Here is a 60,948-nt window from a genome sequence, read left to right as displayed (position 1 = left end):
TCACAGTTATCTACCAACTAAGCCAGCCAGGTGCCTCTGTAGTAATATCTTTTTTAAAACACTTTTTAAAGCACTGGATTATGAGCAGAATCACTAAGCCATTTATGCTTGTAAATGACAAATGTCATAGCATGGAGTATGGCTCAAAACTGTTTTTGTTTTAATCCCTGGGAGACTACTACCCTTTTCTTCACTGCTATACTCATTAACTAGGTATTGGAGCTGATTCTCACCTATATTTTGGAAGTTGATGATTTAGACCATGACAAAAGTGAATTAAAATCCATCCATCTTCATTTAGATCTAGGGAGTTTTCCAACTGTGAACACTTTGAGACAATCCTCAAATGTTCTATGTAAGTGTATCCAGCTTTCAGGAAAATATCTATTTTGGAGGTTTGCAAATCTATACAAGTTCACTGACTTCTAGGTCATAACTGTATTTACATATTACAGAATACATTGATCAGCCAAAAGAGAAAAAGATACATGTGACATTAAATGCCACACTATAAATCAAGATGACTAAATTGTTAAACAGTAATGCTCTTACAGAGAGATATGAAAATACTGTTTCCTTCTATATTATTCTATTTGATGGTTTCTATGGCTGTGAACTGCAACACTTCCTCTTTCACAGTATTAGCCATTCTACTGGCTTCTAAAACAAAAATTCCTGATTTTTCCGTCAGTACCGCAAGGAATACAAACAAGGAAACAACTAGAATCAAAAAAGGAACGTTTCATGGTCACATGGTTTTAATTTCTTGTGACTTGTGGAAACACCTTGGGAGTTTGATGGTTTTATTCCCTCTGATGGGAATTTACAAGCTTAACAATATCTGAGTTGTTGTGACTGCAGGGCATGGTCCTAAACCCAAGGATGGATTCAAATAATCTTCAAGCGACTGGAAGTAAAATATACAGTACAGAGCGTCCAGTAAAAGTGAACTGTAAAACTGTCTTTAGATCTAGACCTTCTGCAACTGAAAACAAATGGTGAAGAGAGATATAAGCTCTCAGAAATCAGTTAGGGGCTTACTCAAGTACAAGGAACTCCTCAAGTTCGGAAAGTGGAACTGGAAGGCTTCTCTTGTGGCACAGCAAGTCACACCTCCGTGTTCTCTGTCACAGCCCCCGTGTCTGGTGTACAGTTTACCAGCCACAGTTTTTTAAAAAGCCTTTTCAACAGGAAGAAGACTCGTCACACAGCCTTTCCTTTGTGTAAGAGGTGGGAGCACCTCGCTAGGTCCACTGAGGTACCGTGTGCAGAAACGTTACATTATTGGTTCAGTCCACCTGGTTACCTCATTTTTCTTCCCTGACAACTTTCCACTCTTCCTAATGTACTACAGATTTAGAAAACTAGAAACAAAGTAAGTTAAGGAGAGCTAGGTACAGACTCAGTTGTAAGAAAAGCCAGCAAAAAACACGGTTCTAGAAAAATACGGGTCTGGGGCCATTTAAAGAAGGGGAAATAATTTATGACAACCCTAAATTACCAAGGAAAACGCAAAATGTCTTAATATATTCGAAGGAAGTACAAGAGTGTATGACCCATTTAATACTTTCACCAAAATAAATAAAACAACTGTCAGTTCTTTTTGAGATAAGCTTCAGTTATCTGGAATATTTATTTTACGGGATGTATTCTCTTCCCTGGGAGTGCCAGAAAATTGGGAGGCATTAAAATAAGAGCTCCTTAATCTTCACGAACAGAAAGGATAACACGGGCTTAATGGAAGAAACAGGATTTTGAATTTCCCACCTATTTTATAAATTATAAAGCATCCTGAGCTGTAAAACGTACACATCACTTAACGGTAATGTTGCATGGCTGCTTGTTAAATTTGACGTGCTGATTTAAAGTGACCTGAAACTTCTGAATCTCGTCACATTCAATGTAAATGTTCCAGAGTCTCCTCTAGAAATATGGATTATCTTGACAACACCCCCCCCCCCCAATCATGTTAGAGCAAACACTAAGAAACTATGGTTTAAACTTTTTAAAACATATAATGAGATTATATAATTAGGACAACTTGGGACAAGATTCACGTTTGATAAAAGAGAACAGTACTTTTCTCGAATCACACTGTGCCACACAGATTCTTGCCCTTAACTATTTGAAAGGTTTGCAAAAAGCCAAATGCTCCAATAATGAATGGTAATAAATACACAATAAAACATACGGTCATAAAAAAGGTTCTGAAAATCTAAGAACAGGTACAACCTTGACTTTTGATTATCAACAGTCTTTTCAGGTCAACAGAATCCTCTATGGCTTTTTTGTAAAGGGCTAGTTAAAAATTCTACTTCCCCAACCTACTTCTACCAATCTATAGCTCAAAATCACAGGGCTTCCTTGCAATATTTACTACTACAGTTTCAATTCTGTTTTGGAAGTGAAACTTCTGCAAGTCTAACATTCATGACTAATATACTGCATTATTAAAATGAGTCACACACTTCAGGAGCTGAAGTGTGCAGTATATTTGCATTTCAAAAACACCCACAAAGTAACATAGATATTTAAAATCTTTATTGTTTCATCATCAAAAGTTTTCTTTCCGTAGAAGAATGGCAATGCGGTATCAGTGCATGTTCTATGGAAAATTCACAGCTCAAAGAACTAGCCTAGAGATCAGACAGCACTATGTCAAGCTCGTGTGCAAGACGAGAGACACAATGCTGCCAACGCAACAAAGACACAGAAATATGCGGCTGCTAGAGAAAGAGTCTATGGCCAAGTGAATAGAATAGTCGCAGTGCACCGCACTGATATTCTAGAACAGAAAACGGGAAGGGCCAGAGAGTGTACTTCCTGCAAAAAAAAGAATCAAGTAGATCCCACGCACTGAGTTCCCAACGATATGGCCAGCTAATTCATGCACGCCTGTACCATCCCCTTTAGGGCTACATCACTGTCACACTGCAAGCCGTCTTCAGCCTGCTGTAGAAGCGGGACAGCCACACGCAGGTACCTCATTCTGCTTCCCATCTCACAGCTAGAGTCACCACCTGGGCCTGGCAATAAAACACGTGGACTTTAGGCATCTTTAGTAAAAAGCTGAACAAACCCAAAATGGGTTCCCATTTTCTTCAGAAATAAATTTTATATAAAAGCTGTCATGATCACTCAGTTTTGTCTGAAGGCAAAACGATTTTTATGTAAGTATAGTGAAAAATCACACAAATATCCCAACAAAATACTGTCGGACCAACTTGAACATCTTCGTTACTAGCTCTTGCAAAAGGTACTGATAATTGTTGAGATGCAAATGACCACAACGATTTGATCATGCCTGGTTACTGGGAACTTTTTGGTCAGGTCTTCTGTGTCTGAAGCTGCTATACAGCTGGATTTGGCTACCTTGCATTAATTCACACAGTAAGTGCCATTTAAAAGGAAACAGCAGATCTATCATGATGAAATAAAAATCAAAAAAGTTGAGAGGTATACAGGAAACTTGTCTTAAATATTTTTAAATTACATATGATATAACCTTAGAGAGTAAGAACTACAATTACCATGGTCTAAATCTTAAATTGTTAATGCATGACTTATGTGCAAGACTAACAAGTCACTTGTTAATCATGTCAAGGCCTTGCGGGGCAGGGCACTCAGCATGTAGAGCATAGCAAGTACTTTCCAGGTGAGATCAACACCTCTAATTTAAAGTGTTATCAAACTATATTTGGAAAGTTAATTTACCTAATATATACAACGTATAAAATAAGTTAAAAGGAGGAAGCAGGGAAAGGTTTCCCGGTCTAAATGATGCACACTACAACTTTTCCTTATCAGTAGTATGTTCCACTTCACCCACAGTAAAAATATGAAAAGGCTGATAGAAGATCAAACATTTCACTTATAAATAGAGGATTAAAAAAATGGAATTTCAACATCGTTTCTTCCCATAATGCAACTCACTCTATCTATAATAGACATAAATAAAAACCATCTCAAAAATCTGGTTTTACACGCTTACCTTTGAGTTTAACAATAAATTCCTCTAACGACTGAGAAGAAAAGCATTCCTTTGTAGCAATTCCGTAAAATAATTTTCAATCCACAAAACACCTGCTTACTGGCAAAACCAGCAACCTTTATGGAGGGCATGGGCATTAATACTTGGCCCCTCTGAGGTATAAATGCAGCTATATGCGTACTGAGTGTACAGTCTATAAGGTATGCCAATGGTCTGCATAAAATTGGGAGTGATGTCATCCTGACTGATTGAAAACTTTTTTTTTTAACTTTTTGCAATGGAGGTTAAATAATTTTAAGACAAAAGATGTCCTTTAGCCCAGTAATAGCCAGCAGAAATCTAATTCCTAACCAATGCAAATGGTTATTACATTTTAAAAATGCTTAACATTGCATGTTGATTAAAAAAAAAATAACTAAACAGGGACACATAAATACTCAAATTCAGCAGGACACCACAGAAAGCATACTAGAGATAAGTGTGAAATCAGTCAAGCTTTTCCAAAAGAGAAAATCCTTTTAATCCTTCAGCAAGTCTCTGTGAAAATAGTATGCTTACAATAAAAGTGAGAGGGGAGCACTGAGAACACCCCCAAGAGGCTTGCTGTGCCACTCAGCATCCCTGCCCCATCTCCTGTGCGCGCGGATGGCCGACAAATGACAAGAAGTCCATTTGACAATAGTTCAGTAGTTCCTTCACCACTGCTGCCAGCTGAAGTCATCATTGCTTCCAAAGACCAAGAAAAAGCCCAGGATAGTTGCAAATATGACTGTGTTTCCTGTGAGAACAAGTGCACAAGCTCCCCACTCAATCTAGAGAAATAAGACAGATAAACACTTAAGTTAACAGATGTAGGAAAAACAGAAAGAAAATGAAAAGCAAATCTAGATTCTAGTTCTATGCCAATCATGATATAAAAACAAGCAAGATCTGTGATAGTAACTTTCGCTCTATTCAACACTTAATGGTCCTTCTATATTGCTGTTTTTAATTTGCTTCCTTTAAAAAGACAGGAAGTCATGAAAATGATCATTATTCAAAAGTTAGACTTTTGGATTCTGAGGAGGCAGCAGAGACTTCTACAACTTAATGCTCATGAAGAAATTGCTCCAACTCTTCTTCAGTGAATCTAAAATCTTATCTAGAGAGATTAAATTTAAAGTACCGGAAACGAAAACACACCCATGTACATTCTTTTAAAGCAGTAGGGGGAGTAATCGCCCCCTCCATGTGGAAGGGTGGTCAGTCCCTGGCATCTCTAAGTCCCCAGAGATGGGGGAATGAATCTGACTGGTGAGTCTGGGAGGAAAGACCAGGTATACAGAGCTCAGGCCCTTCTCCTCTTTCACACTTTCCCATGCAAAGAACACACTATCTCCTCAGGCCTTTAATCAGTTACAGAGGGCGGCCTGTGGTTGTTAAGCACTGGGTGAGAGGATGTGCCCACTTCTGAGAGTGAAGAACTGGTAAGCCAACTGTTGCCGAAGACCCCAGCCATGCTCTTCAGTATCATTCTTCCTCTTTTTTTAAAAGTAGGGTTCACACCCAGCGTGGCGCCTAATGTGGGGCCTGACTCATGACCCTGAGATCAACACCTGAGCTGAGATCAAGAGTTGGGACGCTGACCCTACCGAGACACCCAGGCGGCCCTCTCCAATATCATTTTTATCAGTTAACAACAAAAGATTATCTCTATCCTTTTTCCTGAGACAATTTTAACCTAGTCTGATGTAAAATCGTTCATAGAAAAATATATACACTTACCAGATGTGCTCTGGCAAATACAATAGGGAGCCCAAAAGCTGAGACAACAATGCCTGTTGTAAGAAATATGGCAAGTTCCTTACAAGCATTACTCATAGCATCTGTATCATCCACTAATCTTCTTGCTATGCAGTATGGAATAGGTGAAAGGATGTAAAAAAACAGAACAAAGAGAGGCCAGTATTGGCTAGAAAAAAAAAATAAGTTAATGTAGTTTTTGCTATCTATGTCATTTTCCTACACATAATATATGCTTTTAAAAAATAAAGACCAAAGAAATATTGCAAGGTTCAAAACAAGACATAGTTTAAAAATAAACAATAACCTGAACACTGAAAATAGTAATAATTAGAATCATAGTATTCCTAAAGTGAATTATGACACAATGATTAAATATTCCTTATGTTAAAAAAATGCTTTATAAATTATAGCAGTTGGAATCAAGGACCAAAATTATTTTTCTTATTTTAGGCTATAAATAAAGAGGCATATGGAAAATATAAATAGTAACAGTAATTTTTAAAATTCAAGATTCATGCCCTTGACTTCTTGATGAATGACAGCCTTCTCAGGGTAAAGCTGGAACATCCCTAAACTCTCGTTAGGTCACTATGAACTCCCAAAATACTGAAATAAAAATGTAGAAAATGAACTGAAAGTAATATTGAAGACTTTAAGTTAGAATATAGAAAATAGATGGCTTTGAATCAACAGTCTAGCTATTGTACTGTGCCAGTGTAATTTCCTGGTTTGGATAATACAACTACAGTTATGTACGACAGCCACCGGGGGAAGCCTGTGAAGGATACAGGGGACCTCTCTGTACTATTTTTTTGCAACTTCTTGATAATACATAATCATTTCAACATAAAAAGTCAATTAAAAAAAAAAAAGCACAAAAAGTGAAAACTCCAAGCTGCCCATGTCTCCCTACTTTCTCTCTCTTGCTCTCCTAACAACCTTCTTGTGGATCCTTCCATACTTCCACACGGATAAATTTTAACAATATGAATCATTGCACTTTTTCATTTAACAATGTATCTTGAACATCTTTATATATCAGCACTCACAGCTCTTGGCTCCTCCTCATTGTTTTTAAGATTGCCTACTATTTCCATTGATGGACATATTATAATTTAACCATTTCTCTTTTGACAGGCCTTTAGGATACTTCCAGGTTTTTTTGTTATTACAGACAAGATTGTCATGAACATCCATACTCTCCCCTCACTACACATACCTTTGTAAACATCTGCCAGGAGACCTGTATGAGAAATTCTAAGTGGAAGGGCTAGTTCAAGGAATATATAGACTTTAAGAGCTACAAGGAAACTGGCTTCCAAGATGAGAGACTACATGAAGCTATACCTCTCCCTTCTCATACACGACAGTGCCTGTTTGCCCCAGCTCTTACCGTCACCAAAGGATTTCATTTAATTTTGAGAGAGGCTGAGTATATTTTCATGCGCTTATTAGTAACTTGCAGTTCTTTTTTCATATTTATTGTTGATTTTTCTATTTAGTTTTATTTTTCTTACTAATCTATCCTATAAATTTTTAAAAGTTCTTTCCTATGGAAAATAATTGCTTACATGACTTTATTTTCTTAGTCAACTGTCTCTCGACCCTGCTTCTGGTATTTTTTTGCTGAAAAGATATTTTAAATTTTCTTGTCTTTAATTTTATTAAGAGATGCTCAAAACTGAGCAGAAGTGCAATAACCAAAAAGTGATTTTTGCACTTTTAAAAAGATTTGTCCTTGGTAAATGAACATTTCTTAGGATTACTTCTACAGTAGAAGCTTTCATTTAAAAAAAAATTTAAAGCTTTAAAAGTAGAAAAAATTTACCCTAAAACACTAAAAAAGACAAAAATTTTACATACTTGTATATTGGAAGGGCACATCCAAGCATCAAAAACATCAGCCCAATTGCTCCTCCAAAGGATAAACTAATCAAAGCTGCAAAGTAAATAAAGAATCAAATACACATATTAATTATATTAAATTAATATTATTTTTATTAATATTAATATTAGCAATCTGAACATTACCTGTGATCCCAGAAGCAAAAAGCAAAACACAAAAAACGAATGCATTAAAAGTGATTTATCTTCAAGGGTGCCTGGGTGGCTCAGTTGGTTAAGCATCTTCGGATCATGATCTCATGGTTTATGAGATCGAGCTCCACTTGGGCTGGATTCTCTCCCTCTGCCCCTCCCCCACTCATACTCCTGTGTGCATGCACACTCTCTCGAAATAAACACTAAAAAAAAAGTGAGTTATTTTCAAAAGTGTAAGTTATCCATAGTTTCAAAATAAGTTTTTTGGGGTCATCTTCAAAGCAACATAAAGCAACACTGATTTTCAAGGCCCTGACCTATTGTGGGCACACCACCACATTCCCTCATTACTGTCTCCATTTCTTCTTTTCTTCTTTTAAATTTATTTTTGAGAGAAGGAGAGACAGAGCGTAAGCAGGGAAGGAGCAGAGAGAGAGGGAGACAAAATCTGAAGCAGGCTCCAGGCTCTGAGCTGTCAGCAGAGAGCCGGACGCGGGGTCTCAAACCCGCGAACCATGAGATCATGACCTGAGCCGAAGTTGAACGCTTAACAGCCTGAGCCACCCAGGTGCCCCACTGTCTCCAATTCTAATGAATATCCTAGCCTCCCAGATCAATGCTCTTCCAGTCATTAGTGTTATATTTACTCCACAGATCATTACAGTTTGAAAAACAGGATGTGGAGAAACTCTGCTTTCTCAGCTTTACTAGACTTTAGAAACCTTATCAAATGGGAAAGTCTCTCATGATCAGCTCCTGCTTCTTGCACATGCACCCTCACTGTGCTCAAAACTAGTAAAAGTATCCAAGGATACTGGTAGTTAATAATTTTAGTCAACTAATTTTGGTCTACCCATGTGTCTGGAGGCACTTGAGACCATAACACTGTTTCCACTGTATTTCAAAGACTATCTGCAGAATTCTTTGGGATGCTTCCTAAAAATGCCAATTTGTGGGCCACAGCCCAGGACTCTGAAATTTTATCAAGCACCCTGAAGATTTCCTAAGAAAATGAAAGCTTGAAAATAACTGTCTGGAAAAGGTGGAATGTCAGGGGTTTTCTTAATCAGTTTGCCAAGTGAATCCTAAACGTGAGCTAATGTTATATCCTTTAATGTCCTCTACATATCTTTATAAAACAGTTAATCTGTGTTACCTTACATGGTTTCAAAAGTTACTCAGATGGCTTCCTTTCCTCCAAAGTTGACTCACAAAGACTGGGGTGGGGGTGAGAGGAAGAGAGAGCTGCTGTCGGTTGAGCAGCCGGTATGTACCTGGTGCTTTAAATATCTGATTTCATCTTCTCCACAGTTTTATAAATTTGCAGTTACTAACTCTTACAGATCAAGTCAGAGAAATTTCAGGGGAGTATTTAGTTATTATTATTTTTTTGTTAATATTTATTTATTTGGAGAGAGAGAGAGCACGTGCAAGCAGGGAAGGGGCAGAGAGAGATAGAGAGAGAGATAGAATCCCAGGGAGATTTTGCACTGTCAGTGCACAGCTCGACGCAGGGCTCAACCCCATGAGCACGAGATCATGACTTCAGCCAAAATCAAGAGTTGGACACTTAGCCAACTGAGCCATCCAGGAACCCCTAGTTTTGGTTTTTAAAAAATGTTATCATGGGGGTGTCTGGGTGGCTCAGTCGATTGAGTATCTGACTTCGGCTCAGGTCATGATGTGGCAGTGTGTGAGTTTGAGCCCTGCGTCGGGCCCTGTGCTGACAGCTTGGAGCCTGGAGCCTGCTTCAGATTCTGTCTCCCTCATTCTGTCCCTCCCCTGCTCATGCTCTGTCTCTCTCACTCAAAGGTAAATAAAAACCCTAAAAATTTTTTAAAAATGTTACATAGTTTACAAAACTATAGCTAGGTTTCCTCCCGTAATTTCCTACATGTTAGAAAATGTGCAGGATAATGGGTACAAGCCTTCTTTGGTATCACTTTTTAAGATATCACAAGCTACAGACACATTCTATAGGTGAAACACAGTTTCTAAAATTAAACACACACACATACACACACACACACAAAGCGTTGTGTTTTATAACTTTTTTTTACTATATATTAGTAAGTAGAAACAACTTTCTTGAATAGGCAGTTTATTAGTGGCTTAGAATTAAGCAAAGATACGAATGATCAATTTATTTTGAGTTCTATATAACCTATATTTCTGCAACTGCACTGGCTAAAAGAATAACTTAGGCGTTTTTTGTTTTTAATGCAGTCTATTAACCTTAACAGAAACATTAAAATCCAAAAGAGCTGTAGAAGGACTAAAAGTTACCAGGACAAAAGCTAACATATATAAACCAAAATTAACAGTAAAGGGGTTAAATGCTGCTCAGTACTACTGACAGCTTTCTCTGAATTAAAATGGTAATAATTGGGGTGCCTGGGTGGCTCAGTCAGTTAAGCGTCTGGCTCTTGATTTCAGCTCATGTTTTGTGAGACTGAGCCCCATGTCAGTTCTGCGCTGACAGTGCAGAGAGCCTGCTTGAGACTCTCTCTCCCTTCCTCTTTCTCAAAATAAATAAATAAACATTAAAAAATAAATAAATAAAATGGTCATAATCAAGGACATCCACTTACGTGGTAGGTCGGCAGATTTGGTTTTCCCTTAGATCACCGATGCAGGTCATGTAAAACCTGAACACATTTACTTAGTCCATAATACCATTATATTTTCAATTACAGAAAAAAGGAAAGAAAAAAGCCTGCACTTTTATTTTATAGCAAGTGAGGAACCTCAAATTTACAATGGAGTGAAATGTAAACTGTGAGGAAAATATTGAGTTTGTCATTTGTTTTGTTCAATTCAAAATAGGTCCTCAAAATCTGGCCCTGCTTACTCTCCTGACACACTCACACCAGGCTATTAGCCCTTGTACTCTGCACGTCAATGACACTGGCCTTTCCTCTCCTGGCAATCAGCAGGCTCCTTCCCCCACAGGGCCCTTGTACCTATTGTCCTTCTACTTCAGATACGTTTTCATTCATTCATTTCATTCAAGAAATATTTACTGCAAACCAACTATATAACAGGTGCTGGAGATTATTTATGTAAATAAACCAGACAAGGCCCTTCCACACTCATGAAGCTTGTATTCTGGTTTCATTCCCTTCCTCTTTCCTCCAAGTGAACTCGTCTATGTCCTTAAGATCTCAGCTCAATCGTTTCTTTCTTGGTGAAGTTATTCCAAACCTCCTGACTTGACCAATTCCCCTTATCATATTCATTCATTCATTCATTCATTCAACAAATATCTACTGAGCACCTGTGTCACACACTGTTCTTGATACTAGAGATAAAGCAATGAAAAAAAAAAAATCAAAGCTCTTGCTCCATGAAGCTTACATTCTAACAGGAGAACAAAATGGTAAAAAACCAAAAGTAAGCAAATGAATGTCAAGTGCTATGAAAGAAACCAGGTAGAGTAAGAAGGTGGAGCGCTTTTTGAGACACAGTGGCCTGGAAAGGCATCGCTGATGAGGTGACATCTGAGCAGAGATTTGTATGAACTGAGGAACTGAATCATGAGGATTTCTGGGGGGAGCGTTCCAGGCAGAGAGCCATGCATGTGCAGAGGCTCTCTTGCCCTGTACACATCCCCTTTGCTCAGTTATCACAGCTATAATTTTATATCAATTTGTATCTGTCTTTCCTTGCAAGCTGTTAGCGCCACCACAGCAGGGAAAGAGTTTTTCTGTTGTTGATGCTCACACCCCAGCTCTCAACACTGAATAATAAATATTTGTAGAATGCATAAAAGGAAACCAAGGGGAGAAAAAGAGAGAAAAGGACAAAAGGGAAGAGGAGGGGAAGATCACACCAGAGTAAAAACAGCACATAACTGAAAATCAGAAGACAATGGGTCCCTAGACCCTACTAGCCATTTACTGCCTACATCATAATATCTGAATGTCAGTTCTTTCTTCTATGAGAACTGGATTAGATCTAAAATGCAAATAATTCTGAGAACACTAAAGATATTTGTTATAAGGCATGCTAAAAAAGTAAAAACCATCTCCATTTTTAAATAAATTTTAATTCCAGTATAATTAACATACAGCGTCACATGAGTTTCAGGGAACCATCTCCACTTTTTCAATGTAGTTGCCAAACAGCTAAATTCACCACTAGAAATACTATATAGTAACAACTTATTTATCCAGAATATAATTTAGAATCCTGGAGGAAACAAGGGTCACTAAAGAGACAAAGCAGATGTCACAAAGCCCGTACACTAAATCTACCATTCTTTATAAATAGACCCTTAGGCTCCTATTCAGCCGACATTGATTTATTCATTTTTGTGATTCCACTGTTGTGTGTGAATTTCAGCAGAATAAAAAAAGAATTTTAAGTCATATATGTTCATTTATAGTATTTTTTCAATAGCAATTCATATAGCCAGAACAAAATTAAGTGAAGAGTAACTTTCCCCACCCAGAAATGATCACTGTTACATGTAACCTGGGACATAAAATTTTCTAAGTTTGAAGATCTTGTTTCCCATATTGAGACAAATGAGAAAGAGGAGGCAGAACTGCACATAAGCAAGATCTGCCCTCTGACAAGAGAAAGGAGACTGAAAAAAAATTTAAATCAGGCAGAAAAACCTCAAAAAGCATACTGGTTTATGGTAATCTTGGCCAAAAGGCAAGTAGCTTTACTACTTGATGGTCTCTGGGGGGTAACTCTTTTATGACAAAGAACAATTATTTATGTTCTTATCAAAAAAGGAAGTCTAAATTTTTTTGAGTACACTCTTAAAAAGTTAATGAAAGATTTCTTTTAAATAAACAGAAAATGAAAACAAGGTAAGATTCGAGTATCAAAAAACTTCATGTGACATCTCACTGCCCAGTCATACTGGATATAATAAAACAAAAACAAAAACAAAAACAAAAACAAAAACAATGGGGTTAAATTGCTCAAAAGTGTTCTCAAAACTTGTGAAGTTTCTCCAATCTTATGAAATCAGCAACTAGGCTGATTTATACATAAATTTCATCATTCGTGTATAAATGGATGCCCCAGATGACACATCAATAAGGCAAGAATTTATACTGTAAATGAGTGATGAAACATTTGGAGGGCAAAACTTAGATGAGTCTAGTTTCTACTCCCAAAGCCTCTAGGCTAGGGATGATGGAACAGTCCAATTATCTAAACTCTCTCGAGACAGGGTGCTGATTCTGTGATTACAAAGAAATTAGAGTAGCAGGGACCAGTTCCCTAACCTGGGAGTTGCTAGAAAAATCTAACACATAACCGAATAATATGTCTTAAGAAATAAGTAATGGTCTCCAATGATAGCAACACTCCTGCTTAATATAAAGATAGCCCAACAGAAAGAAAATATCCTGATAAACAATCATAACAATCAAAAAATCTTATTGAAACCAAAAGTGTAAGTACAATTCCATCTGTGGCACTTTCACCTGATTCATATTTTCCTAGATTCGGAGAAGGAAATTACAGTTATTTTCCTACAACAGAGACTCCCTACGTTTATGACACTGAGGAAATGGGGAAGAACTAGGAAACTGGCCACATCCTTAAAACCACAGCATTCTACCCTAAATGCCTTTCCATACAAGGATTCAAAAAGGTCTATTACAGTTCAAAAAACAGATCGAAAAATTATCTTTGTTGCTCAAATTACCAAGTTTTATATCGGAAATGAAATGTTCTCAGACATTAAAAATACACCAGAAAGAGTAAGAATGTGACTCTGGGAAAGCAGTTCAATAAAAGTTGTCCTGAAGGAAATAAATTATGCAGAAAAAAACACTATCAAAGTTCTTCATTTCCTGCATGCCTGCCCCTTCTACAATTCGCAGGTCAGGAAACCAACGTAATTCGTGGTCAAAAAGTTGAAAATGTTGTCAATGGTATTTCTAATCACACTGACAAAATTACCAAACAACTGGAAAGATTGCAACCTTCCTTATTTCTAAAGGAAATATACGAATAAACCAGTAATTTTCCATGAAGTTTTAAACTATTTTATTAAAAAAAAAAAAAACCCAACTGAAACTTTGAAATGTAAAAGCCTCAACGTGCAACTTGTGGAGAACAGGAGCACCTCGGGGTCGCTCATACGGTCTAACACTATCGGAAAAACAAAACACAATCAAAACGCATCAGTTTTTGGAGTCAGTGAAGCTTCGAGCACAGGTCCTGAGAGTGGATATGCTGGCCAAGGCTCCGGAAAGAACCGTCCCCAAGTCCTTCCAAGGCTTTCCGGAGGGACTCGGTTCGGCTCAGCACCCCAAGATCGCACTTGTGCCTTTAAGCGGCAAATGACACTGATTTCACGTAACTGGCATCTCTAGCGGCCTCATCCCCCTCAAAACCACTCTCCGCTCGCCTCTCTCGCGGATGCAAACTCCTGCAAAACGTGTGGGATGCCCGAGGCGCTGCGGGACTCTCGCAGACCGCGGACCACTTCATTCTTTGTACGGGGGCCGATGGGTGGGACAGAGGCTGCCGAGATCAGCAGAAAGCGGGCGCCGACGGTGAAGCCGCCGCGCCCGCCGGCCTTTCCCGGAGGGCGCCGCGCCCAGCTCTGCTACGAGGCTGCGAGGGCGGAGGCGGGGGTCCAGGGGCGGGGGGCGGCCGCCAGCGCGGGGACCCCGCGGCGCGCGCCGGGGCCGGGAAGGCGGCAGGCGGGGGCCGCGTGGGGCCCCCTCCCCCCCTCGAGCGGTCACCCAGACCTCCGGCGCCCTGCGCCCCAGGCCCACCTTTGATGCCGGCCATGGCGGTGACGTCGCTCCTGGCTCCAGGATCTGAGGCGGCGGCGGCGGCGGCGGCGGTAGCGGCGGCCGGGAGATCCAAGACGCACGGCGGCGGCGGCGGCGGCGGCGGCGGCGGCTGCCAGACAACACCCGGAAGTGCACGACGCAGCACTTCCGCCGGCGACTCGCGCCCGCGCGGGGGCGCGGGGGGCGCGGCGGGCTGGGGGCGGTCGGGCAGGCCGCCACCTTCCCTGCTTCGCTGCCGTGCGGCTCGCTGCGGTCGCCGGCGTTCAGTCCTCGCCTCGGTTCCATGCCCATATTCCCCTCAGGCTCGGGCGAACTCCACTCCGAAGCCTTCGTCGCGGATTCCGCAGCCTCCCAGATTCTTGGAGGATAAAGGAGCGGGAGTAGCCGCCGTGCTTTGGGAGGCATGGGGGGATGTCCTTGGAGGATCATCATTTAAATGTGATCTTTAAAGCGCACCCTTTTCTCTCTTCTCCCTTGCTTTGCAGTAGGAGAAATAAGGCTAATTAGAACGTCTGCACTTGGCTCCCCGATTTCCGACACAGCTAGGGTTCTGTTGAGACCCACCTCCAGAGATTAGGAGCAGCAGGACCCACTACAAACAAATACAAATTTAAATACAAATCCGATCTCTTGGGAGTCTGTGAGAATCGCTGTTTTTGTTTTTAGTAGTAGCAGGGCTAGAGGAAAAAGGAGAAAGCAGAGGTACAAATACATTTAAGTCATCCTACAAATGTATCGAACGCTTACTATGTGTGGGAACAGGGCTAGGCCCTGCGGTGAGCAAACCTAGATGCGGTTTCTGCCCTGAAGGAGCTTGCAGTTTGTAGAGAGACACAGCCCCCCTGCCCCCCCCCCCCCCCCCGCAAAAGGTAAAATTGGGACTGATAATTGCTAGGAAGAAGGGTAGATAGTCCTTTGAAAGCCTTTATTTAGATAAGAGAGATTTCCCCAAGGGAGGGACAAGGGAAGTATGAACGGGTGCATAACTAGAAGACAAAAGGGAAAAACAGTTATGGGGAAGAGAAAATATGTTGGGGGTGCAGGTTGGGGGAGTGGTTGGATGGTGAACTTGGGAGGCAAACTGGGCCCCAGGAGCCTGGTCTGTTGGAGAGAGGACAGAAGGCCAGGGGGACTGCTCCGTGTCAGAGTAGGACAGCAGCATCCTATATTAGATTTCCCCCCCTTTCCTGAGCAATAAGAATCTTTTGAAAGTTTTTTTTTTTTAATGTTTATTTATTTTTTAGAGAGACAGAGTGTGAGCGGGGGAGGGGCAGAGAGAGAGGCACAGAATCTGAAGCAGGATCCAGGCTCTGAGCTGCCAGCACAGAGCCCGATGGGGGCTTGAACCAGGGGCCATGAGATCGTGACCTGAACCGAAGTCAGATGCTTAACGGACAGCCTCCCAGGTGCCCCTTTTGAAGAGTTTTTAAAAGTTACAGGTGGAGGTGCTTGACATAAGATTTGAATTTTTCAATCTTTTCAGTCACTGGGGTAAGAAAAAGTGGCATGTACAACTTTGTTGAGTGAATGGTTAAAGAGATTTTTCCAAAATGCTTTAAGATGAGAGGTCCTGGGAGCTAAAGGTATTGCCCTACCCTGCTTCTCTCCATTACTTTCAGGGTTGAATTACAATTTTTTAAGAAAGAGGTCACTTGAGGCTTAATGCCCCCCAATAAATCTATAGATATCTTATGGAGCAGTAGAATTCTTTTCTATTCAAGTTAGTGCAAACAATTCTGGTGTTTTCTGTATCCAGAAAGTTTCCATTTAAGGATTGTAGCAAGCTTGAACATATGCTATGGACATGTTGCTGTTCAGACAGTCTGTGAACCACCAGCTCACTTCTCTAAACTGAAGCAGGTGTATGGGTCCTCCTCCCAACCATCTTGAAAGGAGTAGGTAAAATTCCTGGAGAAGTAAAGGATTCCATCCCAAATGGTCACCATCAACACCTTTCTTGTTTTGTTCTGCAGTATTCATCCTCGAAAGCACAATGGTTGAGGGAACATGATAGAGATAGCTGACCAGTGGTGGTGGTAATCGTGGTGGTGGAAGTGATAGGTTCTTATCCCATAGATTCCTAGCTTCTGGGGGAAAGATCACATTTGAGGAAGCCTTTCTCGGCTTCCACAAGCCCCAGTAACTGAGTTAAGCACTAGTCCCCTAATTTTCTCTTGGGAGTACAAATATTCATCCTTGATGACATTAACAGGCAACTAGGATTGTTCTTCATGTTAGAAGGATCTATCTACTTCTTTTGCTTCCATGGTCACAGAATCCAATGAGATTATGCTCCGTTGATTTTTCCATGAGATTCGCAATGTTACTAGCAAGAAAAGACTCACTGCCCTAAGGACTATTTTTGGTCTACTCATGTTGTCTGGAGGCACTTGAGGCCATAACAACACTGTTTCCACTGTATTTCAAAGACTACCTGCAGAATTCTTTGGGATGCTTCCTAAAAATGCCAATTTGTGGGCCACAGCCCAGGACTCTGAAATTTTATCAAGCACCCTGAAGATTTCCTAAGAAAATGAAAGCTTGAAAATAATTGTCTGGAAAAGGTGGCATGTCAGGGGTTTTCCTAATCAGTTTGCCAAGTGAATCCTAAACGTGAGTTAATGTTATATCCTTTAATGTCCTCTACATATCTTTATAAAACAGTTAATCTGTGTTACCTTACATGGTTTCAAAAGTTACTCAGATGGCTTCTTATCCTCCAAAGTTGACTCACAAAGACTGGGATGGGGGTGAGAGGAAGAGAGAGCTGCTGTCGGTTGAGCAGCCGGTATGTACCTGGTGCTTTAAATATCTGATTTCATCCTCTCCACAGTTTTATAAATTTGCAGTTACTAACTCTTACAGATCAAGTCAGAGAAATTTCAGGGAAGGATTTAGTTATTATTTTTTTGTTAATGTTTATTTATTTATTTGGAGAGAGAGAGAGCATGTGCAAGCAGGGAAGGGGCAGAGAGAGATGAGATAGAGATACAATCCCAGGGAGATTTTGCACTGTCAGTGCACAGCTCGACGCAGGGCTCAACCCCATGAGCACGAGATCATGACTTCAGCCAAAATCAAGAGTTGGACACTTAGCCAACTGAGCCATCCAGGAACCCCTAGTTTTGGTTTTTAAAAAATGTTATCATGGGGGTGTCTGGGTGGCTCAGTCGGTTGAGTGTCTGACTTTGGCTCAGGTCATGATGTGGCAGTGTGTGAGTTTGAGCCCTGCGTCGGGCCCTGTGCTGACAGCTTGGAGCCTGGAGCCTGCTTCAGATTCTGTCTCCCTCTTTCTGTCCCTTCCCTGCTCATGCTCTGTCTCTCTCTCTCTCAAAGATAAATAAAAACCCTAAAAAATGTAAAAAATGTTATTATGGAAAAATTAAATACATAAAAAGTAGTCAGAATAGTATAATGAATTCCCCTGTACCATCAACTACCTTAAAATATGAACATATGGTCAATGCTGTTTTGTCTATACTCCCCATCCTCTTTGCCCTCCTATATTTGCCCTCCTATATTACTTTTCACCAAATTATTTTGAAGAATATGCCAGACATAATTTCATCTTTAGTATTTTAGTATTTTTCTAAAAGGATCATTAAAAATGAGGTAACCACAGTGCATTTATCAAACCTAAAAAACAATTCTTTAACATCATACACCTAGTCAATGTTCAAATTTCCAATTGTCTCATCACTGTCATTTATTTTATAGTTTGTTTGAATCAGGACCCAAATCAGGTCCACACATTCCTGTTGCTGTGTCTCAGAGATGGTTTAAGAAACTGCCTCTTATCATTTAGATCTCAGCTCAAACGGTAGCTTCTCAGAACCCTTCCTGGACATCCTATTTATTATAGCACTTCACGTTATATTACCCTGTTTTCTTCTTCTTTTTTAAAAATTGAACTATAATTAACATACAATGTTATATTAGTTTCAGATGTACAACATATTGATTCAAGAATTCTATCCTCAGTGCTCACCATGATAGGTGTCATAACCATCTGCCACCAAACATCATTACAGTATTCTTGACTATATTCCCTATGCTGTACTTTTCATCTCTGTGACTTTTTTATTTTATAACTGGAAACCTCTTAATCCCCTTTATTTCACCCACTCCCCCCAGTCACCCCCCTCTGGAACCATCACTTTGCTTTCTGTATTTAAGAGTCTGGTTTTGTGTGTGTGCATTACTCTGTTTTGTTCTTGAATGCACGTATTGTTTTTCTGAACTATACATTACTTGTTGTTTGTCTCTCCCACCAGAGTGTAAGTTAGTACAACTTTAATGTTTTGTTCACCACTCTCTAGGACTGTATGTGGCAAATGATGTGATCTCAAATAACAGCAATTCTCCTGTCAAGGTAATTCATGACCTCTACATTGCAAAATCCAAAAGTTGCTTTGTGATTCAACAACAGTAAATACTGGTGATCTTTCTCTTTCTCTCAGCTACCATATAACTATTCTCCTGGCTTTTCTCATATCTCACCAGAGGCGACTTTTCAGACTCTTTCTAGGATCTTCTGCCCAGAGTCCAAATGATAGTGTTCTCTTAGTTTTAGTTCTGGGCCTCCTTCTTTGGCATATCTAAATTCTCTCCATATGCATCGTACCTTTTCCTGTGACAATAAATACCATCTTAATTTTGATAACATAACTACCAAATTTACTTTAGCTTTGAAATGCAGACTTGTATATTCAAGTGTCTGTTTGACAGGTCTATCTGGATGCTTTATAGTCCCTGAAAACAACATGTTCAGAACAGAATTTTCTATTACCTTTATTATTCCAGTCTCACTCTGTCCCATCCCAAGTCTCCACTGTTCTGCCTCCTCTTGTTCCACCCTTCCCCTAATTTACTTTGCTTCAGTTATTTTGAACTTGTTTGCCTCTCCTACCCCCTGAATTTTGTTTTATTCACTACTGTATCCCCAGTGCCTAGAACAGTGTCTGGCAGGTCCTGTTAGGTACTGGTGGATGCTCAATATATAAAGTTATTGGCTGAATTAATGACTATTCCTCAAAACAAAAATCTAGGGCTGTGCACCCACTGTTCCCTAAGCCCTGAAGGACCTTCCCCTGACCTTTGTATGGCTGGTTCTTTCTTTTTCAGGTCTCAAACTTCAAAATCACTTCCTCAGCAAGAAAATGCCTCCCTAAAGTCACCTCCCAGTCTCTATTGTAATATCCTGTGTTACTTTAACCAATGCATTTGTCACTGTCTATTTTTCTTTGTTTACTAATTATTTAATGTTGTTTGTCCTATCCCACTTCAGTGTAAGGTCCATGAGTACTGGGACTTTGCCCATATCCTCCATGCCTAAAACAGTGCCTGGCATTTGTTGAATGAATGAATGAGAGAAACCCAGGCCTGTCAGACCTCAAAGATAATGCTCCAGCACTCTTAGAACTGTTTTCTCTGACCGGTTCTTTAGGTGGTAGTTTCTTCTCCCGATATTCTGTAAATTCCTACTGCCTCCACGTACAAGAAAATAGGTAGAGGTCCTGAGCTTCTGAACCACACAACATATTTCCATGCTACCTTTCACCCCAATCTTCGCAAACAGTAGTCGGACGCGAGTCATATGCCAGGCTCCATGTTAGGTGCTGAGGACAACAAGTTTTCTAATGCACAGTCACTTCCCTCAGGGAGCTTATGAAGGTTTCGGAAATGCATAACCTAACTACACTTCTTAGATTTCGCGTTGGTTTCAATCTCTCTAACCACTGCACTTTCGCGCGGAACCATTCTGAGCCGCAGATCAAACGCAACAGGGAGGGGCCCAAATTTCGGTTCCGCCCACAACATCCGGCGCCCCGCCCAGGGCTCCGCCCCCCGGATTGTCCGTCCTTCCCTTGGCCCCGCCCCCAGCCGCTTTAAGCTTTAGGGGCGGGGCCCGCGGCGTCCATTCGTGTTCCAACGCGCGACGCAGTGGCAGTGACGTAACACTTGCGCACGGACCTTCGCTGCGGCTCTGCAGACCTTCTCTTCGACGCCGTCCCCTGTGCTGGGTGTTGTCGCGTAGCGGCAAGTTCCGCAGCCAGGGTTCCGGCCCGCGAGCGCCTGGCAGCCGTCCGCTTTTTTCACCGGAGCCATGGCCACAGCCGGCGGGCCAGAAGCTACTGGACGCTCTCTCCTCAGCCTCCTCTTGCTTCTGCTGATCACTGGCCCTGCCCTCGCCTGGAACGACCCTGGTGAGTGCTGTCCTCACCCGCCCCTTTCTGTTGAATTCACCTAGCGTTCAGAGGCCCAGCGGGCGACCATTTCCGTTCGCCGCCGTTTGGGCCATTCTATTCTAATTTCTCATTTCCATCTTCTTTCCTAGTCGTCTGCGTCCTACCTGGCCTCTTTGCTTTTCCCAGAAGTCCTATGGGACTGATGGGGACAGTTGGGGAGTGGGCGGGGCGGGACGACTCTATATTTAAAGATCTCCTTTCTCCCTTTCCTGGACTCCCAGAATTTGTCTACCTTCTCCTTCCTCGGACAACAGCCCTCATCTCTAAGACTTAACTGGAAAGCTCGATACTCACTTGCTCATTTTGCTTTGTTGTTACGACTGTCTGATGTAATCTTCGCTGCCTGTTTTCATGGCTGCCTGTTGCTGTGGCTGACAGTTGCTACAGCACCGGCAGTCTGTGAGTCACACTTAGTGGACAGGGATGTAAACCTTGCAGGTAGGTTAGCAGAATCACAGACATGTGAGCGGAACTCATGCTTCTTAATCTGACCACTACAGTGAAGTTCATTTCGTTACGTCAGCTTTTCCCATTGTTTTTCACCGAACACTAGAATTTAAAAAACATTATTTTTTGTGTGTCATGGTATATGATAAATACTTTCTGAGAAAGGACTTTTTTTTTTTTTTAAATTACTATGTTATTAGAATTTTCTGAAGAATTTTTGTGGGATAAGTAATATTCCGGGTAATTTATACATAAACATACAGATTTCCATTTAATGGTGCATGCTTAAATTGTAATTATGTAAGAAATAATTTTTAAACAAGTTAAAACATCATTTTTGGTTTGGGGAATGAAGATGTTACAGCATTAGAAGTGTCAATATTGCATTTGTGACTTAGGCGATAGGAAATGCCTATGTTTCTTAAGCAACAGATTTATTTCTGTAGTTTCCTATTTGATTCCTAAATGCTACAATGAGAGAGAAGGTGCTTGACTTTGAGTGTGGATGTTTGAATGTGGATGTTTTATTAGTAATAAAAGTCATGTTGGGTTTAAATGTCCATGTAATTTTCTTATGTATTTCTGGAAAGTTGTATATAAAGATCACACTTTGGTCAGAATTATAATTTAAAAACTGGATTGAAACATTAGTTGAACTTCAGTTCTTAAGTAAAAAAAAGTTTACAGATGAAGAATCCGGGGAATTAAAAAAAAAAAAAAAGGGGACCAAATTTAAATTAATGGTGAACTGCTTCTTGGAAATCGTAGTCTACCTATTCTATACACTATTGTTCTGGAACAAAAAGCACCAAAATATTTTGCAGAGTAAACACAATTGATATTTATAAATTCTATTGTACCTTAAATTTACTTTGAGGAATTGTTTTATGAAAGTATTTTATTGGGTTAAGTTTTATCAAGCCCTTTAGTAAAGCAATAATCACTCCCTCATTTTGTGTGTGTGTGTATCTATCTATCTATCTATCTATCTATCTATCTATCTATATTTACTATATAGATAGATAGATACATATATTGGGCTTTGGATGCACTTACTTTGTCTTTAACATAGAGCAGTAATTTGTCTGGAAAAAATTGTACACCCATTCTAAAGAGATTACCTAAGACTTTTCAGAATTCTTTATGGAATTATTTTATGTTTAAGTCCCTTTTCTAGGCATTGGGAATATAGCAGTTAACAAAACTGAATGTCTTGACCCCAAGGAGTTTACATCTATTGAGGAGAAATAGACAGTAAACAGACTGGTAAGTAGCGTGTCATGTGGTGAAAAGTGGTGTGGACAATGATAACACAGGGTAAGGAAGCTAGGGTGTGCAGGTAGAAGTAGAATTTTTAAAATATGCATTGGTCAGGGAAGAAGCCACTGTTAAGATGACATTTGATCAGAAACCTGAAGGGAGAGGAGGCATAAATGACCTGCTGTGAATTGTATTTTAAAGGCTCATTCTGTCCACTCTGGGGAGAACAGACTGTAGGAGGTCCAGGGAAGCTGGGAGGCCAGTGAAGAGGCTGCTGGTACAGTGAGTTCCAAGAGTAGTGTGGGTTTGGCCAGAGGAGAGGCAGTGGAGTTGGTGAGACTGGTTGGATTGTCACCTATTTAGAAGGTGGAGCTGACATGATATTCTGATGGGTTAGATGTAGGGGTGAGAGAAGGCAAGGTTTTTCCCTGAGTGGCTAGGAGTGTGGAGTTACTATTTCCTGAGATGTGGCAGATTGTGAGAGAAGCATGTTTGGGGGACTTTGGTTTTGCTCATCTTAAATTTGAGACCTGTAAGTGGATTTTGATGTGAGTCTGGACTTCACGGAACTCCCTGTGACCGTTGACTGATAACTAGTGGAGGATGGGTATTAGCTTTTGGTACTTAGACCTTGTCCCAGTTCGGTGTGGTATAACAAAATACCATGACTGGGTTGCTTAAACAACAAGCATTTATTTCTTGTTTTCTGGAGGCTGGGAAGTTGAAGATCAGGGTGCCAGCATGTTTGGTGTTTGGTTTCTTGGTTTGCAGATGGCTGTTTTGTTGTTATGGCAGAGAAAGGGGGGGCTGTGGTCTTTTTCTCTTCTTATAAGGGTCTAATCCTATCATGAGGGACTTCATCCTCAAGCCCTCATCTAAAACTAATCACTTCCCAAAGGCCCCGCCTCCAATATCGTGACATTGGGATTAGGGCTTCAACATAGGAATTTTTAGGGCCACAAAACCTAGTGAGCTTTAGGATGTCTAGGGAGGAAAGATGCTGTAGGGTTAGGGTAATGATACCCCATGTGTATATAGCTCCTTAAACATCTCAAAAATATTTATTGTACCCGATCATCTGTTATGTGTCAAGTACTCTGCTGGATAATGATAGTAAATCATACCTAAGCTTCGCCGTCTATTTTAAGGTTGATAAATCTAAGATTCATGACCAATTTTAAAGTTGATATTCTTAATTTTACAAGTGAGGAAATTTCTGTACAGATAAATTAAGTGACTTGGCCAAAGTCATATAGCAAGTTGGTGATGGGAATTTAGTTTGGTGTTCTTTGCTTATCTCAACCCTGCTACAATAATTTCAAGTTATTGTTATTCCTGTTATTTATTTTATTTTATTTTTTTCTGTTATTTAGTTTATCTTGTGACTTTTTAAAATTTTTTAATTTTTTTATTTTGGAGACAGCACATGTGCCAGTAGGGGAGAAGGGCAGAGGGAAAGAGAGAGAATCTCAAGCAGGCTCCATGCTCAGCAAAGAGCCTGACGCAGGGCTTGATCCCACTACCTTGGGATCATGACCTGGGTGGAAATCAAGAGTCTGATGCTCAACCGATTGGGTCACCCAGGTGCCCCACCTTATGACTTTTTAAACCATTCAGTAATTTCATTGTTATAGTTTTAATGTATGAGGTAATAGTTTGGGGTTAATATAGCACATAGCATATTTTATTTTAATATAATTCTTGGAAATTCTAGGTCTTTAGTCCATATGGAATTAAGTTTTTATCTAGCTGTAGGTGGAGTTTCTTCTAGCTGCATAGTTATGTTGGTGTCATTTATTAAGGAAGGCCCCCCCTTTTTTTTTTACTAAATTAAAAAGCCCACTTTATCTTATATTGAATTCCCATATATATCTAGATTTATTTCTAAAAAAATTTTTTTTAATGTTTATTCATTTTTGAGGGAGACAGAGTGCGAGTGGAGGAGAGGCAGAGAGAGGCTGAGACACAGATCCGAAGCGGGCTCCAGGCTCTGAGCTGTCAGCATAGAGCCCAATGCGGGGCTCTAACTCACCAACCATGAGATCATGACCTGAGCTGAAGTCGGGCACTTAACCGACTGAGTCACCCAGGCACCCCTGTCTGGATTAATTTCTAGACTTTATTTTGTTTCATGGTTCCCTTGCCTATTTCTGTTCCAATTCCATACTATCTTTTTTCTTTTTTTGAGAGAGAGCGAGCACACATGCATGTGGTGGAGGGGCAGAAGGGGAGAGAGAGAATCTTAAGCAGGCTCCACACCCAGTGCGGAGCCTCAGGCAAAGCTCGATAGCACCACCCTGAAGAGTCTGAAGACTGAGCCACCCAGGTACGCCTTCGTACTATCTTTTAAAAAAAAAAAAATTTTTTTTTTAATGTTTATTTATTTTTGACAGAGATAGAGAGGGAGAGACAGAGCACAAGCAGGGGAGGGGCAGAGAGAGAGACACAGAAACTGAAGCAGGCTCCAGGCTCTGAGCTGTCAGCACAGAGCCTGACGCAGGGCCCGAACTCACGAACTGTGAGATAATGACCTAAGCTGAAGTTGGACGCTTAACCGACTGAGCCACCCAGACACCCCCATACGATCTTTTATTATGTTATTATTTTAATAATATTATAAATTTAATGTAAATATATTAAATTAATATATAATTTAATATAAATATATTAAATATAATATAATATATATTTATTAAATAATATAATAATATAATGTTAATTAATATAAATATATAAATTTAATATAAGTATATTCAATATCAGTATATTAAATTAATATCATTTTAATATTTATTAAATTAATATTTTTAATATAACATTAATATTAAATTAATATTATTTATTAATATTTAGTACTCTTTATCGATATATTATTAATATTAAATTAATATTTAATATTATTTAAATAATATAAATTTATAAATATATTAAATTAATGTATAATTTAATATAAATATATCAAATATAATATAAATATGATATACTTATTAAATAATATAATATTAAATAATAGAAATATAAATATATAAATTTAATATAAATATGTTAAATAAAATATAAATATAATATAAATTTATTAAACAACAATATTAATAATATAATGTTAAATAATATAAATATATAAATTTAATATAAATATATTAAACATAATACAAGTAAATTAATATATAAATTAATATAAATAATAATTTAATTTATTATATATATTATTATTTTATATTATATTATTTTATATACTTTTAAATGTTTATTTATTTATTTATTTATTTTTGAAAGAGAGAGAGGACACAAGTGGAGGAGGGGCAGAGAGAGATAGGGAGACACAGAATCCGAAGCAGCCTCCAGGCTCTGTGCTGTCCATACAGGAGCCGATACAGGGCTCGAACTCATGAACTGAGAGATCATGACCTGAGTTGAAGTTGGATGCTTAACCGACTTAGCCACCCAGGCACCCCTATAGTAATTTTACAGTAAGTTTATTATCTGGTAATGCAATTCTTTTTTAAACATTTTTTGGCTATTTATAGATGTTAGTTTTTTTCATAGGACCTTTAACATATTTCTTCCCAGTTCCAAAAATCCCAATTGGGTTCCTGGTTGGAAGTGTATTAGGACTTATTATATATGCATTTAAAAAAAAATATAGATCACATATTGATCCTAAATTTATTTCCAGATATTTTTTGTATGTATGTAGCTTGGCACTAATTTCAGATAGGCTTCTCATTTTCTTTTTTTTATTTAAAAATATATTTTTTTAATGTTTATTTTTGAGAGAGGGAGAGAGGCAGAGAGAGGGAGACACAGAATCTGAAGCAGGCTCCAGGCTCTGAGCTGTCAGCACAGAGCCCGACGTGGGGCTCGAACCCACAAACCGTGAGATCATGACCTGAGCTGAAGTTGGACACTTAACTGACTGAGCCACCCAGGCACCCCTAGGCTTCCCATTTGCATTTCTAATTGAGTATTATACGTATAGAAAAACCTGTTGACTTTTGTAATTGATAAAATATCTAGCTGTTTTATCAAATTCTCTTATTATAACATGGTTGTCTTTCGGGAAGTTCTCTTGGATTTTGTAGGTCCAGAAACTCTAAATAAAATGTTACTTGTTTTCTTGTGTGTACCAAAAAAATTTGGTACTATTGGACGATTAATCAGAAGCTGTTGTCTACCTTCTCCTTGTATACCTCCAGGTAAATACTAGAAAAGCCAAATACTTATTTTACTAGAATTACTTGATACTAAGTCATTCTAGTCTGTCTATTGGAGGAATTCTGGGAAAGATCTATTTATTTATATCTATCTCTATTTCTTTTGGTTTTTTAATGTTTTATTTATTTTTGAGAGAGAGGGAGAGAGAGAGAGAGACAGACAGACAGACAGACAGAGCATGAGCCAGGGAGGGGCAGAGAGATTGGGAAACACAGAATCCAAAACAGGCTCCAGGCTCTGAGCTGTCAGCACAGAGGCCTGAAGAGGCCTGAACCACAAACTGGGTGGTCATGACCTGAGCTGAATGAAGTTGGATCCTTAACCAACTGAGCCACCCAGGCACCCCTGGGAAAGATATTTTAAATTTTGATGGCAAGTTAATCAATCTTTGTATATTCCTTGTTTCCTTTCAATTCCATATTTAAGGTTGAAATATTTCCATGTAATTTTAGGCATCATGACAGGCCACAACTAATTCTTCAATATGCTCTTCCCCTTTTTAAAAAAGGAACTTTTCCCCACAAGGTAAAAATAACATTACCCCTGGCAAAATTAATCTTAAATTTTTAATGTCAACTAATTATCTATTCCATATTCAGATATCACATTTTTGCCCAAAATGTCTAAACTAGTTGGTTCAAACCAAGACCCAATCCAGGTCTGTGCATCACATTTGATTGTATTCTTCTTTAAGTCTTTTTAAATGTAGAAATCCTTTTTTTATGCTGCTGCTTTGGTGAAGGGCTTGGGCCTGTTGTCCTTTAGAATATCCTACCTTCTAGATTCTGTTTTTTCGTGGCATTGTTTTAGCTTACTTTTTTTCTTCCTTGTATTTCTTGTAGACTGAATGTTAATTCCTAAGGATTGACAAAATTCATGTTAAATACTTTCAGGGATTACATGATAGTAGATTCTTTAATATCAATTTGTTCTACCATTATTGATGCTAAGATTACTAGTGGATTAAAAGTGGTGTTATTTCTCCCTTGTGAAGTTATATTTTTCCAGAAAGCACTCTAGCACCATACCAATATCTGGTCTCTTAATGATTTTAAAACCAATAAATCCTTGTCTGAATCTGTTTCTTTAGGGGTTATAAAATGACGATTTTTTTCTAATTCTGTCATTTCATCTGCATTTATTAGCTGTCATTCTTCAATAAGGTTGAGATTTCCGGGGCGCCTGGGTGGCTCAGTCAGTTAAGCCTCGGACTTCAGCTCAGGTCATGATCTCACGGTTCATGAGTTCAAGCTCCGCATGAGGCTCTGTGCTGACAGCTGAGAGCCTGGAAGTTGATTCAGATTCTGTGTGTGTCTCTCTCTCTGCCTGTACCCCACGCACGCTCTGTCTCTGTCTGTCAAAAATAAATAAGCATTAAAAAAAAATTAAAAAAAAATAAGGTTGAGATTTCCATTATCACCTGAGGCTATTTCAGATTACAGTTCCTGGTGGAAAGTCAGAATAGAAATTTAATTTTTAATCTTTAATTACCAATTTTCAGGGGAAAGGAGGTAGGTAGCAACTTTTAGTGATAAATGAGTTTTTTGCATTCTTTTTGAGCATTATTATGGACTTTGGATTTTCATAGATTGAATATAACTTGATCAATTGCAGTCTTTATCTTGCTGGTCAGTCTTTTGCTTTTGGTGTCTTAATGATCATAAACATACTCTGTTGTGCTTTTGTACAGTATTTTTTTGTTGTATGTTTTATGGTGTAAGTTTTTAGCCATCGTTGGTTAACTTTTGTCCATGGTGTCCAATGATTAATTTTTCTAATCATGTGCCAATACTATACTGTTTATATTACTATAGATTTAATAATATATTTCAGTATATATAGTTTAAATTTCCTTTCTTGTTACTGGTTTTCAGCTGTCTTTTCATATTGATTTTATATGTTAATATGTATTTTACGTTATATTTCTTTTTTTTTAAAGTTTATCTATTTTGAGACAGAGCACATGCATGCATGCACTAGTGGGGAGGGGTGCAGAGAGAGAGAGTGAGAGAGAGAGAGAGAGAGATCCCAAGCAGACTCCATACTGTCAGCACGGAGCCTGACTCAGGGCTGTGTCCCACTAACTGTGAGATAATGACCTGGGCAGAAATCAAAGAGTTGGACACCCAACCGACTGAGCTACCCAGGCGCCACTATGTCACTGTATTTCTAATTTTATTGCATTTTGGTGAGAGTGTGGCTGATAAATCTCAGCTTAGTCGCATTTATTAAGTTCTTTTTTTGGTAAATAAGTATAAATAAGATCTGTATCTGCTGATATGAGGGAATGTCCATGATGTCTGGTTAAGTGGAAAAACCATGTGAAGAATAATGTGGGCTGTATGTTTCAGTTTTTATAAAAATAAGCTAACAAGGGGCGCCTGGGTGGCGCAGTCGGTTAAGCGTCCGACTTCAGCCAGGTCACGATCTCGCGGTCCGTGAGTTCGAGCCCCGCGTCAGGCTCTGGGCTGATGGCTCGGAGCCTGGAGCCTGTTTCCGATTCTGTGTCTCCCTCTCTCTCTGCCCCTCCCCCGTTCATGCTCTGTCTCTCTCTGTCCCAAAAATAAATAAAAAACGTTGAAAAAAAAAAAATTAAAAAAAAAAAATAAGCTAACAAAAATCAAAACAACTCCTGTATCTGTGTCTGGGTAAGCAAGAAAAAAGTACTTACTAGGTTGTTAATCACTTAAGAGAAAGAAAGAAGAATTCTTCATGATCCTTTCTAAGCACATTTCTTTTCCTGGAGGTAGTTACTTTCCTGATTTTTGAATGATTACTTTTTTTTACTCCAGTTTTTCTACTCATGTATGTGGTAAAACCCTAAAAGTTTATGAAAAACTGACTAGCTCATTTCTTAGCGGTGTAAAAAAAAGGTCTCTGGCTTCAGGTTTCCTGAGATTTTAAGCGCCCCTTCTGGAGAAATCACTGGGGAAAATCATGGGAAACATAGGACTCACTATAATTAAGGTATCTGTCGAAGACTGTAGTGGTCCGATATTGAACATTGGGCAGAAATATGGTCAGAAGGAGTAGGTTGTTCTCGGTCTTTTACTTCTAAGTTTCCCATGGTCTATCTGTTGCACTCAGGAATAGGTTAAAGCCAGAATGCTTCTGTGGGGTGACATGAGTGTCCTCAACTGAGCCCAGTTAGCAGGACATGGTGGGGAAGAGGAGGAATTGATCAGCTTGAGGTCAAGACAGACCAAATACAGATAAAAACCAAAGCCAGGTCCACCTGGACATTGTTTCCTTAGGTTTAAAAGAGATGGTATGATAGCAGCAGGGAATTTTCCTGGCAGCCCTACTGTCTGGCTTTTGAGCAGTACTCTTCCAGTGTGGACTTGCTGCCCTCTGCCTGGCCATGGTTGTCATATTGCTGCCTTCATTCCTCGTTCTCCTTGGGATTTCCTTTGTCCCTTTGTATGCCATTACTTTTTCTTTAGTCCTCTGGGTTTTATGTCTTTCTCTTTGTTTTATTTTTTTCTCTTGGTGGTGAATATCTTTCATTGTCTTACTGAGAATTGATACCTACAAGGTATATATTTTGAAACTTTTCAGATGTCTGAAAATTCCACCCTCTTGCTTGAGTGACAATCTAGAATTCTATACCCATGTACTTTCGAAAGTATTTCCTATGACATGAATTTTATTAGGATGACCCTTTCTATGTTTGACAGGATATTTACTACCTGTTCATCTGTATTCTTCCTGTTTCAGACAGAATATTATTGCGGGATGTAAAAGCTCTTACCCTCCACCACGACCGCTATACCACTTCCCGTAGGCTGGATCCGATCCCACAGTTGAAATGTGTTGGAGGCACAGCTGGATGTGATTCTTATACCCCAAAAGTCATACAATGTCAGAACAAAGGTTGGGATGGTTATGATGTACAGGTAATATTTATTATGTTGATGGCAGTCTAGTTGGAATTTTTATTCAAGTATTTATTGGGATATTATTCAGTATTTTGGGGAAGCGCATGTAGAAAATCTCAAGTTAAATATATAAATATAAATCAGTTATTTTCTGGAAGAACATCCTCCAAAGAAAACTGATTTTAAAGCCTGGAAATATTCATTGTAATTTTCATCCATAAATTTCTTCTAAGACATTAGTAAATGTCCAAAACTTTATACACTTGGGGTGGGGACAGAGAATCTCTGCTGGTTATCATGTTACTGTCATTCCTCAAAAAATACCAACCTACTTTTGAGAAATGATGTTAATATGATCAGGAATTGTAGACGATTAGGAATGTAAAATGGTGCAGGTGCTTTAGAAAACTGCCAGGCACTCAAAAGGTTAAACATAGAGTTACCAAATGCCCCAATCATTCTACTTCTAGGTATATACTCAAAAGAATTAAAAACATGTATCCACACAAAAATGTGTACATAAATGTTTGTAGCAGTATTATTTATAATAGCCAAAAAGTAGAAACATCCTAAATGTCCGTCATTGATGAGTGAATAAACAAAATGTGGTATAGCCTTACAATAGAATATTACTAAGCCATAAAAAAGAATAAAGTACAGATACATGCTACAATATACGTGAAAACTTGATGCTAGGTGAAAGAAGTCAGTTACATATTGTCTGATCAGACATTCATATGAAATGTCCAGGATAGGGAAATCTATAAAGACAGATTGGTAGTTGCCCAGGGCTGGAAAATTTGGGAGGAAATAAGGAGTGACTGCTAATGAATATGAGATTTCTTTTTGCAGTGGTGAAAATATGCTAAAATTGATTGTGGTGATGGTTGCACAACTACAAATGTACTAAAAACCATCAAAATGGGTGAATGTATAGTATATGAGTTGTATCTCAATAAAGGTGTTACAAAAAATAAAACAGCTTATCTGAAATTTGAGAGAGGAAGATAATTTGGCCAAAACTTACAGAAAGGCAGAAAAACAAATCAGATCTATTTTAGTTTGTGTCTCTTTAAATGTTGTTAAAAGAAGCATATTACCTATTTAGCTCAATATATAATTACAGAATTTAAACTAAATTTAGACTTTTTTTTTAAGGTGGAAATATTTAAGGCTAGTGTGAACTCTTTGCATTTTTCTAAATATCTTAAAATTTAAGAGATGCGTTGCCTGACTGCCTCAGGTGGCAGAGCATGTGATTCTTGATCTTGGGGTTCTGAACACAGGCTGGGCATAGAGATTGCTTAAAAATCTCTATGCTGGGTATAGAGATTACTTAAAAAAGATGTTAAAAAAATTTTTTTTAATGTTTATTTATTTTTGAGAGAGAGAGAGAGAGAGATAGAGTGCAAGCTGGGGAGGGGCAGAGAGAGAGAGGGAGACACAGAATCTGAAGCAGGCTCCAGGCTCCGAGCTGTCAGCACACAGCCTGACGCGGGGCTTGAACTCCCCAACTGTGAGATCATGACCCGAGCTGAAGCCACACACTCAACTGACTGAGCCATCCAGATGCCCCAAAAAATGTTTTTTAAGAGATTACGTACAGGATTGGACCCTGAAAAGTTAGTCTGTGTTAGTCTGTCTATTGTAAGATTTGTGTAGAAGGTTTTAAAAAAAATTTTTTTTTTTAATGTTTATTTGAGAGAAACAGGAGTTTGAATGGGGTAGGAGCATAGAGAGAGGGAGACACAGAGTCTGAAGCAGGCTCCAGGCTCTGAGCTGTCAGCACAGAGTCTGACACAGAACTCGAACTCACGAACTGTGAGATATGACCTGAGCCAAAGTTGGACGTTTAAGTGACTGAGCCACCCAAGCTCCCCTGTTTAGAAAGTTTTTTTCGCAAGGTTATGTACTATTTCTGATGCTATACGTAGTTACCAGATATTCATGTATGATGCTGATTTTTGAGCCCTAACCTTTAAAGAACCTCTATTTTTATTTTTTATTTTTAAAGTTTTTATTTATTTTGAGGGGGAGAGAGAGGGAATGAGCAGGGAAGGGGCAGAGAGAGAGAGAATCCCCAAACAGGCTCTGCATGGGTCTCTGCACAGGATTTAAACCCACAAACTGCAAGATCATGACCTGAGCTGGAATCCAAGAGTTGGGTGCTCAACTGACTAAGCCACCCAGGTGCCCCAAGAACCCTTATTTTTAAAGTAAACATCTTGAACTACAGTAGCAAAAGTTGACATTTAAAATTTTGCTTAACGGGGGCGCCTGGGTGGCGCAGTCGGTTAAGCGTCCGACTTCAGCCAGGTCACGATCTCGCGGTCCGTGAGTTCGAGCCCCGCGTCAGGCTCTGGGCTGATGGCTCGGAGCCTGGAGCCTGTTTCCGATTCTGTGTCTCCCTCTCTCTCTGTCCCTCCCCGGTTCATGCTCTGTCTCTCTCTGTCCCAAAAATAAATAAAAAACGTTGAAAAAAAAAATAAAAAAAAAAATTTTGCTTAACGTTTATAAATTGTTGTATACTTAATATGTACAAAAGAATTCCTCATGTGTATATGTAAGGAATAAGGAATAGTAATAAAACGCACACTCAGGTACCTCCTACCTAGCTTTGAACCCTGTAGGTTGCCTTCTCCCCAACGCCGAAGTACTCATTGTTCTGAATTTTGTTTATCATTCCCTAACTTCATTTTACCTTATTGAGACAACTGTATAACCCAAATAGTATTTATTAAAAAAAATTTGATTCTCATAATCTATTTCTGTTTTTCTTCACAGTGGGAATGTAAGACTGATTTAGATATTGCGTATAAATTTGGAAAAACTGTAGTGAGCTGTGAAGGCTATGAATCCTCTGAAGACCAATATGTACTAAGAGGTTCCTGTGGCTTGGAGTATAATTTAGATTACACAGAACTTGGCCTGAAGAAACTGAGAGAGTCTGGAAAAAACTATGGCTTTAACTCTTTCTCTGATTATTATAACAAGCTGTATTCCTCAGATTCCTGTGGCATCAGTGGATTGATTACCGTCATAGTACTACTTGCTATTGCTTTTGGAGTTTATAAATTGTTCCTTAGTGATGGTCAAGATTCTCCTCCCCCATATTCTGAGTATCCTCCTTATTCCCATCGTTACCAGAGATTCACCAACTCTGCAGGACCCCCTCCCGCAGGCTTTAAGTCTGACTTCACAGGTATGTTTCCCTAGGTAATGGCAATAAGTAGGGTAGATGTGAGGTAGTGAATCTTGTGCTGGTTTCTGAAATAGAAACATAGTGGCATTGGGAGACCAAAGCAGATTTGTGTTCTCATATTTTACTTTTTCAACTTCTTTTACCTATTTTTCTGCGTAAAGATAATTGCAACCACTATGTTAAGGTGGCATGGTTAAATTATAAATCATCTTAATCAGAAGAACTTGATCAGATTTGGCTATAGGCATTTACCTTGAACTCCATCTCATACCATACACAAAAATCTATTCATTAAATATAGATCCCAGTATAAAAGGTAAAACATAGGTTTCCAGAAAACATGAAAATATTTGTCACGACCATGGGATGGGCAAAAATGTCTTTGAATACAAAAAGTTCCAGCCAGAAAGACAAGATGGATAAATTCGACTTTATTTAAATTGAGAACATTTAGCCATCAAAAGACAACATTAACAGAGTGAAAAGGCAAGCCACAGGCTGGGAGAAAATACTTGTAAAACATTATTTCCAACAAAGGGTGTGTATCTAGAATATGTAAAGAACTCTCCCACAAGTCTGAGGAAAGGCAGACAATCCAATTTTTAAAATGGACAAGAGAGTTGAACAGCCATTTTATAATAAAAGAAGATATCCAGATGTCTAGTAACAATATGAAAAGGTGCCTAGCATCATTAGTCTTCAAGAAAATGCAAATTAAAACCACATTGAGTTCATTATTAACCACCGTGTAACCACCATAAGAGCTAACATTAAAAAGGCACAGTATCAAGTAATGGCAACTGCAACTTGATGGTAGGAGTTAAAATAGAAAACACTTTGGAAAACTGTCACTGTCTAAAATCAAACATTCACCTCCCCTATGACCCAGCAGCTACATTCCTTGATACATATCTAAGGGAAATGCATGCATTTGTACAAAAAAAGATATGCACGGAATATTTATAACAGTTTTATTCACAATAGCCAAAAACTGGAAAAAGAATGTCCATAAACATAAGAATGGGACAAATTGTGGTTATTTTCGCACAATGGAATACTGTAGATTGGTTTTAAAAAACAAAAACAAAAACAAAACCAGATGTGTGCAATAGTGGGGGTTGCCTCTCACAGACATAATGATGTGCCAGACACAGACGAGTACCTAGTAAATGATTACATTTAGAAGTTCGGGAATGGGTAAGACCAAAGTATAGTGAGAGAGGTCGGGGTAATACTGTCTCTGATGTGGGCGGGTATCTATTGGGAATTGTCATGAGGGAGCCTTTTGGGGTGCTAGAAATGTTTTGTTGATGTGGGTTGTGGTTACATGCATGGGTACATATGTACAAATTTCTTATGCTATACAAGTGAGATTAGCACACTTTCCTCTATGTATGTTATACATCAATTTAAAAAAAACTTCCTCTGAGCAGAGGATGCTTTTTTGGTTTAAGACCTGACTTCCCAATCAATACAAATATCTTTGCTGCCTCCACTTGGATTCCTGCATCAGGCACCCAAGTACAGCTATCACATGAAGCTTTCATAGATGTTCATAATGCAGAAAGGAAGGACCTCTGACAAGTGGGGTCGTCTTGCAGTAGCTGATCCGGAGCAGGGCAAATATGACTTTTCAGAAAGGGACCCTCCTCCCTTCTAAGATACATCCCTTTTTTCCACGTCTATGGGAAAGGCACTGCTTAGTTATAAATCGGTATTTTATGAATATACTTTTTGAATACAACTTGTTTATGAGTTGAAGGCTGAGTATTAGCAATAGACAGTACAGGTGAAGTAATTGAAATGTCATGTTATTTTTGGTGTTGTAGGTCATGTTTTGTTTACATGAGGGTATATAATAAATCATTTTTATTTCTAGGACCACCTGGTGCAACTTCTGGTTTTGGCAGTGCTTTCACAGGACAACAAGGATATGGCAATTCAGGACCTGGGTTCTGGACTGGCTTGGGAACTGGAGGAATACTAGGATATTTGTTTGGCAGCAATCGGTAGGCTTTGCATTGATCTCACTTGCTCTTAAATTCCACTTTTCTTTGGAAGCTTCTTTGTTTTACTTGCAGTTGGAGTGGATTTGGTTTTGTTGAGGAAAATAAATAATGGTGACATTACCATATTAAATCAGAGTATCTGCTATATGGGTTTTCATCAATACTGTATATGCTACTTTCTTTCATTGTGTCTTCTTCCGATGTCATCCTTATAGGTACTATGAGATAGGAAAAAGACTGTTTACTTAACATCTGAGAAAATGAGAAGATAGGAAAGAACATCGCGCTTGAGGAACAGTTAGCAGTCAGGTTTGGTAGGGAATGATAGGAGCAAGGCTGGACAGGGCTTGGAGCCAGATTTTGGGATGTCTTCAGTATTATTGGTAGCTTAATTTTAGATTTTATCTGACTGTGAGTTCTGAAAGAGTCTCTTCTCCCTGTCACTCTCTGCCACCCCCCCCCCCCCCCCACCATGGCAATGACCATACAATATCAGAGAAACAAAATAGTATCTATTTCATGTTATACCAGAACACTGAGGAAAAACACTTGATAAAGATTTTTTTTCCGAGAGTTTAGCAACAGAGTATTTAAAACTGGTCACAAGAAAATGCCTGACACGCTTTTATGTCTTCATAGAGCAGCCACACCCTTTTCTGACTCGTGGTATTACCCATCTCCTCCTCCTTCGTCCTCCAGCATGTGGAATAGCCGTGCCTACTCGCCACTTCGTGGAGCCTCGGGTAGCTATTCGGCATATGCAAGCTCAGAGACGAGAACCAGAACAGCATCAGGTGAGAGCGAAAACATGGAGCTTCGTATCTTGTGGCAGTAGAGTATAGAAGTAGTTTTGGAACTTAGGAAGATAATGAACTGAGGGCACCTGGGGGGCTCACTCAGTTAAGTGTCCGACTCTTGATTTCAGCTCAGGTCCTGATCTCGTGGTTCGTGAATTCGAGCCTCGCATCGGGCTCTGCATTTATAGCACTGAGCCTGCTTGGGATTCTGTCTTTCCCTCTCTCTCTGCTCCCCACTGCCCCCTTCAAAAATAAATAAATAAGGGCACCTGGGTGGCTCAGTCGGTTAAGCAGTTAAGTGTCTGACTTCGCCTCAGGTCATGATCTCACAGTTCGTGGGTTCGAGCCATGTGTGGGGCGGGCTCTGTGCTGACAGCTTGGAGCCTAGAGCTGGCTTCAGATTCTGTGTCTCCCTCTCTCACTCTGCCCTTTCCCCTGCCTATGCTCTGTCTCTTTCTCTCAAAAATAAATAAACATGAAAAAAATTTAAAAATAAATAAATAAACTTAAAAAATACATTCAAAAAGATAACTGTGTATTAGTAATCATAGTTTTATTTGGCGTACCCATCAGAAATATTAATAGCACAGTTAGCTGAGAGAGAATATAGTTTAGATTCATTCTTTCCTCTCACCTCTAAATATTCTTTAAAAATCAAGTAGGGATTTGGTTTAGACTCACTTCCAACATTAACCAACCAGGGCTTGACCTTCAACCTTCCTGAGCATTGGTTTCTACATGTGTTTAATTCTGTGACCTCTAGAGTTGTTCTTAAATTCTAAAATGAGAATTTCTATATACTGAATATTCAGCAAAACTCAATAAAAATGTATTAATTGAAGTATGGTGGTAATGTTTATTTCTATTGTTAAGAGGAAATTTTGTAAAAATCAAGGATATAATATAAAAAGTAAAAAAATAACTATTTGTTTTTAAACATCTAGCTAATTAGCAGAGAATGGGAGGTAATGGGTCATGAAGTAGATTGCTGTGGATTGGATTCATCTTCAGCAGGGGGAAGTTCTAGAAGAGAGATGAATTCTTGATATTGACAGAAAACTGCATTTAAATATGTTTTGAAGTGTAATAGTGAATTTCTTATAGTACTGGTGTGAATATAAATTGATACAATCACTTTGAAAACCATGAGCATACTCTAGCCCCAGCAATTTCACTCTCAGACGTATAGCAACAGAAATGCACACATTCATACACTGAAAGATAAGTATGAGAATGCTCATAGCATCTTTAATCCTTTTTTCTTTCTTTTTTCTTTTTTTTTTGAGAAAGAAAGTACGTATGTGTGTGCACATGCACTCAAGAAGGGGAAGGTCAGAGAGAGAGGAAGAGAGAGAATCTTTAGCAGGTTCCATGCCTAGCATGGAGCTAGATCTCATGATTGTGAGATCATGACCTGAGCTGAAATCCAGAGTTGGATTTCATAACCAACTGAGCCACTCAGGCACCCTGCATATTTACTCCTAGTAGCCTCCAAGTGGAAGAAACCCACGTATCCAAGAGCAGTGAACTGGTTGAATAAATGGAGTTATGTCCATACGATGGAATGCTGTGTAACAGGGCGAGTGAATAAACAGCTGTATGCAATAATGTGGATAGCTCTTCCAAATATAAAAAGAAAAGAAAGAAGCCAGACACAAAGGACTGTATATAAATATGATTACAACATTCATATTTTATAAATACACATGTTTAAACACAAGCAAAGCTAACCTATGGAGTTAGATGTTAAGGTGGTAGTTATTTTTGGGGAGAAAAAAGGGGAGGTAGTGATTGGGAGGATATAGAAAAATATAGCTTACATAGGCCAAAACACAATAATAGAACACTCATTCTTATTGGAAACAAAAATTATAAAAAAACCCATAAATATCAACTAGAAGTGTATGGGACTTACATGAAGAAAATCATCAAACATTAAATAATCTAAAGGAAAACCTGAAAAAAAATGGACTTTCCAGGTGGGAACACTTGTCATCTGTAACCCGTTAGTGTGTGTGTGTGTACCTGTGTGTGGGGGTAATGAAGTTAACGTTTACTTTTGAGAGCCTGAAACTTGCCCCCACATTATTTCTGTTTGTCGCCGGCGTGGTGACAGGTGGCAGGGCGTGGCTGGCTCCATAGGCTTCTCTGCTTTTTGGCTTAGGTTTTGAGTGTTGCCCATACTACGTTGCCTTAATTGCCCACGTTGCCTTAATCATGGAACACATCTTCTTTTGTTTCCCTACAAGTGATTTGCAGCAGCCTTGATGTTTGGATGACCAACTAGGAGGGCTGTTACGGGGGGCGAAGCATTGTCTGCATAGCCCTGCTCCCCACTCCCTCCCTCCCATCTCTCTTACTCATTTGTTAACAATAGATGTGTTACTGTTGTAATTTGATAAACAATGCCAGTGCAGTTTTGAAAATGAATATAAATTTTACTCTTCTCATTTTAGGATATGGTGGTACCAGAAGACGATAAGAAAGTAAAAAGTTGAAGTCAAACGTTGGATGCAAAATTTCTGACTTTTCATCAGTTTCTTAAAAAAAAAAAAGTGCTACCTGCTAACAACTGGGGAAAGGGGAATATGCAGAAGTTCTGTAGTTTTTTTTGTCCTGTATTGCTTTTTGTGTTCTGTTACTTGATATGATATATGAGAAAATGCTTATGTAGAGAACTGTATGCTAGTGTAATATGCAGTTGTGTTTTATGGTTTCTGAGAGTGATGATTGCCATGGAAAGCTGAAAATGTATTTAATTTCTAAAACCTGTGATGCCATTAAGACTGAGGCTTTCTTACCATTAGATCCTGCATACATAAAACGTCAATCTTAAGTGGTTTTAGTATATGTATCATTACTTTATACAAACGATAATAATCTATTTGGTATTTACTGTTTGGTGTTTGCTCTGATAACATTTAAACCAAGCTTTGGACTACCAATTATACTTATCTGTGTTCTGATCACTTTTGAGCTCAGGAGCTTTGAACCCTTCAGTGGTGGTGGGGTTCTAATAAGTGAGAATGACCTTTTTTGGGAAAAGGTAGAAAATGAGTATCTAGAAAGTTGTTGTGAATGATGTTGTGCTGACAAAAATGCTTGAAACCTCCGTATTCATTTCTTAGGAAGTAAAGTTTAAATGTTTCAGCAAAGGTCTTTTAATAGCAGAAGCATGCCGTTCTCTGTGAATCTCCAATATTGTAGCAGTCTGTTTCAGTCTTACATTAAAATGACAGGAAAAGTAAAAACAAAGGGTTTAATTTTTATTCTTTCTACCAGCCTTGACACAAATTGGTATTAACTTTTTTTTTTATCCTTCTTCCCAAAGGAAAAGGGGTCTCCCTAATTTCCCCTGGGAGTCTTGCCTTAGCTTCCAGTCACTTGGTGTTTTCAAAAAAGGAATTCAGACATGGTGTGGAAGGAGGCCTCTGCTAAAAAATGACTTAAAAAAAAAAAAGAAATCTCCAAGTCTCTCAACTCTCAAAGATTGCACCATTTGTCTCAGTTAAACTCTGCAACCCGAGAGTCCCATTTTTACCTCTTAGGAATCATTTAAAAACAAACCTGTGTTTATTCTTTAAAATGTGATTTAGGGGCCAGTTGAAAGAGTATTGTGAACAGAACTGCCCTCTCATCAGTAAAACTTGGTAGAAATCTTAATTCATGTCACACAAGAAACAGTTTTTATTTAAGTGTATTGCGCTAAATCCTTACTCCATTTCCTCTTAGTAAAGGGAGATGGAATAAAAGAAAATCCAGCTTATTGCCTTTTTCCCCAGTTGCTTAGTGTTTTGGGTTTTAATTTACCTTTTGCTACAGGGGTCTATAATCTTGAATCCAGGTATGTTTTACTTGGAGAGCAAAGTAAAAAGAAAGTTGTTAATTTAAAACTGCTGTGGATTGTCCCAGTGATAGTGATCTGCATATTAAATTTACTTTTTTTTAACAAAGTGATTTAAAAACAATTTTTTTAATGTTTATTTTTGAGAGAGAGAGAGACAGGACGCAAGCAGGGGAGGGGCAGAGAGAGAGGGAGACACAGAATCCGAAGCAGGCTCCAGGTTCTAAGCAATTCCCGTGAGATCGCAACCCAAGTTAAAGTTGGACGCTGATTGAGCCACCCAGGCGCCCTGATTTTTTTTTTTTTTTTAATTGAAATACAGTTGCCACACAATGTTATGTTAGTTTCAGGCCCAATTTCAATTTTTGGATACATTATTTCAGGTCATTGGAATTTTAAGAAAATGATGAGTGAATATAGAGTTGACTAAATTGGTGACTTTAGATTACTCTCAGCACGAGGGATGTTCTTTTTATTATTATTATTAAAAAAAAAATCCTTTTTAAGTTTATTTTGAGAGAGCAGAGGAGGGGCAGAGAGGGAGAGAGAATCTCAGGCAGGCTCGTGCTGTCAGCACGGAGCCCGATGGAAGGTTGAACTCGTGAACTGTGAGATCATGACCTGAGCTAAAATCAAGAGTCAGACACTTAACCGACTGAGCCACCCAGGCGCCCCGCGAGGGGTGGTTTTCTTTGAGGCTCTTTCAAAGACTGCTTGGAGGGAAAGAGGGGAAAGAAACTGGGCATATAGGGCTCAAGATCCTCAGCCCCGAACCCCCACTAGGGTGCTTCTCCTTTATTGTTGTATGTTTACACATCTTTGTTATTTGTGGAAAAGATTCTGAGGTATCGCCACCAAATCTAAGACAGAATAAAAGACAGTACAACTAACTGGGTCTCTTTAGTGTGTTGATGGCCCACAGTAGGGGATGGCACCAAGGGAAAGAAAGGTACTGAAGTTGGGAGCTTGGTGGACCTGCTTGGGTGGGCATGAAAAGGAGAAAGGAGAGGTGAAAGGGGGCTTTACAGTTTTCCTCACATGAGGGTTCAGCAGAACTTCAGATGTTAGGATAGGATTTCTGGTATTTTAACCAGTTAGGTGTGTTTCTGTAGTTTCATGAATGCTTCTCTCTGAAACTCCTGATCTTTTAGATTCTGACCCCTATCCTCCAAGACTGGGTTAAACTTATCTACTGTTCTTCCATAATACATTATATATACACTTTTACCATTGATTTTAGTACATTTCATTGTAATGATCTCAAGTGTAGATCTTTCTACTACTCTGAGCTCTTTAGGAAAGAGGGCCAAAAATTACTTCTTCCTGCCCCTTGCAGCTAGGGCATGGTCATGTGACTAAATTCTGTCAATATTTCTGTCCTATGTTCCCTCCAGGTCTTTGGAGAGAATGGCACAAAGACCTCAGGACAATTAAGAGACTATTCCCAGCAGTGATAGGGTAGTTCAAGATTTCATGGAGGTATTGGTGAGTGTCTGGTGGTACTTCCCAGGGGACCCTATTAACTGGATGATTGCTGTGGTATGTCTTGGCTGGTTTGTGTGCTGCCTGGATGCCCATGTCTGAAAACCTGCCTCTTCCTAAGCCTGGTTTTCCAGCCTTCCCATGGGTTTTTTGAGCTATTTAATATAAATGCTAATAAGTTCCTTTTCTGCCCAATTTAGTAGAGTCATTTTCTGTTTGCTACTAAGGACCTTGTGTGTATGGTGAATCTTCTAAGATTCTTTAACTGTAAGCAACAGATACTGGCTGATTGTAATAAAACATTGTGGTTGACTCCCAACTCCTGTTCCTCCCTGTTGATTTGTTCTCTAAACCAGTGGTTCTTAAACTTGAAGAAGCATCAGAATCACTAGAGGGCTTTAAATACAGATTGCTTGGCCCTACCCTCAGAGTGTCTGATTTAGAAGGTGTGAAGATGAGTTTTATGTGTCACCTTGGCTAGGTTATAATTATCACTTATTCAAACACTATTCAAGGTGTTGCTGTGGGGATACTCTGTCGATGTGATTAACATGTACAATCAGTTGATTTTTAAGTAAAGGAGATTATCCTTGGGGATATGGGTGGGGCTGATCCAATCCGTTGAAAGGCCTTGGGAGCAGAACTAAGATTTCCTGAAAGAAGAAATTCTTCCTGTGGATAGCAGTTCAGCTCAAGAGGTAACATCCGCCCTTCCTGATGTCTTACTCTATGGACTTTGGACTTGCTTAACTAGCCCTAACAATCGTGTTAGCCAATTTCTTCTAATACATCTCTTCCATATACATCTGCTGCTGGTTCTGTTTCTCTGATTGAACCCAGAAGTGATTCTAAACAAACAGAACCTTGAGGATGAGTTTTGAAAATTGGTTCTGGGTTTTCTGGAATATGGTCTCTAATCTGATTAATTGAAAGACATTAATGACTGTTTCCAGTGTTCAAGAGGGTACTAGTAGTCCATGGAGTGTTGTGGCAATGGAGACACACAAAGTACCACATTTTGGTAACACATAAAAAGCAAGATTCTGGATGACCATCCCTTAGGACATTTTAGTCTAACAAGGAGCGTAAGGGGACTGGCTGGTTGCTCCTAACTGAGCTGGACAAAGTAGAAAAAGAAAAAGATGAGCTCAGTGCTTCAAATTCCTAGCTGAAGCTTCACATTAATGACCTGAAAGCTTTCTTTTTGTATTTTCTCTGAAAGAAACCATTACGTCCTTAGCTACAGGGCTGAGATTTCTGAAAACCAAACCCAGAATCTTATCCTGCAAGTGGGTGAATTACAACACAAATGACTTCCCAACCTCAAGGAATGTCTGCTGTTACAGTGAGAGCATTGAGTGGGAAAGAATGGGAGCCTGAACAGTGGAATGGGGACGTATGGGAAGATCCCAGTAAGGTTGGGGCCATTGAACCCCTAAGGTCTGCTGTTTCTTTCTTACCAGCAGAAGTAGCCCTTCAACTCTTGTCTGAGAACATTAATCCTACTTTGTCTGAAACACCTGATATGGCCTCTCTAGAGCTGTTCCTTGCAAGGCATTACCGCTTCTCCTCAGGATTCCACCACCCTACTTTGCTTCTAGAACCCACAAGTAGACTCCTGTCCCCGCAGTTACCAAAGGGTAAAGTACAAAGTATAATCCATGAGGTGAATTACACGCCAAAAGAACTGCATAATTTTTCCAATCTATACAGATGGAAATCTGGGGTCTATGTGGGAATGGATCTTAAGGTTGTAAGATAATTGTAGATAAATATAAAGTTGAATCAGGCCAAATTTATTGATATGGGCCCACTAAACAGACTCTGGATTTAGTATTTTAGTTCAAGGGATTTGAAAGGGCTCTAACAGCTTGGTTAGTTGGCTGAAACATGGACTCAAAAATGGCCCACACTAAAGTCAGACTGCCACAACTGCTTTGGTAGGTATATTGTAGAGGAAGGGATCTGAAGGCTTAATGGGATTGGAATGTTAGGGTAGATTTATCATGTTAAGACCTACTCACCCACGCTGGGAGAGTCCAGAGGAAGACACCTTTCAGAATTTTACTTTAGAAATGAATTTGGGTGTGGGGCCCCAGCATCCTTGAGCACAGTGGTAGCTCTTTGTAGGTCAGAAAAAACAGTGAGAACTGCTTCCATCAAACTGGGGTCCCTAAATGCAATGAGGTTAATGTGATCCCAGGATAGGAGGGGCCAAGTGGCGACACTTAGTTGCCAAAGACAACATGGCCTGGTTATGGTAATAAACAGCAGAGTCAGAGTAACATTTACCTTAACTCACAGAGACCTAGGGTGTTGGTGTTGATTATGGCATACCTAGAAAAGAAAAGGTGAGTGGTCTACTAAATTCTTGCTTGATCTATGTAAATGGAAGAGTTCTAGATTGAGCAGAAGCCTACCTCTGCTACACTGCCAAAATTTATATTAATCTTTTCCCCAAGGACTTGTTTCCCCTGAAGGACCTATGGCTATTTACTAGGGAGGCTGTACACTGGGGAAAGGGAAACAATCATCCTTTGGGGATTACTGGATACTGTCTTTGAGTTGACACTAATTGTAGGAGGTCCAAAATGCTACTCTGGTCCACCAGCCAGAGCAGGGGTCCATGAAATTCAGGTGATTAATGGAGTTTTAGCTTAGATCTCTGTCTCAGTGAGTCCCGTGGGTCCCCAAATGTATGAATCCTATGATCATTTCCCCAGCTCTGGAATGCATAGCTGGAACAGACCTACTCAGTAACTGGCAGTCTTCACATTGGTTCCCTGACCTGTGGCGTGAGGAGTGTTATGGTAAGAGAGACACACATGGAAGCTACAGAACTGCCTCTACCTACAAAATGGAAAACCGGTGGTGGCTGCAATACAGACACTGGATTAAAGGGGCCAAGAGGATGTGTGGGGACCCCTCCTGGAAGGAAAAAACATCTAAGTTAGAAATGCCAGTAGCTAGGAATAGAGTGGAAATGAGAAAATAAAATGGGCACAGAAAGCCCGTAGAATAATGAGTTTGATGTGTGTTATGAGGTGAATTGTGTTTCCCCAAATTTCATTTATTGAAACCCTAACCCCCAGTACCTCAGAACGTGGCCTTAATTGGAAATAGGGTTGTTGCAGATGTAATTAGTTAAATTAAGATGAGTTATACTGGATTAGGTGAGCCTCTAGTCCAATATGACTTGTGTCATCATAAAAAGGAGAAAGTTGGGCACAGTGTTGTATACACGGGAAGAATGCCATGTGATGACCTCAGTTATGGTGCCATAAGCCAAGGAACACCAGAGATTGCCAGCAAAGCACCAGAAGCCAGGAGAGAGGCCTGGGACTGATTCTTCTCTGGTGCCTTCGGAGGGGGCATGGCCCTGCCCATACCTTGATCTCAGGCTTGTAGACTTTAGAACTATAGAACTATGAGACAAATTCCTATTGTTTAAGGAAAAAAAAAAAAAAAGAAAAGTAAACCAAAGAAAAACCACATTTCTGGATGGACTGCAGAGCTTAGTGCCACCATCAAGGACTTGAAGGATTCAGGGCTGGGAATTCCTATCCCATTCCTATTCAACTCTCATACTGGCCTGTGCAGAAAACAGATGGCTCTTGGAGAATAATAGTGAATTATCATATTTTTAATTAGGTGGTGACTCCAGTTGCAACTGCTGTTCCAGATGTGTGGTTTTTCGTTTTTTGTTTTTTTAATTATGTTTAAATCCAAGTTAGTTAACATATAGTGTAATAATGGTTTCAGGAGTAGAATTTAGTGATTCGTCCCTTACATATAACACCCAGTGCTCATCCCAACAAGTGCCCTCCTTAGTACCCATCACCCATTTAGCTCATCCCCCCACCCAACTCCCCTCCAGCAACCCTCAGTTTGTTCTCTGTATTTAAGAGTCTCTTATGGTTTGCCTCCCTCTCTGTTTTTCAGATGTGCTTTCATTACTTGAGTACATTAATACATTTCCTGGTACCTAATACGCAGCCCTTGATCTGGCAAATACTTTTCCTTGATACCTTGATAGTGACCACCAGAAGCAATTTGCATGGCCAGCAAGACACTTCCACTGTCCTACCTCCAAAGTATATCAACTCTCCAGCCCCATGTCATAAACCTTTCCCTTCCACAAGACACCACATTAGTCCACGAGAATGATGATATTACACTGATTGGACCTGGTAAGTAAGAAGTCGCAATGATTCTAGACGTTTTAGTAAGAGATGTGGGTGTCAGAGGGTGGGAAATAAATCTGACAGTGAAATTTCTGGAGGTCCATTGGTGGGCACAGCTGTTGGTTGGTCTCATTTGATTGTTGGCTGTATGAGGGCAGGAGTTATTTTGGGGGGATATTCCTGTTTTGTTCATGGCTATATCTTCAGTGCCTAGAATAGTAGATAGAATCCTAGCAGGAAATAGATGGATTTAATAAAGGGATTATTTACAAAGTTGTGGGCAAATGTAGGGAAACCACAAGAGTGGTATAACACAACAGGGTAAGTAACAATTGGACTGTTGCACTCCTAGGGCTGAAGAACTTTTGAGTAAAGAGTACAAAGAGGCTCAGTGCCCCTTGTCATCACTGAGTAGCGGCAACCCAATTTTTCCTTGGGAGTTTGGATGAATTACCCAAGTCAATATAGTGATCGTTTCCTTTGCCTGTTTGTTCAGTAGCATAAGGAGTCCAAACCGGCCAGAGTTCAGCTCCAGGTATCCAATTTACCACGATAGTGTTTCCTGGTAGAAGCATTCCTTCCTCAGGCACCAGAGCTCCCAGATCCCTGGATTAGTACCATCTTGTGAACTTTCTCAGATTTGCTCTCCTGTCCTCTTTTACTTGGTTGGTGTCTCACCCACAGCAGGTGATTCCACTTTGAGACGGGAATGAAGCCCATTACTGCTAGGTATGGAATATGGCTTCCTGAATGGCTGCAAAGGGCCAGTTCATGGAACTCAGAAGTTCAGAGAATTAGCTCGATGGTGGATGGTCCTTTCTGAACAGACAGACAGACACACCTACACATACACACACACAGCATTTTTTTGGTCTAATACAAATGTTCACAAAAGAGCAACCTGGGCAGTGGAGGCTCTTACACGACATTTTCTGTGGCTATTACTCAGCCTCTTTCTTCAGCAAGCCTTATTCTTGCTCAAATGGTTTATGAACAAAATGGTGGGGGGGGGTGAAGGGTATGTACAGACTTAGTGACAGAGGCTTTCGCTCACCAAAATTCATCTGGCTACAGCCGCTGCTGAGTGCCCGCTCTCCAAAAGCAGAGACCAGCACTGAGCTCTGGATATGGTACCGTTTCCTGGGGGACCAGCCAGCCACCTGGTGGCATATTGATTACATTAGACCACCTGTCATGGTTTGTTGTCATTGGAATAGGCATTTACTCTGGGTTTGGGCTCGCCTTTGCCACTCAAAATGCTTCTTGGAAAAACCACAATACGTGGGCTTACAGAACGCTGTATTAAATATCACAGCAGTCCACCCTGCGTTGTTTCTAAGGAACTCGTTTTATAGTGAATGAAGGGCAACAATGGAACTAATAGAGGCCTCTGTCCTCTCCTGGATCCAGAAGTAGTACATCCCCATGATCTTGTTAGCTCAATGATGCCTTCAGGCAAATGTCTTTTCATATTTTGTTCAGCATTGCTAGTTTCCTTGCGTGATAAGATTGCTCCAAATCGTCTATTGCTCAATTACTGGGAAGTGGACTCCCCCTACTTTACATATCTGAAGACAGCTCTATCTTTGACCAAGGTAAAATCCCAAACACGTTCAATTATGTTTTACTTTACCTAATTTTTAGGTTCCTCTGCCATGTGGTCATCATTCTAGGTCTGATAATATTTTTTCCCCCAGCACAGTCTTTTCTAGTTTTCTTGTAATACCAGAGGAGAAAAGACAACACTTTTTCTCTTGACCTTAAAGCGTTCACTATTAAGAATGCTTATTAAGCTAAATTATTCACTTTATTTTATTTAAAATTTTAAAAATTTATTATTATTTTTAAGGTTTATTTTTGGGAGAGAGAGAGAGAAAGAGAGTGCATGAGCTGGGGAGGGACAGAGAGAGGGGGAGACAGAGGACGCAAAGTGGGCTCCTTGCTGACAGCAGAGAGCCCCATGCGGGGCTTGAACTCAGGAATTGTGAGATCATGACCTGAGCTGAAGTCGGCTGCTTAACTGACTGAGCCACCCAGGCGCCCCTATTTTTATTTTTTTGAGAGAGAGACAGAGAGAGAGAGCCAGCTGGGGAGGGACAGAGGGAGAGGGAGAGAGAGAATCCATAGTCTGTATGGAGCCCAACACAGGGCATGATCCCACAACTGTGAGATCATGACCCGAGCCAAAATTGAGTCAGTCACTTAACTGAGCCACCCAGGTGCTCCTAAGCTAAATTATTTAAATAAATTCATATTTGTTTAGATTAAATTAATTTGCAATGAATAATTTTAGACTATAATCATTGTGTATATATATATATACTATATATATGTATATAGAATATATATAGTATATATACATATATATAGTATATACACATATACATATAATATTATATATATTATATATACATATATAATATAAATAAATAATATATTATATTTTATTATTATATTTATACATATAATAAATATATAATACATTATATATAAATATATATAAATATATATATATATTTTATATATATATATATATATATATATATATATATATATATATAAAGAAACAAAAAGTAGAGGCACCTGGAGGGCTCAGTTGGTTGAGTGTCTGACTCTTGATTTTATCTCAGGTCATGATCCCAGGGTCATGGGATTGAACCACATATAGGACTGTGCGCAGAGCATGAAGCTTGCTTAAGATTCTCCCCCCCCCCGCCCTTCCCCTGTTCTCTCTCTCTTAAAAAAAAAAGAAATAAAAGTAATACAAATTCTTTGTAAAACATTCAGTTTAGAAGGATATAAAGAGAAAAGCAAAAGAAGTCTGCATCTGCCCTTCCTCCCCTCCGGTCCTGTCAATGTGGCCTCTCTACTCAGAAGTAAGCTGGGTTTTGTTATTGTTCTAGAAATAATACATGACACCAACAATTTTCCCCCTTAAATAATAGATCTATTTTTTTTAACAGCTGCATGGTATTCCATCCTATGGATATAGCATAATTTAATCTGTTCATTCCTTTATTTTTATTTTTATTTTTTTTCATGTTTATTTATTTTTGAAGGAGAGAGAGAGCATGAGCAGGGGTGGGGAGCAGAGAGAGTGGGAGACACAGAATCTGAGCAGTCTCCAGGCTCTGAGCTGTCACCACAGAGCCCAATGTGGGACTTTAACCCACGGACTGGGAGATCATGACCTGAGCCGAAGTCGGATGCCCAGCCGACTGAGCCACCCAGATGCCTCTGTCCATTCCTTTATTTTTAAATGTTTACCATGTCTTAAATTTTTTTTCTATTTTCAACAAAGCAATAATGAACATACAGAGATATCTTTAGCAAAATGTTTAATTGTCACTCTGTAAAGAGAGGGTGGACCCCCACTCAAACAACAGAATCACTTGTTATTGTAGTTTAGATCATATATATATATATATGTATGTGTATTTACACATACATACATATGTATATGTTTAGATTTGTAAGACATGTTTTTAGAGTGTTACTATCCATGCTTAAATGCGGGATCCAGACTGAACTTAGGAATTGGGTATAAGAGGAGCTGCTATTTTTTTTTTTTTAATTTTTTTTTTAACATTTATTTATTTTTGAGACAGAGAGAGACAGCATGAACGGGGCAGGGTCAGAAAGAGAGGGAGACACAGAATCTGAAACAGGCTCCAGGCTCTGAGCTGTCAGCACAGAGCCCGATGCGGGGCTTGAACTCACAGACCGCGAGATCATGACCTGAGCTGAAGTCGGACGCTTAACTGACTGAGCCACCCAGGCGCCCCGAGGAGCTGCTATTTAAACATGGCTTTCCGTCTTTCTGCATGGGTGGATAAAGTGAGTCACTCTGAAGCAGATCTTCTTTGTTCTAGGATTCTCTTCGTGGATTTTCTTAAGTAAATAAATATAGGGTAAGTAGGCAGGCCATTGCTCTTGAGGAAGCAGATAATAGGACTTCAAAAAGTGGCTTGATGAAGGCTACTTCTTTTAATATTTCTTAATATGTAGAGACCAAAGGTTGCTTAAGAGGAACTAATTTTCTTGGAGACCAAGGTGACGATTGAAAAATAATGTAGCAATATTTTTGCCCCTCTCTTTTGGAATTCCTCACGAATTGTACCTCCTAGATGATTAGAGATAGGTCTTATTACCGAGGTAGAGAAGAATGAATTTAGACTGGGGATTCTGGCTTACTATGAAATTCTAGATGGTCTTGGGGGAAATCTGGTTCTGAGTTAACTTAGTGGCTATATCTGGAGCTAGAATTGCCCAGATCTTACAACAGGACACAATGAGTGTACTTTGGAATGAATGACTAAAGGTGTGGGTCTAAACCAGAGAGCTGTAAACTGGGAAGTCTAGGAGTAGGGCACCACTTTGGCCTCCACAGGAATAGGGACTGAAAAGGACAGCGGAAAAGAATACATCAGACTGGACGGTTTTCAGAATGTGGCAATAACAGTAGCTGATAATCTGGGCAGCTGGTGTATGGATCAGATTCTCCAGATTGCTCTCCAGAAGCATTTAAGAAATACGTTCAGCCACTCTGGACAATGTCCTTGGGATTCTTGAATAAGTGGGGTTGGAGGGAAGAAACGAGGTCTCTTAAAAGGTATTATGCCTCCAGCTAATCTAAAATATCAGAGGGGCACCTGGCTGACTCAGTCGGTAGAGCATGTGACTCTTGATCTCGGGGTCGTGAGTTTGAACTCCACTTTGGGCATCGAGATTACTTTAAAAAATCTAAAATATTGAGTTTCTGGACCAGTTGAATTAGGAAAAAATAAGAGATGCGACCATATCTGTTCCTCAAGTGGATTAAATAAATCATGTACAAAGTTCAGGGGGTATATTACTTCCTTGATGTGAATGAACATTTTATTATTGTAGCCTTTTTGGTAGCTACATCTCTCTGCTACTTCATATTCAGCTTATGGAAAGGATAAGAAAAAATGCCATTCTGTTTCACATGAACTGCAGGCAAGAGATTTGCCATGATTCTTCACTTACGCAATTGACTTAAAAAACAAAACCCAAAAACTAAATTCAGGAATTTCTAGTTAGATTCATTAAACTTCATAATCTTTTTTTTTTTTTTAAACGGAAGACAAGAAAACATTTGTGTCGTGGATGTCACTACAAATACTACTAATTTGTATACTTACACTCACTAGTCCTGGTACTTTAACCAATCAAAGGGTTTCAGGATTCTTGCTTTCTGGAAAATTATGGAGAGTTTTGCAAAGCAATACCAGATTTTATCTTCCCTAAGACAGAATTGCTCAAGGTGTCTCCTAATCAAAAAAGTTGTTATAAAGTAGCCTGTCATGGCAACAAAGAGAGCCCATAATTTCAAAATGTGTATTTCTCATCGACATTGGTTGCCTCTTTCTGGCTTTTTCTAAAATTCATTTTTTTCTTTCATCACTAGAGGGCAATAATGCTCCATTAATCAAAGTATAGTGGGCAGTGAAATCTTTTTTAGTTTGTTTCTCTTACTTGTAATATTTAGCGGGTTGTTTATGTTGTTATAGACTTATTAGATAGATTATTTATTTCCTCCCAGACTGTTACCAGAATATAAGGGTTGCTTATATTAGAGCTGTTTTTCATACATGTCTCTGACATACCGTTAGAACCAATGTGGTCTGCTGTCATTTGGTCTCACATTTTCACTTATATAGGACTTAACTCTTTTCTCTGTGTAAAAATATATCCCGATTCTGATGATTTTTCATCTTTTCCACTATTGCCACGCAGGTTTAAGCTACTATTCTCTGCCACCTCAATGAGGCCTATGCTAACTACTTGTATCAGTCAGGCTAGGCTGTTCTGCCGTGACAAACAACCCCAGAATCTTACTGGCTTAATCAACACATAGCTAACACTAAGCATCTTATGCAGGTTGGGAGGGCTTCTGCTCGTTACAGTTACTCAGGGATTCTGGCTGATAAGCTTCCACTTGGCATGTTCTGCAAATGCAGCATATGGAAGGGCGCGTGGGGAATCACACACTGTTCTTAGAGCTTCTGTTTAGAAATGCCACGTGCCATTTTTGCTCTTCATTGGCCAAAGTGAATCACGTGGCTACACTTAATGTTAATATGGTAGGGAAGTACAATCCTAGCATAGGCTGGAAATGAAAGACCAAGTATATTTGGTGATCAGTAATAATAAAGCCAAACTGCTCTCTTTAAAATTTGCACATCCTGGAGTGCCTTGGGTGGCTCAGTGGGTTTGACTCCAGCTCAGGTCATGATATCAGTTTGTGGGTTCAAGCCCCACCTTGGGCTCTGCACTGACAGCTCAGATTCTGTGTCTTCCTCTTTCTCTCTGCCCCTCCCCTGCTTGTGCTCTCCCTCAAATATAAATAAATAAACATTAAAAAAAATTTCTGCTGGTGCAGCCACTCTGGAAAACAGTATGGAGGTTCCTTAAAAAACTAAAAATAGAACTACCCTACGACCCAGAAATTGCACTACTAGGCATTTATCCACAGGATACGGATGTGCTGTTTCGAAGGGACACACGCACCCCCCATGTTTATAGCAGCACTATCAACAATAGCCAAAGTGTGGAAAGAGCCCAAATGTCCATCAATGGATGAATGGATAAAGAAGATGTGGTATACATATACAATGGAGTATTACTCGGCTATCAAAACGAATGAAATCTTGCCATTTGCAACTACGTGGATGGAACTGGAGGGTATTATGCTAAGTGAAATGAGTCAGAGAAAGACAAGTATCTTATGACTTCACTCATATGAAGACTTTAAGAGACAAAACAGATGAACATAAGGGAAGGGAAACAAAAATAATATAAAAACAGGGAGGGGGACAAAACAAGACACTCATAAATATGGAGAACAAACTGAGAGTTACTGGAGGGATTGTGGGAGGGGGATGGGCTAAATGGGTAAGGGGCATTAAGGAATCTACTCCTGAAATCATTGTTGCTCTATATGCTAACTAATTTGGATGTAAGTTAAAAAAAAAAATAAAACAAGTTAATAAAAAAATAAAATTTCTACATCCCTATTTTTGGTCTAGGATTTTGCATCTTCCTTACCTTGTTGCATGTTTCCTAATAGCATGTATCATTTTCTAACTTATTAGAAAATTTTCCTTCTTAGCTAAGTAGAAGTTATGCATTCAATTTCTATTACCTTTAACTTTCATCTTGATTTCAGAAAGTCTGAAATTGGGGCACCTGGCTGCCTCAATCAGAAGAGCATATGACTTTTGATCTTGGGGTTGTATTTGTTTGTTTGTTTGTTTGTTTGTTTATTTATTTATTTATTTATTTAAATTTACATCCAAATTATTGGCAACTGTAAATGGGATCCATTCCTTGATTTCTCTTTCTGTCACTTCACTGTTGGTGTATAGAAATGCAACCGATTTCTGTGCGTTGATTTTATACCCTGAAAATTTGCTGAATTCATGAATCAATTCTAGCAGTTTTTTTGTGGAATCTTTTGGGTTTTCCATGTAGAGTATCATGTCATCTGCGAAGAGTGAAAGTGTGACCTCCTCCTGGCCAATTTGGATGCCTTTTATTTCTTTGTGTTGTCTGATTGCAGAGGCTAAGACTTCCAATACTGTTGAATAACAGTGGCGAGAGTGGACATCCCTGTCTCGTTCCTGACCTTAGGGGGAAAGCTCTCAGTTTTTCCCCGTTGAAGATGATATTAGTGCGGCGTCGTTCATATATGGCTTTTATGATCTCAAGGTATGCTCCTTCTATCCCTACTTTCTTGAGGGTTTTTATCAAGAAAGGATGCTGTATTTTGTCAAATGCTTTCTCTGCATCTATTGAGAGGATTGTATCATTCTTGTCCTTTCTTTTAGTTATTGTCCTTTAGTTATTTTGCGGATATTGAACCAGCCCTGCATCCCAGGTGTAAATCCCGCTTGGTCGTGGTGAATAATTTTTTTAATGTATTGTTGGATCTGGTTGGCTAATATCTTGTTGAGGATTTTTGCATCCATGTTCACTAGGGAAATTGGTCTATAGTTCTCCTTTTTAGTGGGGTCTCTGTCTGGTTTTGGGATCAAGGTAATGCTGGCTTCATAGAAAGAGTTTGGAAGTTTTCCTTCCGTTTCTATTTTTTGGAACAGTTTCAAGAGAGTAGGTGTTAACTCTTTCTTAAATGTTTGGTAGAATTCCCCTGGAAAGCCATCTGGCCCTGGATTCTTGTTTTTTGGCAGATTTTTGATTACTAATTCGATTTCCTTACTGGTGATCGGTCTGTTCAAATTTTCTGTTTCTTCCTGCTTCAGTTTTGGTAGTGTATATGTTTCTCGGAATTTGTCCATTTCTTCCAGATTGCCCATTTTATTGGCATACAATTGCTCATAATATTCTCTTAGTATTGTTTTTATTTCTGCTGTGTTGGTTGTGATCTCTCCTCTTTCATTCTTGATTTTATTTCTTTGGGTCCTTTCCTTTTTCTTTTTGATTAAACTGGCTAGTGGTTTATCAATTTTGTTAATTCTTCCAAAGAACCAGCTTCTGGTTTCATTGATCTGTTCTACTGTTTTTTTGGTTTCAATAGCATTAATTTCTGCTCTAATCCTTATCATTTCCTGTTTTCTGCTGGTTTTGGGTTTTATTTGCTGTTCTTTTTCTGGCTCCTTAAGGCGTAAGGTTAGGTTGTGTATCTGAGATCTTTCTTCCTTCTTTAGGAAGGCCTGGATTGCTATATACTTTCCTCTTATGACCGCCTTTGCTGCGTCCCAGAGGTTTTGTGTTGTGGTGTTATCATTTTCATTGACTTTCATATACTTTTTATTTTCCTCTTTAATTGCTTGGTTAGCCCATTCATTCTTCAGTAGGATGTGCTTCAGTCTCCAAGTATTTGTTACCTTTCCAAATTTTTTCTTGTGGTTGATTTTGAGTTTCATAGCGTTGTGGTCTGAAAATATGCACGGTATGATCTCAATCTTTTTGTACTTGCTGAGGGCTGATTTGTGTCCCAGTATATGGTCTATTCTGGAGAATGTTCCTTGTGCATTGGAGAAGAATGTATATTCTGCCGCTTTAGGATGAAATGTTCTGAATATATCTGTGAAGTCCATCTGGTCCAGTGTGTCATTCAAAGCCATTATTTCCTTGTTGATTTTTTGATTAGATGATCTGTCCATTGATGTGAATGGGGTGTTGAAGTCTCCTACTATTATGGTATTACAATCAATGAGTTTCTTTATATTTGTGATTAATTGATTTATATATTTGGGTGCTCCCACACTTGGCGCATAAATGTTTACAATTGTTAGGTCTTCTTGGTGGATAGACCCTTGATTATGATATAATGCCCTTCTGCATCTCTTGATAGTCTTTATTTTAAAGTCTAGATTGTGTGATGTAAGTATGAGAAAGCTACTCCAGCTTTCCTCTGTTGACCATTAGCACGATACATGGTTCTCCATCCCCTTATTTTCAATCTGAAGGTGTCTTTAGGTCTAAAGTGGGTCTCTTGTAAACAGCATATAGATGCATCTTGTTTTCTTATCCATTCTTTTACCCCATGTCTTTTGATTGTAGCATTGAGTCCATTGACGTTTAGAGTGAGTACTGAAAGATATGAATTTATTGCCATTATGATGCTTATAGAGTTGGAGTTCTGGTGGTGTTCTCTGGTCCTTTCTAATCTTTGTTGTTTTTGGTATATATATTTTCATCTTTTCTCCCCTCAGAGAGTCCCCTTTAAAATTTCTTGCAGTGCTGGTTTAGTGGTCACATACTCCTTTAATTTTTGTCTGGGAAACTTTTTATCTCTCCTATTTTGAATGACAGGCCTGCTGGATAAAGAATTCTTGGCTGCATATTTTTCTGATTCAGCACATTGAATATATCCTGCCACTCCTTTCTGGCCTGCCAAGTTTCTGTGGATAGGTCTGCTGCAAACCTTATCTATCTTCCCTTGTAGGTTAAGGACTTTTTTTCCCTTGCTGCTTTCATGATTCTCTCCTTGACTAAGTATTTTGTGAATTTGACTATGATATGCCTTGTTGATGGTCGGTTTTTGTTGAATCTAATGGGGGGTCCTCTGTACTTCCTGGATTTTGATGTCTGTGTCTTTCCCCAGGTTAGGAAAGTTTTCTGCTATGATTTGCTCACATAACCCTTCTACCCCTACTTCTCTCTCTTCCTCTTCTGGGACCTCGATGATTCTGATGTTGTTCCTTTTTAGAGTCACTGATTTCTCTTAGTCTTAAATCGTGCTCTTTTGCCTTAATCTTCCTCTTTTTTCCTGCTTCATTATTCTCTATAAGTTTGTCCTCTATTTCACTGATTCTCTGTTCTGCCTCATCCATCCTTGCTGCCGCAGCATCTATCTGTGATTGCAGCTCACTCATAGCATTTTTTATTTCATTCTGGCTATTTTTTACTTCTTTTTTCTCTGCAGAAAGGGATTCTATTTTCGACTCCAGCTAGTATTCTTATTATCATTATTTTAAATTCTAGTTCAGACACCTAGCTTGTATCTGTGTTGGTTAAATCCCTGGCTGTCGTTTCTTCGTGGTCTTTCTTTTGGGGTGAATTCCTTTGTTTTGTCATTTTGAAGGGAGAAAAGGAATTAATGAGTAGAAAAATTGAAATTAATATTTTTAACATTTATTTATTATTGAGAGACAGAGAGACACAGAGTGTGAGCAGGGCAGGGGGCAGAGAGAGAGGGAGACACAGAATCCGAAGCAGGCTCCAGGCTCTGAGTGGTCAGCACAGAACCCGATGCGGGGCTCGAACTCACAAACTGTGAGATCATGACCTGAGCTGAAGTCTGTCGCCTAACCAACTGAGCCACCCAGGTGCCCCGAAAAATTGAAATTAAAAAAAAATTAAAATTAAAAAATATTAAAATTAAGAATTAAAAACACACCCACACACAAAAATTGAATAGATGATGCTAGATTCTAGGTATGTTTTGGTCTGGGTGTTGAAAGTGGTTTGACAGATTAGAGAAAAAAAAGGGGGGAGGGAAGAAAAAAAATTGTTCGAGAAGTTGAAAAAATGAATACACTGAAGTAGACTAAAATGAGATGGTGGGTAAAATAGAATTTGAAAAAATATACACAAAAGTAAAGAATATAGTAGAGAAAAATTAAAGACAAATATTTTTAATAAAAATTAAAAATAAATATGATTTTTCTTTTTCTGTATTTAAGGAAAAAGAATAGAAATGAAAAAGAGAAAAAATTAAAAAAAGAAATCGTTTAAAAATTTGAAAAAGTAAATACACTGTAGTAGACTAAAATAAAATGATGGAAGTAAAATAGAATTTGAAAAAATTTACATAAAAGCAAAAAATATAGTAAAAATTAAAAATCTTTTTAATAGAAATTGAAATAAAAATGAAGTTTTTCTCTTTCTGCATTTAAGAAAAAGAAAAAAAAAAGAAAAAAAGAAAAAGAAAGAAAAAAGGAAATTGAAAATTTGAAAAGGTGAGTATACTGAAGTAGACTAAAATAAAACGATGGAAGTAAAATAGAACTTGAAAAAATTTACACAAAAGTAAAAAATATAGGGGCGCCTGGGTGGCGCAGTCGGTTAAGCGTCCGACTTCAGCCAGGTCACGATCTCACGGTCCGTGAGTTCGAGCCCCGCGTCAGGCTCTGGGCTGATGGCTCAGAGCCTGGAGCCTGTTTCCGATTCTGTGTCTCCCTCTCTCTCTGCCCCTCCCCCGTTCATGCTCTGTCTCTCTCTGTCCCAAAAATGAATAAAAAACGTTGAAAAAAAAGTCTTAAAAAAAAAGTAAAAAATATAGTAATAAAAATTAAAGAAAAATAGTTTTAATAAAAATTGAAAATAAAAATGAATTTTTTCTCTGTATTGAGGAAAAAGAAAAGTGTAAAAGAGAAAAAGAAAAAAAAAAGAAAATTGAATAGATGGACCTGCTAACAGACTGAAGTAGGTCTGAAATTGCTTCGTTTTCCCCTAGAAGTCAGTGTATGTAGCGCTTTATAGTCCATAAACTAAGCCGGCGGTGAGACTTGTGTTCTTGAAGAGCGAAGTTGGCCCAGTTGGGCGGGGCTCGGTGTAATGGCTCTGCTCTCCACTAGATGGCGCTGCTAGCCTACTGGGGTGGAGTGTTTCAGCGCTCAAAGGTGCGTATGCGCGTACTTACATGGGCGGGAACGGTGGAAAATGGCACCACCCAGCCACCCAGTCTATTCACCCGGATCAGCAGTAGCGCACCGGTCCTCCGTCTTCAGCTCTCGTCCACTCCCTGCTTTTCCACTCTCCGTGACCAGGCCCCAGGCAGTACCTCTCTCCTGAGTTTTGCCTCAGATGCGGATGTTTTCCCTGGCCCCTTACTTCCGAAGGACTGCGGCTTTGACCCGTTCCGCCCCTCTGCGGGAGGGTCTCACCGAGCAATGGCCGAATGAGCGATGGCCGAATATCAGCCGCACCCAGGAACGCTTGCTGGACCCTGCTGCTGCCGGTGTCCCGAGACTGGCCAGGTGCCAGCCCGTCCCAGAAAAAGTTCGCGAGACAGTGTAGCTGCAGCGTTTCAGGGATGATGGAAAATCACAACACACACCTGGCACCAGGCTTCACCCTTAAAGACCTTGTTCCAGCACCAGCGAATGTGGCCGCCTTCCGGGGTCTGCTGGGACCTGGTGGCTTCAACAGTCTCTACCAAGTGTCCTTCCAGCAGTGGAACCGCTTTTCCCCGCGTGGCCCGAGAACCTCCCGGACCGCACTCTGTTCCTGGGGATTCGCCCTTCCCACCAGAGCACCACCAGGTATGGAGCTGCAGAGTTGCAGCCTTTGCCCTCCCCTTGTTTACAGTCTTAATGGAATTTAAACCCTCTCCTTTCTTCTTTCTCCCTTTTTAGTTTAGCACCTGTGGCTGTTTCTAATTTTCTACATTTTCTCCAGCTGTTTTTGGGAAGGGGTGCTTTTCCTGTATTCCCTCCCCCCCAAGTCTCTGTCCTCTCTCTGCTTGCAAAAGCACCTCTCTTCCTGCTCCTTCTTGCTCCCCAAGTTCACCTCTCTGCACCACATACCTGCTGAATTCTGTGGTTCAGGTTGTGCAGATTGTTGTGTTAATCCTCCAATCAGTTTTCTAGGTGTGTAGGATGGTTTAGTTTTGGTCTGGCTATATTTCATGGATGTGAGAGACACAAAAAACTTCCATGCTGTTCCACCATCTTGGCTCCTCCCCTCCCCCCCCCCCCTTTTTAATGCTTATTTATTTTGAAAGAGAGAGAGAGAATCTGAAAGAGCAGACCTAGGCGGGCTGACTAGTGACTATGTCCCCTACATGGCCGCAGAAATAAGTTCCTGCTCAAACCTCAGAACACGCCTCCTCCCCTTAAGTAACTTATGTTTTCTAAGAAAGCAGGCTACTGATTGATGCATTCTTCGGAAGTCTGAGGTTGGAGGAAGAGGAGTGTGAGAGGCGTGGAAAGTATGAGTAGAAGAGGGAGGGCTTCTCTCAGGTAGGGGCCAGAGGCAGGAGCCCTCAACACTGTCCAGGCTTAGAATGACCTGGGAGCATTTTACGCCTCCCCAAACCAATTAATCAGAGTCTCTGGGGATAGTGTTTGGTGCTAGGTATTTATATAGCACAGCAAGGCTGACAGCCAATGGTTCATAAGAAACGTTCTGTATACACTGAGGCCAAACATGTTAGAGATCCTCAGACACAGTGGTTCTTAAACTTCAGGTGCATCAGAATCTCTTGGAAGACTTGTTCAAACACAGATTGCTGAGCCCCACCCCCGGAGTTTCTGATTCAGTAGGTCTGTGACCACCAGGCCCAAAATTTGCATTTTTAACAAGTTCTAGGTGACGCTGATAATTGCTGATCTGGGACCACACTTTGGCAGCCAATCAGCTGAGTCCACGACCCTTCCCCAGCCAATCGGCCAAAGCCATGATCCCTATAAAACCTTTGTGCTTTTGAAACTCGCTTTCTCTCTCTGGTATCTCACCGCTGCATTGGTGCAGGTAGGGGATTGAGCTTGAGCTAGCTCGAATAAAGGCTCTTTGCTTTTGCATCGGACTCGGCTCCCTGGTGGTCTTTGGGGATCACGAATTCTGGGCATAACAAATCCTAAGCAGGTTCTGTGCTGTCAATGAAGAGCCCAACATGGGGCTGGATCCCATGAACCATGAGATCAAGTCTGAGCTGAAATCAAGAGTTGGGACGCCCAACTGACTGAGCCACCCACGTGCCCCATGGGGTTGTGAGTTTGAGCCCTACGTTGGGTGTAGAGATTACGTAAATAAATAAAACTTTTTTAAAAAGTTTGAAATTAATATTATCAACCTCCTCCAGAACTATGTATATAAAGAATCTTAAGTCACTCCTAATAATGTTACACTTAGTTAGTATTCTAGTTCTACAATGTTTTGTTCCTCTGAGAATTTGTCACTGATTATTGTTTTATGTGGTAGATTACTTAGTCAAGTTTCTCCAGAGAAACAGAAACAGTAAGATATGTATAAATACATGATATAAATATACACATACATATATATGTATATATATGTGTATATATATAAATATGTCTGTATATATGTGTCTATATCTATGTATCTTTTACTATTGCGTATATTTTGAGGACACATTTCTCATAGCTTCCAGTTTTGGGGCTTAAGGATTTTTTTTTTCCTGCTTGAAATATTGAGGAAATGAGGAATTGGCTCCTTATGAAGAATTGGCTCACACAATTATGAGAAATTGGCCCACACAGTTATGGACGCTGAGAAGTCCCAAGATCTGTCTGCAAGCTGAAGACCCAGGAAAGCCAATCTGAATCGGAAAGCCTGAGA

At 39.5% G+C, this 60,948-nt stretch overlaps 2 protein-coding genes across 3 annotated transcripts; one reads left to right on the top strand and one right to left on the bottom strand.

Annotated features, from left to right (window-relative positions):
- Positions 1 to 2,524: 2,524 nt before the first annotated feature.
- On the bottom strand, positions 2,525 to 14,699 carry LEPROTL1 (leptin receptor overlapping transcript like 1). Its single transcript, XM_019466814.2, has 4 exons — positions 14,569 to 14,699; positions 7,640 to 7,715; positions 5,756 to 5,942; positions 2,525 to 4,803 (listed from the first exon to the last, which is right to left on the bottom strand). Exons 1-4 carry the CDS (start codon positions 14,582 to 14,584, stop codon positions 4,687 to 4,689), a joined length of 396 nt encoding a protein of 131 aa, XP_019322359.1. The 5' UTR covers positions 14,585 to 14,699; the 3' UTR covers positions 2,525 to 4,686.
- Positions 14,700 to 20,529: 5,830 nt separating this feature from the next.
- Positions 20,530 to 42,290, top strand: SARAF (store-operated calcium entry associated regulatory factor). Of its 2 annotated transcripts, none has more exons than XM_019466813.2 (6): positions 20,530 to 20,795; positions 30,477 to 30,655; positions 33,422 to 33,839; positions 35,719 to 35,848; positions 36,548 to 36,642; positions 39,102 to 42,290. In XM_019466813.2, the coding sequence occupies exons 1-6, from the start codon at positions 20,696 to 20,698 to the stop codon at positions 39,125 to 39,127; spliced, it is 948 nt and encodes a 315-aa protein (XP_019322358.1). In that variant the 5' UTR covers positions 20,530 to 20,695; the 3' UTR covers positions 39,128 to 42,290. The 2 variants fall into 2 exon arrangements, with proteins under 2 accessions (XP_019322358.1, XP_019322357.1); XM_019466812.2 differs by having other exon boundaries at positions 20,531 to 20,795; positions 36,488 to 36,642.
- Positions 42,291 to 60,948: the final 18,658 nt, after the last annotated feature.

This window comes from Panthera pardus, unplaced genomic scaffold (genome assembly GCF_024362965.1).
Source record: "Panthera pardus isolate Hobbes unplaced genomic scaffold, ASM2436296v1 HiC_scaffold_13, whole genome shotgun sequence".
Classification (NCBI taxonomy): Eukaryota; Metazoa; Chordata; class Mammalia; order Carnivora; family Felidae; genus Panthera; species Panthera pardus.
Note: the sequence above shows the minus strand (reverse complement) of the source record. Positions and strands in the feature narration are given on the sequence as shown.

Bases quoted from the DNA above. Each gene is read 5' to 3' on its own strand.
- LEPROTL1 (XM_019466814.2), bottom strand. The intron at 5,943-7,639 runs GTATGTAAAATT...TTTTTTTTCTAG, and splicing joins TGTGCCCTTCCAATATACAA to CCAATACTGGCCTCTCTTTG. The intron at 4,804-5,755 runs GTAAGTGTATAT...TTATTTCTCTAG, and splicing joins TATTTGCCAGAGCACATCTG to ATTGAGTGGGGAGCTTGTGC.
- SARAF (XM_019466812.2), top strand. From the start codon at position 20,696: ATGGCCACAGCCGGCGGGCCAGAAGCTACTGGACGCTCTCTCCTCAGC. The intron at 30,656-33,421 runs GTAATATTTATT...TTTTCTTCACAG, and splicing joins GGGATGGTTATGATGTACAG to TGGGAATGTAAGACTGATTT. The intron at 36,643-39,101 runs GTGAGAGCGAAA...TTCTCATTTTAG, and splicing joins GAGAACCAGAACAGCATCAG to GATATGGTGGTACCAGAAGA.